This window comes from Pongo pygmaeus, chromosome 23 (assembly GCF_028885625.2).
Source record: "Pongo pygmaeus isolate AG05252 chromosome 23, NHGRI_mPonPyg2-v2.0_pri, whole genome shotgun sequence".
Classification (NCBI taxonomy): Eukaryota; Metazoa; Chordata; class Mammalia; order Primates; family Hominidae; genus Pongo; species Pongo pygmaeus.
The window spans coordinates 30,856,486-30,928,574 of record NC_085931.1 but is presented as its reverse complement, the minus strand read 5'-3'; the positions used below and the strand labels follow the sequence as shown (position 1 = coordinate 30,928,574).

At 44.4% G+C, this 72,089-nt stretch overlaps 1 protein-coding gene, 1 long non-coding RNA gene and 1 gene segment (V, D, J or C); 2 read left to right on the top strand and 1 right to left on the bottom strand.

Annotated features, from left to right (window-relative positions):
• The first annotated feature begins 31,274 nt into the window (after positions 1-31,274).
• On the top strand, positions 31,275-31,991 carry LOC129022828 (immunoglobulin iota chain). Its single transcript, XM_054469056.2, has 2 exons — positions 31,275-31,356; positions 31,443-31,991. The coding sequence occupies exons 1-2, from the start codon at positions 31,314-31,316 to the stop codon at positions 31,829-31,831; spliced, it is 432 nt and encodes a 143-aa protein (XP_054325031.2). The 5' UTR covers positions 31,275-31,313; the 3' UTR covers positions 31,832-31,991.
• A 7,907-nt stretch (positions 31,992-39,898) lies between these two features.
• LOC129022827 (uncharacterized) lies at positions 39,899-52,863 on the bottom strand. Its single transcript, XR_008496575.2, has 3 exons — positions 52,320-52,863; positions 41,952-42,075; positions 39,899-40,961 (listed from the first exon to the last, which is right to left on the bottom strand). It is a non-coding gene; the product is annotated as an uncharacterized LOC129022827 (long non-coding RNA).
• Positions 52,864-53,091: 228 nt separating this feature from the next.
• LOC129023713 (immunoglobulin lambda variable 8-61-like) lies at positions 53,092-53,566 on the top strand. The segment is given in 2 exon segments: positions 53,092-53,146; positions 53,250-53,566. Coding segments are annotated over 2 exon segments (363 nt in total).
• Positions 53,567-72,089: the final 18,523 nt, after the last annotated feature.

The window sequence follows — 72,089 nt, the reverse complement described above, 5'->3', positions numbered from 1 at the left end:
AGGACAGCTGGTCACTTTTGAATAGACATAAAGAATATAAAAGCAAAACTAGGAGCAATAGAGGAAAAGAAGTGCAAACATCCAGATAATTGTGATCCCAGAAGGACAGGAAAATGAAACAGAGAAGAAATACTTGAAGAAATCATGGAGACACCTTTTGTAGATTAAAAGGAGGATTCTGGTTTCTGGTCTGAAATGTAAGAAGCTTGGAAGTCATCACTCCATCCTAACAAGTAGTAAGCTGAACAAACTGAAAAATCAGTTCTTCTTAGATTCGCAAGAGAAGTGAGGCCACAGGGCAAACTGTTTCCCCCCAAATTGAATATACAGATGGGCAGATATAGAGAATTACAATTTACCAGAGCAGAAACCCATAAGCAGGAACCTCCACAGGAGTCAATGCTGGGTAGAGAAAACTGAATTGTAATTGATGAATTACTGGAGGCTCAGTGTAGATATATCTGAGTGATAACTCCAGGGGGACCCAGCTATTGGGTGGGCCTCACTTTTCTGAGTTTTACTTCCTGAAGCTCTACCAGTTCTCACAGTAAATATCAGAGAGAAACCTCAGGCTTTGGTAGAGGGAGGAAAAATGATTTTGAAACATTCCAGATAAATCTGTTTTTTTTTTTTCTTTTTTTTTTGAGACGGCGTCTTGCTTTGTCGCCCAGGCTGGAGTGCAGTGGCGCAATCTGGGCTCACTACAAGCTCCGCCTCCCGGGTTTACACCATTCTCCTGCCTCAGCCTCCTGAGTAGCTGGGACTACAGGCGGCCGCCACCATGCCTGGCTAATTTTTTTTTTTTTTTTTTTTTTTTTTTTTGTATTTTTAGTAGAGACGGGGTTTCACTGTGTTAGCCAGGATGGTCTCGATCTCCTGACCTCGTGATCCGCCTGCCTTGGCCTCCCAGAGTGTTGGGATTACAGGCATAAGCCACCACGCCCAGCCAATTCTGTTCTTTTTAAATTACTTTATTATTATTATTATTTTGTAGAGACAGGGTTTTGCCATGTTTTCCAGGCTGGTCTTGAATTCCTGATCTCAAGCAGTCCTCCTGTTTCAGCCTCCCAAAGTGTTAGGATTACAGGCATGAGCCATTGCACCTGGCCAGTTCTGTTCTTCACAAGATCTTCATTGAAGAGAGACTACAGTAAGTCCTCAATGTCATCACTAGGTTCCTGGAAACTGCAACTTTAAGCAAAATGACATACATATGGCCTTGAATAATGTCCATTTGTTCAATGTCATTTCCTTATAATGGTGATGAGGAAAAAAAGTTGGTTTTGCTTAAAGTCATAGTCAATAGTTTCCAAGAACCTATTGATGTTAAGTGAGGACTTACTGTATTTAACCAGAACCTAACCCTGTTAGGGTTTTATCAGAGCCTAATGACCTGGAAGAAGAGAAAACCTCAGCTCCAGCTGGCTATAGCCATCCTTTCCCACCTAACTGGGGAGAAGAACTGGGAAGCACCTGTGAAGTTCACAGTCCAGAGGCACAAGCTCACTAAAAGATCAAGACCTAGTCGTGGAAATACTGACTGCTTTCCTCCCCTCACACCTTACCATATTACTAAAAGCCTATTTATTGCAGTTCTTTTTATCCCATACATCATGTTGGGCTATCAAGAAAAAATTATAGGCTGGATGCAGTGGTTCACACCTGTAAATCCCAGCACTTGGGAGGCTGAGGTGGGTGGATCACTGAGGCCAGGGGTTCAAGATCAGCCTGGCTAACATGGCGAAACCCGTCTCTACTAAAAATACAAAAAGTTAGCCGGGCATGGTGGTGCACGCCTGTAATCCCAGCTACTCAGGAGGCTGAGGTAGTAGAATAGCTTGAACTCAGGAGACAGAGGTTGCAGTGAACTGAGATTGTGCCACTGCACTCCAGCCTGGGTAACGGAGTAAGACTGTGTCTCAAAAAAACAAAACAAAACAAAAACCCCCAAAATATATAAAAACTCATACAACTCAACAGCAAAATCAAAACAATTAAAAAATGGATAGGCCGGGCGTAGTGGCTCACGCCTGTAATCCCAGCACTTTGGGAGGCAGAGGCAGGCGGATCACAAAGTCAGGAGTTCGAGACCAGCCTGGCCAACATGGTGAAACCCTGTCCCTACTAAAAATACAAAAATTAGCTGGGCATGGTGGCGGGTGCCTGTAGTTCCAGCTACTTGGGAGGCTGAGGCAGGAGAATTGCTTGAACCTGGGAGGCGGATGTTGTAGTGAGCCAAGATCGTACCGTTGCACTCCAGCCTGGGCAACAAGAGCAAAACTCCATCTCAAAAAAAAAAAAAAAAAAAAAGTATAAAGGACCTGAATAGACATTTTTCAAAAGAAGACATATAAATAGTCCAGAGATACGTGAAAATATGCTCAACATCACTAATCATCAGAGAAATACAAATTAAAGCCACAATGAAATATCACCTCATACCTGTTAGGATGGCTATTATAAAAAAAGTCAAAAGATAATAAGTGTTGGTGAGAACATGGAGAAAAGGGAACCCTTGTACATTATTACTGGGAATATAAGTTAGTATAGCTTTTATGAAAAAACAGTATGAAGGTTCCTCAAAAAATTAAAAGTAGAACTACCATATGATCCAGCAATCCTATTTTTGGGTACATGTCCACAGGAATAAAATCACTGTCAAGAAGAGGTATCTTCACTCCCATGTTCACTGCAGTGTAATTTACCACAGTATTGTTTACAATAGCCAAGAAATGGAAACAATCTAAGTGTTCATTGACAGACGAATGGATAAAGAACATGTGGTATATATACACAATGGAATATTATTCAGCCCTAAAAAAGAGGAGAAAAATTTGGACCCAAAGACAGAGGGATGATAGGCATGTGAAGATGGAGGCAAAGGTTGGAGTTACATTGCCACAAGCCAAGGAATGTTTGCAGGGACCCAAAGGGTGTAATAGGCAAGGAAAGATCCTTTGCTAGAGATTTCAGAGGATGTATGGTTTTGTTAACACCTAATTTCACATTTCTAGCCTCTAGGACTTTGAGAACAAATTTTGGTTTTAAGCCACCCAGTTGGGTACTTCTCTATGGCATCACTAGGACATGAATACACTACCCAAAGTGACTTACAGATTCAATGCAATCCCTATCAAAATCTCCATAGTGTGGCTGGGCGTGGTGGCTCACACCTATAATCCCAGTATTTTGGGAGGCCGAAGCAGGCGATCACCTTAGGTCAGGAGTTTGAAACCAGTCTGGCTAACACGGCAAAACCTCGTCTCTACCCAAAATACAAAAATTAGCCAGGAGTGGTGGCGTGCACCTGTAATCCCAGCTACTTGGGAGGCTGAGGCAGGAGAATCACTTGAACCCAGGAGGCAGAGGCTACGGTGAGCCAAGATTGCACCATGGCACTCCAGCCTTGGCAACAGAGCGATACTTCATCTTTAAAAAAAAAAAAAACTCCATAGTGTTAGGCAAAAGATGGAAAAATTCATCCTAAAATTCACATGTAGTTTCAAGGGATCCTAAATGGCTGAAACAATCTTGAAAAATAACAAAAGTTGGGGAAATCCAATTTCCCAATTTCAAAACTTACTGCAGACTGGGTACAGTGACCCATGCCTGTAATCCCAACACTTTGGGAAGTCGAGGTGGGAGGACCGCTTGGATCCAGGCATTTGAGACAGCCTAGGCAATAAAACGAGACCATGTTTACCAACCTCCCCCCACCACCAAAACAAAAAACAATCAGGAGGCTGAGGCAGGAGGATCACTTGAGCTCAGGAGGAGGAGGCTGCAGTGAGTCATAGCCATGCCACTGCACTCCAGCCTGGGTGACAGAACAAGACTCTGTTCCCCCAAAATTAAAAAAGTTACTATGAAGCTGCAGTAATTATAAAAGTGCAGTACTGGTTAAGGTAGACACATAGACCAATGGAATAGAATGGAGAGCCCAGAAATAAACTCTCGCATCTATGATCATTTGATTTTCAACAAGGGTGCCAAGCCCACTCAATGGGGGAAAGAAAAGTCTCTTCAACAAAGAAACTGTTGGGAAAACAAGATATACACATATAAAAAAATGAAGTTAGACTCTTTCTATTGTATACAAAAATTAACTAAAAATGGATTGAAGACCTAAATATAAAGGTTAAAAGTACAAAACTTTTAGAAGAAAACATAGAGACAAATATTCATGACTTTGAACTTGGCAATGTTTTTTTTTTAACTTTTAAATTTTATTTAAAAAAAATAGAGACCATGTCTCGCTATGTTACCCAAGCTGGTCATGAACTCCTGGGATGAAGCAATCCTCTGGTCTTGGACTCCCAAAGTGCTAGGATTACAGGCGTGAACCGCTGTGTCTGGTCTGGCAATGTTTTTTTAAACTGATACTCAAGGCACTGCAACACAAGAAAAGATAAATAAGTTGAATTTCATCAAAATTTAAAACTTTATGCATCAGCAGATACTATCTAGAATGTGAAAATACAACCCACAGAATGGGAAAATGTCTGCAAATCATAAACCTGATAAGGGCTTTACAGAATATATAAAGAATTCCTATGACTCAACAACAAAAAGAGAAACACCCAGTTATAATACGGGCAAAGGATCTGAATAGACATTTCTCCAAAGAAAATAAACAAATGGTAAATTAACACATGAAAAGATGCTCAACATCATTAGTCATTAGGAAAATGTCAATTAAAGCCACAGAAGATAGCAATTCACACCTACCAGACTATAGTCAAAATAAAATGGAAATAAGAGGTATTGATGAGGATGTAGAGAAAGGATAACACTTGTACATTGCTGGTGGGATTGTTAAATGGTGGGGACCCTGTGGTAAACAGTTTGGTGGTTTCTCAAAAGGTTAAACAGAATTACCATATAACCCAGCAATTCTGCTCCTAGGTATATGACAAAGAATTTGAAATAGGGACTCAGACAGATACTTGTATGCTGATGTTCACCACAGTACCCACCAGAGCCAAATGGTAGAAACAATCCAAGTTCCCATCAACAGATGAATGGATGAACAAAATATGGTACATACATACCTAGAAAGGAATGAGGTTCGGATACATCTGCAACATGGATGAGTGTTGAAAACATTATGCTAAGTGAAGTCAGCCACAAAAGGCCATTGTATTAGTTTCCCAGGGCTGCCGTAAAAAAGTACCACTAAGTGGTTGGCTTGGAACAATACAAATGTATTGTTTCACAGTTTTGGTGTCCAGAAGTCTGAGATGAAGGTTTCAGCAGGGCCAGGCACTCTCTGCAGGCATTAGGAAAGAAAGGATCTGGTCCAAGTTTCTCTCCTAGCTCCTGGTAGCCTTAGATGTTCCTTGCTTTCTACCTGTGAGTTTTCACAGTCAAATATTTCCCTCGGTGAATGCATGTCTCTATGTCCAAATTTCCCCCAGTCATAATGGATTAGGGCCTACCCTAATGACCTCATCTTATTATTATTATTTTTTTTCGAGATGGAGTCTTGCACTGCCGCCCGGGCTGGAGTGCAGTGGTGCGATCTCGGCTCACTACAACCTCCACCTCTCAGGTTCAAGAGAGTCTCCTGCCTCGGCCTCCCGAGTAGCTGGGATTATAGGCACCCGCCACAATGCCCAGTGCCCGCCACCATGCCCAGCTAATTTTTTGTATTTTTAGTAGAGATGGGGTTTCACCATGTTGGCCAGGCTGGTCTCAAACTCCTGACCTTGTGATCCGCCCACCTCAGCCTCCCAAAGTGCTGGGATTACAGGCATGAGCCACTGTGCCTGGCCGACCTCATCTTAATTTTATTACTTCTGTAAGTCTCTATTTCCAAATAAGGTCACATCCTGAGGTATTGGGGATTAAAACTTCATTATGTCTGCTTTGGAGATTTTCAACCCATAACAACCATTTACTGAGTGATTTCCCTCATATGAAATATTTAGAATAAGCAAATTTATAGAGACAGAAAGTAGATTAGAGGTTATTGGAAGTGGGAAGGTGGGAGAATGAGAAGTTGTTGCTTATGGGTACAGAGTGTCTGTCTGGGGTGGTGAAAATGTTTTGGTAATTGATAATGGTGATGGTTGCAGAACATTTTGAAAAGTAATTAACGACACGAAATGGTACACTTAAAATGATTTAAATTTGACTACTTTTGTTTATATATATATTTTATCACAATGTAAAGGTTTATTAATTTCCATAAAAGAACAGAGAAAGTTATCAGAAACTACCATCCAGGAAGCACCAAGCCAAGACAGTTTTATAGGGGAATGCTACTAAACTTTATCCTGAACAAGGATGTCTCATTCTAAATGGGGTGTGTTGGAGGCATATCTCACAATGTCAGAGAAGGGACAAGGACACCCACGTTCATGTATTCTAATTAATACTGTAGTGGAGAGCCTAGTCAGGGTGCTAAGGAATGAAAATTATATTAAAGACACAGGATTAGAAATGAATAAATACAATTGCTGTTATTGCAGATGACACAGAAAACACAAAAGTATCCATAAATTATTTAAGAATTAGAAGGAAGAACAGCAATAGACGTTCTGAAGGAGTGCAGGATGGGTGAGGGGTGGCATGGGGATGAGACACGCGTTTAGTATCAGTAACGTATGCAACAAAAATTATTAAAACAATTCCACTTAATTAGCCTGTTTCCACCTTAATCACCTTTGTTCCATCCCAGTTGCTTCTTCTCCAGGTGACTTCACGTGAAGGGCCAAGGGTTCCATGACTCTCTATTTGCAGCATCAAAAGTTTTGGCACATCTTTCATCCTCCACTTCCCTGATTCCTTATTTATTTATTTTTTTTGAGATGGAGTCTCACTCTGTTGCCCAGGCTGGAGTGTAGTGGCATGATCTCCGCTCACTGCAAGCTCCACCTCCCGGGTTCATGCCATTCTCCTGCCTCAGCCTCCCGAATAGCTGGGACTACAGGTGCCCGCCACCACGCCCGGCTAATTTTTTTGTATGTTTTTAGTAGAGACGGGGTTTCACCGTGTTAGCCAGGATGGTCTCGATCTCCTGATCTCGTGATCCACCTGCCTCAGCCTCCCAAAGTGCTGGGATTACAGGGGTGAGCCACCGCACCTGGCCCGATTCCTTCTTGCTGTGCCTCTCATTTCTCTGCCTGAGAGGCCTCTCCTTATCTCTCTTGATGTCTGGCTGCTTCTCAACCCTCACCCATCAGTCACTGGTAACGTTCACAGACAAGCCTTTGTTCCCTGACCCTCACTGCTCCCGACCACTCAGGTAGAGTAGCCCCCAACCCACAACCCCAGTAACCCTCCGTATGGGTCTTCTGTTGTTCTCACAGCACTTCTCTGAAATCAGCTTTCTTAATGGTTTGCTGACTTGTTTAATGTTCTCAATCCCTTCAGCTTAAGTTTTTTGAAAGCAAAAACTGAAGATTTCCTTTATCTTTGTATTCCCCGGTGAAGAAATAAAGCAGCAAGTCAATAAGTCTCAGTGGAATCAATGAGTGAATGAAAACTCTGTGCCAAGCACTTCATACTTACCTATTCCCTCCATAAACATTTCAGTAATCCCATTTTATAAGTGAGTGTCTTGGGAAGAAACTCACCCAATTGCTTGTTGTTCCAAGTGGCAATGCTGAAGCAAAAGGAAAGAGAGATTGGGCAAACAGACCGGAAGGAAGACTGCGGGAAGAGCTTGTATTTTTATCCCCAGCATTAGAACACCTCTTGCACAGTGTAGATTCTCAACCAGTGCCTTTTGACTTCATGAGACGTTGAGCCCTAGCCCTATCCAGAAACAGCAGTCACCACTAGGGTGTTCCTCATAGCATTTCTTGTGTTGACAGTTTTCTTTAGGCTACACCATCCACTCAGGAAATCCATTGATACAGCTGTCAGACCCACTACTGTTCCCCTTCCACTTCAGGTCAGCTGTGCGTTTTCATGTTAGGCTCGAGGTAGAATTAATCAACTCCATGCAGCCTGCTGTAGCGTTTGTGGCATCTCCTGCAATTTGGTGTGCATGCAGGCAAATTTCACTCTGTTGAGATTCTCCCACCTATATTCATCCAGATACACAATGCATTCAGCAGACACGGTACTGCACACACTTCAGCTCCTTCAGCCCTGCTAAGTGCTGAAGCATGTTCATGATGCCTGATGTGGAGATGACATTGTGGTGGAAGATGAGGGAGTGGAGGTGGGAACAGCAGCACAGGGCAGGCAGGAAGGGCTCTGATTTGAACTTCCTTCAGCTTGCAGCTTCTCAAGTTCATGTGCTGCAGGGTGCCTGACACCTCACTCAGCAGAAACTCCAGGCGCCCAGGAACCATTTGAGACAGGTTATTGCTACATAGGACCAACTCCTTCAGCTGGGTGGCATGAATGCTCTGGGACAAGTAGGTGATCTCATTCTCAGTAAGCCTACATCCATCGACCACCAGAGTCTCCAAAGGTTTCTGCAGATCACTGTGAAGAGACAGGCACAGTTACTCCTTGGAAGTTGAAATAGAGCACTAGGTACACTTGGGAAAGGCCAGAAATCCTGCCTGGGAAATTTGTACCACCCCTACCTCAGTCTAAATGCAAAAGGGTGGAGCCAGCCTTCTATACTGGACAAGAACATAGAGCTTGGAATCAAATATTTCCCATTCCCAACAGGATCCCTCCCCTATTTCAGAGAATGGTGTCAGGCACACCGACCTCTCTTAGTCTCAGCTTCCTAAAGAGCCACATAAACATAATCAGCACTCATGCTCCGTAAGTTGTTGTAGGAATGAATGGAATTTAGATGCAGCCCCTACACATGGTGTGGGGCAGGTTTTTACTGAATGGAAAGTGCTGCCCCATGTTCCTTTTCACCCAATGACCAGACCCCAGGAGAACAGCTCCTTATTCCAGGGTATGCCACAGAGAAGTCTGTGAGACATAAATGAGGGGAAGGAGTTGGCCAAGTCAACTGGGCTTAGATGCTGTGGGGACAATTAACTCTCCCAAATACCACCTTCACAACTTTCCATACATAGTCACCCTTCTCTATGCGAGCTCTAGGAAGGCAAGACCCTGTCTGATTATTTTCGAAGTTTTATCTCCCATTCTTAGCTCTATGCTTGGTATGGACTAAGTACTTGAGTGAATGTATGAGTGGATGAGATGCTAATTTCAGACATGTATCTTTTCCTTCAATAGCAGCCAACAACCACCGGTTGGCCCAGGACCCCAGCCTTGGAGTCTGTGTTCATCAGTGACTGCAGGAATCCAGGGATCCTTCCGGCCAAACACCTTTCTCATGAGGTGCCATGGGTTGCTGACTGTGCCAATGGTGGAGATAAATACGCATATTTGTGAAGACTCTGCAATGCCCCACTGCTGACTGGCCATGGTCTCTAGTCCCTACCGAGAGCCATACCTGTGCATCTCATTCCTGAGGCTTTTGTGGGTTCTACGGTTGGTTTTTCACTGACTTCACCACCCCCTACTCTGCCTGTCTTGCCTGGACAGGGGTCAGCTGCCTCCCCCATCTGGACAGTCTCCTTCTGGCCAAACACCTTTTTCATGAGGGGCCTCCTGGCATTTCCTGATTGAATTCTCACACTCCCTGCTCAGCACCTGAAGGTTCTCATCGATTCCCGCCTCCAGTTGAGGTGGGTGTTGTAAGTAGCACATATTTCAGCTCTCTGATTCTCAGGGCCTTCTATATTCCAACACAGATCTTCTCCATTGGGATTTTCAGCCCAAGGCCATGGGTCTCTACTCAGCAGGACATAGTGAGCAGGGACCTCTGGTTCCTGCAAGTAGCTAACGATTTCAGCCACTCTTTTCCTTGTCCATGAAAACCAGGGCTGTTTGCTACTACCTACTCTTGGCCTAGGCCGGGCTGCCTGTCTAGTAAGACTTGACTCATGTAACAGTTCTTCTCAGAGGTTTTTGGTTGGCCTGTGTCTGCTGCAGGCTCAGTAGCAAAGAAAAGGGCAGAGGGAGGGGCTGTTTCATTTCTTAAGCCCATCACCAAGACCCCAAGAAAGTGAATGCAGAGGTCTGTTTCTGGGATACATCTGAGGTAGATGTGGGAGGATCAGCCACTCGAGAGTATAAATTTATCCATTTATTGAACCAATAAATGTTATGATAGTACCAATAGGATCAGGTACTATCCTAGGTGTTGAAGATCTCAAATTGAACAAGCAGAATGCTTGTCCTTGGGAGAGGTGAAGTGTGGCCCACGTTGACTTCTCCAGGAAGTGGGCTCCAAGATGGGAGTTCAGTGTGTAGGACAATTAGAGAGTTTCTTTGGAATCAGCATCTGTGGAAGAAAGGGGGAGGAAGCAGGATTGGACAGAGGAAGAAACTGTGCTGCAGGGTAGGCCTGAGATCCTCTGCCAACCCCACAAAGAACCCTGGAGCCAATATGCAACATCAGAGTTGTCCCACACTGGGCTTCTATACCTGGCCTTGCTCAACCTTTGGATGTGGGTTGGCCCAGGAAAGGTATGACTTTGGGCAAGGCATCTCTGCATTAGAAATGAACTCTGAAGGGACTGACTGCCTATGGGTGTTTACTAACAACAATCTCAGCAGCAGGGGAACAGTGCTTCCTTGAAGGGGGATCTGGGAGGCACGCATGTCTCCATCCCAGGCACATCCACCATGTGCGTGGTCAGAATGCACTGCTTTGTAAGTATCAGGGAGGGCTCCAGCAGGATTCCTCTATTCCTGGAGGAAACTCAGAAGAGGAAGGTTGGTGGCCTTGGTCACTGCATTTGATGCTCACCTTCTTCTTCCTCCATCATCCATTGTAGATTTCCCTCAGTATCAGCAATCACCTCTGCCATCCTTAGCAGCTTACCAGGTGGCCTGCTTTAGACCTTCATCTCTGAGAGGTCTGAGCCCCTAGTCACCATGCCTTCTGTGGCTAGAGTTGCAGCACTTTTTTTTACTGACACAACTGGGCAAGGGAATACTAAGAGACACAGACATAGATCACTAAGGAGTCAAACGTATTCTTCTCTAACGCCGGGTTTAAATGCAGCCCTATCACGGTCTTGTGATCTGAGCCATTTACTACTGCCAAGATGGGGACTTCTGTCCTTGCCATATGGGTGCTGGACACAAAGAGGACAAGTGGCAGTCATAGTCATAGCTTACAACTCAATGGGATGCTACTGTTCAACAATGGATTGCTGTTGGGCCTAACCAACTTTAAGACTTGGTGGGCTTGACACAACTTACCTTGTGACAGGCAGCTGTGAATGTGTGGTCAACAGGTATCTCATGGTCCTCCACCAGGGCCAACAGCACTGCAGAAGTTGTTTTACAAAACACATGTAATTCATTACTGCAGACTGCACTTAGCCCTGCTCTAGACCCTGAAGGGCCTGTGCTGTGATTCTCCCACTGGAGCTCACTGCAAACTCCACATGGCATCTTTTCTTACCATCGATCCCTCCAGTCCCCTAAATTCTGCCGAGTCTTATGGCCCAAGCAGCAGGGCTGTTTTCACTGCAGCCTCGTCAGGCAGCAGACGACTTTTCTATGCCAGGCTGCATTCAAAGGTGGCAGCCTTCTGTAGATCAACGACATAGGCCAGAAGTGGAACATGCTGTTCCCAAAACCTGAAGAGTTCTGCCAGGCATTATGTTTGGATGATCTGACCCATCCTGCCTTGACCACTTAGGCACTCAAAACTGTACTCACGTGACAGTTCCCTGAATCTTCATATAGATTATCTCCTACCCTTTATAGTGCATGTTTCTTATGAAGGCCTCCAACATGCTAGCCATTTCCTACTAAACTAACTCAACTAGCATGATGTCAACAACACAGTCAATCAATGGGATATTTTGTGGGGTGCCCAGATGGCAGAATGCTCCCACATCAATAAAACTCACCCTTATCTAATCTTCATGTTCTGGTCTCCCTCTATCACGCACCCTCATGATCCAGTCCCATGCCTAGTCCCTTGACTTCTGCTGGTAACTGCTGGTTAGGTCTTATGGCTCCTCTGGGGTGCAGTCCTTTTTCTCCCCCTTTTAAAAAATGTTTTGAGACAAGGTCTCTTCTGTCCCCCAGACTGGAGTGCAGTGTCATGATCATGGCTCACTGCAGCCTTGACCTCCTGGGGTCAAGTGATCCTCATGCCTCAGTCTCCTGGGTAGCTGGGACTACATGTGTGAGCCACCAATCCCGGCTAATTAAAAAATTTTCTTTTTTTTTTTTTTTTTGTAGAAGTAAATGTTCCGCTATGTTGCCCAGGTTGGTCTCAAACTTCTAGGTGCAATTGATCCTCCTGCCCCAGCCTCCTGAAGTGCTGGGGTTACAGATGTGAGGCACCTCACCCAGCCTTTTCTCTCTTCTCACAGTGAGCACATCTCCTGCTGTGTTGTGCTGGAACTTAACCCTAGTTCTAGGCCAAGAGGGAAATTGGGCAAGATGGTGAAGAAGGCATATTTTGTCTTAGTGAGAGAAGCCTCTGCAAACAAAGGAGTTTAGCTCTTAATAGGCTGAGGTAGTCCACTTCTGCAGGCTCAGGGGATTAAGGAAAATCAGTGACTTAAGATTTTAGAGGCCTCAATCCAGATAACTCTATCAATATATATGGGGGTGTTGGCCAGGCACGGTGGCTCACGCCTGTAATCTCAGCATTTTGGGAGGCCGAGGTGGGCAAATCACTTGAGGTCAGGAGTTTGAGACCAGCCTGGTCAACATAGAGAAACTCTGTCTCTACTAAAAATACAAACAAAACAAAACAAAACAAAAGAAACCCTAGCTAGGCATGGTGGCACATGCCTGTAGTCCCAGCTACTCAGGAGGCTGAGACACAAGAATCTCTTGAACCTGGGAGGCGGAGGCAGCAGTGAGGTGAGATCGTGCCACTGTGCTCCAGCCTGGGCAACAGAGCAAGACTCTGTATCAAAAAACCAAAAAAACAAACAAACAAACAAACAAACAAAAAACCCTGACTTTTCTCCAGTAGTCTGGATCAATCACCCCAACCAGTCCAGTGACCCCTGATGGTTGAGCAGCACTAGAACCCCAAATTTCTAGGGGCAGACCCAGCTTCCAGTTTATTAAGTTCCATGCACTTAATTCTTGTTCTGCTTGATTTTGGGTCAGCAGTTACATGAACTCATGTGTTTTTCAACCAGTGTTCTGGAGATCTGGCTCAGTGCAGGGCTGTGGTTTCAAAGTTATTCAAGCAATGCCACCAAAAGCCTGTAGCCCAGAATACCTGTCATAGGCCATCCTGTCTATCCCTGAAACAGTCCCTTCTTGTTAAAGATGAAGCACTTTGGCCTGTAGCTGGTTGCCAGAGCTTTCAGAAAAGCATCAGAGTAAAACAACCATCTCTGATGACAAAAGACTTAAAATGGCTGTGAAGAGCTCTATTGATTCCTCAACTATTCATTGCTCTATTTTTTTATCTCCTTTTATAACTCCTACTGCCAGGCTATTGGCCTTTCTACTTCTATCCTCTCCCCGACATTCCCATCTTAGTAAATGACTCCACAAGCACTTCAGCTCCCATTCAAAGACCTTGGATTACACTTGGGTCCTCTCTCTTACTCAACAGCCCATCCTATGCCAAGTCTCACCAATTCTTCTCTCTCTCTACACACACACATATACAAACTTATTTATAAACAATTATTTTTAAAAATCTCTCTTCTGAGGTTCCAGCTTTCTTGTTCTTCTTCTTCTTCTTTTTTTTTTTTGAGACTGAGTCTCGCTTTGTCACCCAGGCTGGCATGCAGTGACACGATCTCGGCTCACTGCAATCTCTGCCTCCTGGTTTCAAGTGATTCTCATGCCTCAGCCTCCTGAGGAGCTGGGACTACAGGCGCACACCACCACGCCCAGCTAATTTTTTTGTGTTTTCAGTAGAGACAGGATTTCACTATGTTGGCCTGGCTGGTCTCAAACTCCTGACCTCAGATAATCTGCCCACCTTGGCCTCCAAAGTGCTAGTATTACACGACGAGCCACTGTCCCTAGCCTCTCTCTCTCTTTTTTTTTTTTTTTGAGACAGGGTCTTACTCTGTTGCCCAGGCTAGAGTGCAGTGGTGTGATCTTGGCTTACTGCAGCCATGATCTCCCAGGCTCAGGCCATCCCACCTCAGCCTCCTGACTAGCTGGGACCACAGGCATGCCCCACCATGCCCAGCTAATTTGTGTATTTTTTTGTAGATACAGGGTTTCACTATGTTGCCCAGGCTGGTCTCAGGCTCCTAGGCTCCAGCGATCCTCCCACCTTAGCCTCCCAAAGTATTGGGATTACAGGGGTGAGCCACCACACCCAGTCACAGCTTTCTTTTTAGAGTTCACCACAGTTTGAGTGATTATTTGGAATTTTTAAGTGGCAAAAATTACAACAATATATTTGTAAATGAAAGAGAATTGTGAAATGTATTTGAAATTTTAACTTTAAGATTTTCTTTAAAATACCCATAGTGAATGAAGAGTATCAAAGTAACATTTAAAAAATGGGGCTTCATTTGGGTTAAAACACAAGAATGATGAACATGATCAAAATTCTTCAAAGTGCTTGCTTTGGAATGATACAGAGTTTTTTTTTTTTTTTTTTTTTTTTTAGAGATGGGGTCTCACTATGTTGCCCAGGCTGGTTTCAAACTCCTGAGCTAAAGCAATCCTCCTGTCTTGGCCTCCCCAAGTGCTAGGATTACAGGCGTTGAGTCACCACTCCTGGCCAAGATGCTGTTTTTTTTTTTTTTTTTTTTTTTTGTTGCCCAGGCTGGAATGCAATGGCCTGATCTCAGCTCACCACAACCTCCGCCTCCCAGGTTCAAGCAATTCTCTTGGCTCAGCCTCCTAAGTAGCTGGGATTACAGGCATGCGCCACCACGCCTGGCTACTTTTTGTATATTTAGTAGAGAGGGGTTTCTCCATGTTGGTCAGTCTGGTCTCGAACTCCTGACCTCAGGTGATCCACCTGCCTCAGCCTCCCAAAGTGCTGGGATTACAGGCATGAGCCACTGCGCCCAGCGATGCTAATCTTACGAAAGACAACCAACAACAAATTCTGAATACTAAAGTGTGCAAAATGTATTTAATTCTTTTCATAGCACAGATGAGTTAACCCACAATGTGTTGTCCCGGGCACTATGGAGTCATCTTGAATTTCATGTTCTAAACAAACACCCTTGGCCTGGAGGAATGCACCTGCATATCACGACAGGACCTAGTGTCTCAGATTTAGTCCGGCAGCTTTGAATTTTGAAATCCTCTTTGGAGCTTCTTCTGACACAGCATCTTTTCTCTCTGGGAAGGTAGGTGACACCTGAAGAACAGAGGCATGGTGTGGCATCAGAGATGGAGGTAAGAATTATTTTTCTACCACAATCCCAGGAAAAGCCTCTCCTGTTCCTGGTGAGGGTGAGAGCTCTGGCTGAGGATTTCCTCTTTCTTCTTTCTTCTCCAAAGAGGATTTTTCAGTCTCTCTGCAAATGGCTGCTTCGTAGCCAGGGTTCATCAAAACCCCTGGATCGTCATGGCCAGTGGTTTGCGTCTCTCCAGCGCCACTCCATACGAGGGTCTTTCCGCATCCCGCTGTCATGGTGGACTTCTGAGGGCCATGCTCCTCATTTGCAGGGTTCACAAATGTTCTGTAAATATCCACCAGTGTTCTGATAACTGGGTGACCCAGGACAAACTGACCATCTCCAGGGTTCAGGTCCCAGGCATGTCTAGCTCCCTCTTTCCTTTCACTGAAAATGAATGTCCTGTTTTTTTTTCCGTATCTATATGGACCTTTCTGGGTTCAGTGGTGTGGGAAAAATAGATTGTTGGTGAAGACTCATCTTCATCTCCTGAACTGCCATCATCGCAGTGTTCAGAGTGGGGATGGTGCTCGGAATCATTCCCTTGACCTTGCCTTCGACCTTGCATTAGTTTTGACTTTAAAATGTCCTTATGAAAATTCCCCCGAGTACGGAAGCCCATAGTCTCATCAGAGATCCCACCTTTTCCCTGTTCCCCTCCATTTTTTTTTCTTTTTTTTTTTTGAAATGGAGTCTCACTCTGTTGCCCAGGCTGGAGTGCAGTGTCGTGATCTCGGCTCACTGCAACCTCCGCCTCCCGGGTTCAAGCGATTCTCCTGCCTCAGCCTCCTGAGTAGCTGGGACTACAGGTGCCCGCCACCACGCCCAGCCAATTTTTTTTATTTTTAGTAGAGACGGGGTTTCAGCATATTGGCCAGGCTGGTCTCGAAATTCTGATGTTGTGATCTGTCTGCCTTGGCCTCCCTAAGTGTTGGGATTACAGGCATGAGGCACTGCACCCAGCCCCTTCCCCTCTGTTTGTGAACTCCATCCCAGGATCATGGTTGAGTTCACCCAGCAGGTTTTCTTGCCTCTCCAGTTCTTCCAGTCGAGCCCACAGTTCCTCATTTGTAAGTAAAGCATCCTTGGACTTGAGATCATTTTCAAAACCTGAGGTTTTGGATTTTGAATGAGGTTTATGTGCAATCCAGGGTTTTCTCTTTAATTCAGACTTGTTTTGAACATGTTTTCTTAGGTCAACAAGATCTCCATCCCCATCACTCCATCCCTGCAGATCTGCTGTGAATGCAACTTTAGATTCAAAGTTTCTCCTGGCTGTTGTAAAGTCATCTAGTGCTTTCCTCACACACTCCTTCCTATGCTCCACTAACCCCACTGCTTGCTTTGCAGAGCACTGGCAAAACTAGTTGTCCCCGAGGAGAACAGTGATTTTGTTGGTATCCACAAGCCTCCATGGTATGAAGGCAAGAGGCCCAGTTGGCACCATGACCTCATAAGACAGCCTATTGGGCAAGGTTTGGAGTCCCTCTCGGAAGGTATTACAGTCCCCCTTTACCTTTTGCCAGTGTGCAATTTCATCTTGGCACCTAGAGATCATCTTTTCCTGTTCTCCTTGGAGCCTCACAACCTGTTGAGGATGCAGCTGCTTGAAGGCGGCTGAGGAGGCTGCACGGTGGGGCACATGGTGGGGCTCCATGGCTCCTGGTTCTGCGTGTGTGCTGCGGTCGGCACTGCTCAGGCTGCTGCCCCCAGTCATGGAGACTACAGTGCCCAACTTCCTCCAGCTGAGTCCTCATGAGATCCTTCCTGCAATCAGTGCTCCCAGCTCCTCAGTCCCTTCAAAAGATAAATCATTCTGGAGATAGGTGGTGGTGATGTAGCGTGACAATGTGGCTACCTTCAATGCTACAGAACTGCATACCAAAAAATGGTTAAAATGCTGAATTTTATGTTATGTATATTTTACCACATTAAAAAAAATATTAGCTGGGCACAGTGGCTCACACTTGTAGTCCCAGCACTTTGGGAGGCTGAGGCAGGAGGATCGCTTTTAGTCCAGGCATTTGAGATCAGCCTGGGCAACACAGTGAGACCCCGTCTCTACAAAAGAACTCACAAAATTAGCTGGCCAAGTTGATTGTGTGCCTGTAATCTCAGCATCTCTGGAGGTGGAGGTGGGGGGATCGCTTGAGCCCAGGAGTTCAAGGCCTCAGTGTACTGTGATCACACCACTGCACTCCAGCCTGGGTGGCAGAGTGAGACCCAGTCTCCAAAATAATAATAGTAATAAATAATAGTAATAATAAGTAATAAATAAATACGTGATAATAAATAATAAATAAAAATATCCACTTGGGATAATTATCACAAGAACTTTGCTGTCATGGTTGTGATTTTTTGGAACAATTTCTCATGGTTCTAACTAAACCAAATCAAATACAACATTGATTTGAACACCCATGCTCACAGCAGCCTTATTCACAAAAACCACAAGGTGGAAGCAACCCAAATGTCCATCGACAGATGAATGGATCAACAAGATGTGGTCTCTCCACACAATTCAGCCTTAAAAAGGAAGGAAATTCCAACACATGCTACAACATGGAGGAATATTGAAGACTTTATATATGCTAAGGGTACCCACCCCCTACCTCACTGTATTCATATGTTGAAATCCCAACCTCCAAGGTGAGGGTATTAGGATATGGGATTATTAGATTCAAAGTTTGGGACATAATTAGGTCATGAGGGTAGAGCTCCCATGATGGGAATTGTGTCCTTATAAAAGGGATTCCAGAGGCCCCTCTTACTGCTTCTGCCATGTAACAATACAACAGGAAGTCAGAAGTCTGTAAATGAAAGAGGGCCCTCACCAGAACCCAACCATGCTGGCCCTTCATCTTGGACTTCCAGCCTCCAGAGCCATGAGGTATCAATGTCTGTTGTTTATAAACCACCCAGACCATGGTACTCTGTTATGGCAGCCCGACCTCACTAAGACACTAATCAAAACAAACCAGTCCACAAAAGGACAAACACTGTATGATTCCACTTACATGAGGTACCTAGAGTAGTCAAATTCATAGAGACAGAGTAAAATGGTGGTTGCCAGGGGCTGAGGGGAGAGGGAAATGGAGAGTTGTTTAATGGCATGGAGTTTTAGTTTTGCCAAATAAAAAAGTTCTGGATTAGTTGCACAACGATGTGAATGTACTTAATGCTTCTGAGCTGTACACTTAAAAATGGTTGCCTGGGCATGGTGGCTCATGCCTGTAATCCTAGCACTTTGGGAGGCCAGGGCAGAGGACTGCTTGAGCCGAGGAGTTCAAGACCAGACTGGGCAACATAGCAAGACTCTGTCTCTACAACACATTTAAAAAAAAATTCACCAGGTATGGTGGTGCACACCTGTGGTCCCAGCTACTTGGGAGTCTCAGGTGGGAGGACTGCTTGAGTCTGGATGTTTGAGCTGCAGTGAGCTGTGATCACACCACTGCACTCCAGCCTGGGCAACACATAGTGAAGCCCTATCTTTAAAAAAAACAATGGTGAGACTGGGTGTGTTGGCTCACACCTATAATCCCAGCACCGTGGGAGGCTGAGGTGGGTGGATTGTTTGAGCCCAGGAGTTTGAGACCAGCCTGGGCAATGCAGCAAGACCCTGTCTCCACAAAAAGTTAGCTGGGCATGGTGGTGCATGTCTGTGGTCCCAGCTACTTGGGAGGCTGAGGTGAAAGGATTACTTGAGCCTAAAAGACTGAGGCTGCAGTGAGCTGTGATTATGCCACTGTACTCCAGCCTGGGTGGCAGAGTGAGACCTTGTCTCAAAAAAAAAAAAAGAAATGGATAGGGTGGTAAGTTTTAGTTATGTGTATTTTATATATTTTTTATTTTTTAAAGAAACAGGGTCTTGCTATGTTGCCCAGGCTAGAGTGCAGTGGCTATTCACATGTGTGATCATAGTGTACTACAGCTTCCAACTCCTCAGCTGGAGTTGAGGTGATTCTGCCTCAGCCTCCCGAGTAGCTGAGACCATAGGTGTGCACAGCTTTGCCTGGCTCTATTTTACTACACTACAGTGTCTCTCTTTTTACATGGTTGTTGCAGTAAAAGAAAATTCAATGTATATAGAAACATCACAAGCAATTGTTTTAAGATTATATGTAAAGTGGAAATAAGTTGTAGACTCATATAGTTGTCAATAGGTTTTCTAACATAAGAACTGTGGGTGGGGCACTTGAGAACTGATTCAGATGGAAGATGGTTCTAGGCTGGTGGAACAGTGTTGAGAATTCCTGAATATGTAGTATTCCTAGACCTCTGTCCACCAAATTAAAGCAGGTCCCCCTATCACCATGATCCTACAGGGGGCAACCCCCTTAGTAACGCATGGAATCTGGCCTGGTCTCTTTCTCTAGCCTAAATTGAGACATTCTCCTCCTTGTTTCTCTAGGCCTCAGCCACACTGGCCTTCCTCTATTTCCAAACACACACCAAGCTCTCTCCTGAAACAGAGCCTTCCCACACACCACATCTCTGCCTAGTACATACACTGCTGGCAAATTGTGTACGGGGGCTGTGCCCTTCCCACTGTTCAGCTGTCACCCTATTTTTTTTCCTTTGTCAGGGGTCCTTTGAAAACCACTTATTCCAGACCAGGTTCCTGGACATTCTCTCTCACGATACTTATTAAAACATGTTGTTGGCCAGGTGCGGTGGCTCACGCCTATAATCCCAGCACTTTGAGAGGCCAAGGCAGGCCAATATTGCCCGAGCTCAGGAGTTTGAGACCAGCCTGGGCAATACGGTGAAACCCCGTCTCTTCTAAAATACAAAAAATTAGCTGGGCATGGCAGCATGTGTCTGTAGTCCCAGCTACTCGGGGAGGCTGAGGTAGGAGAATTGCTTGAATCCGGGAGGCGGATGTTGCAGTGAGCCGAGATTGCACCACTGCACTCCAACCTGGGTGAAACAGCGAGACTCTGCCTCCAAAACAAAACAAAACAACAACAACAAAAACATGTTGTTGTAATTATTTTAGCACTAGACTCCCACAAGATTCCCCACTGGACTCTAAGTTCCACGGGGGCAGGGACTATGCATATTCACAGTGTCTGCTCTTACCAAAGAGTCTCACAGAGCAGCCTAACAGGTTAGACCAAAGAAAAGGTCATATAAAAAACCAAGTCCCAGTTTCTCCTGAAATGTTTTTCTCCTAAAACCCAAGTTAAGAACTCTAGGCCTGTACTGGGAAGCTGCCTCCCCTTTCAGACAGGGTCTCCTCATTACCACAATCCCTCCTAGTCCTCTCTTCAACTTGCCTCCCTATGTGGTCATTGCAGGTATCTGAGTTTGTAAACCCGAGTTTACAAAAGGGGATTAGAGAAATGCCCACATCAAATGATCTCACTCACCTGTTTCTCAGATTCTAGGTTGTGATGGTTGGCACACGTTGCGATGAGTGGGATGGGGGGAGTCCAGCCAGGACCTCAGGGTGGCCACAGACTTCTTCAATTTCCACCCTCTAAGGTTTGGTCCTCAGATTGGAATTATGTTTCCTCAATTCTCTGCAGACAGGAAGTGTTGAGATCTGACTCTTAGTAGTAATTTAAATGAGAGAAAGAGAGGAGGAGGGAGGTATCTTTGTATCCTATTTGTATCTAAATACTAGAAAAGGTAGGGAGTGGGCGCTTACACCTGTAATCCCGACACTTTGGGAGGCCAAGACGGGAGAATCTCTTGAGCCCAGGAGTTTGAGAATAGCCTGGGCAATGTGGCATGACCCTATCTCTACAAAAAATACAAAAATTAGTTGGACATGGTGGCATGTGGCTGTAGTCCCAGCTATTTGGGAGGCTGACATGGGAGGATTGTTTGAGCCTAGGAGGTCAAGGCTGCAGTTAACTGTGATTGTACCACTGCACTACAGCCTGGGCGACAGAGCAAGACTGTCTCAAAACAAACAAACAAACAAACAAACAAGCAAACAAGCAAACAAACAGAAAAGCAAACAACCCGGGAAAATGGCACTTTGGGAACAAGGAACTTGGTCAACCCAATTCCTTATTGAAGGAAATAACGTATTCGGTGGTCCATTTGTTTTTTTTTTTTTTTTTTTTTGAGACGGAGTCGTCCCCTGTCGCCAGGCTGGAGTGCTGCGGCGTGATCTCTGCTCACTGCAATCTCCGACTCCCTGGTTCAAGCGATTCTCCTGCCTCAGCCTCCCAAGTAGCTGGGATTACAGGCACGCACCACCATGCCCAGATAATTTTTGTATTTTTAGTAGAGATGGGGTTTCACAATGTTGGCCAGGATGGTCTCAAACTCCTGACCTCATGATTCACCTGCCTCGGCCTCCCAAAGTGCGTGTTGGGATTACAGGCGTGAGCCACGGCACCCAGCCTACAGTGGTCCATTTCTAAGACAAAATGCTTTGAATTGGCTTAGGTCAGCAAACTACAGAAGAAACATGATACACTAGGTCCCTGCTTGGATAGCCAGCCAATGCCTGCTTGCCAGCCTCCCCCTTCCCCACCTTCCCCCCCCTTAGTTGCCTTCACCTGAACCAAAGTAGTTTAGTCTAAGATGAAAGTTTACTAGCCTGCAAAATAGCTTGTTTTGTCTGTTCTTAGCCTGCCCAGCTACTTAGGTCATAAGTCTAACACTTGAAGAGCCCCTAAGCTAACTAAGATTACAATGCATTGTGTGCTGCAACAAAATGTAGCAAAAAGACCCTAAAATAAACAAAAAACAAAAAACACCTGATGCTCCCACCCAACAATCAACAGGCGAGAAGATTATGACCCCGTAGTACTCAGCCTATGAGGAACTGGGAGAGGGACCTGTGCACTAGGGGATAAACTGCTTGTTGAAAGTGTGCTGGGTGTGCCTGTCTATCAGACACCTGATCTTGCAAGACTGTCATTAAAAGTCTCACTTTCACTTTTCTCTGGGTCTCCAAGTCCATCGTTTGAGTTGGGATGGGCGAGACTGTTTCTCACATTATGAAAAGCTGAAGGTTAAGTGAACTTGGGGAATACTGCCTCCTGCTGGCCGGATGTCATGGAAGCCTAGCCCATCAGCAGAGAAGGATAAGCTGGAGTTCTGGAGGGTCTGATTTCCAATGAATCACTTCCTTGGAAGCTCCTCTAATACACCCTAATGAGATTAACCTGATTAGGTCTATTGTTTGATAAAAAGAAGAGGAAGTTTAATCACTTCCACATTCTTTGCCCACGACTAACCCTGATTGGATTTGGGGCTATGGTTCAAATGTATGACCGATTGATTTTTTTCACTTCTTCTGTTGGACTTTTGAACAAAAGTTCTCTGAAAAGGAATTTAGAAGAAAGAGACTTATTCCAGTGAACAGTTACAGTTTGCAAACCCGAGACACAACCTTTGGTACAAAAGGAAGTTGCATTCCAGAGAACAAGGGGAGGTTTGTCTTTTCTAGAAAAAATTCCTGCTCAGATTCCCACTCAGGTCTGCTTATGCAAATGAAAGATTCAAACTTGTTAGTTCTGATTACTTGACTCTAGCTGGGTTCTGATTAGTCAAAGCAGGTCACAGTCTACTGGTGGTGTAAACAGGAACAGACAGCTATGTAAGTCCCAAAGTATGTGTGTGACCTCTGGTCAGCAAATAGCCACTTGTCTCTAATTTAAATTTAGGCCCAGGATTCATCTTAAGGAATCGGCTCTTTCAGGGTTCACAGACCAATCAAAATGTCTATCAGAATGGTTGTGTTAAAAAGCAAATAATGGGCAGGGCATGGTGGCTCAAGCCTGTAATCCCAGTACTTTGGGAGGCCGAGGCATGTAGATCACCTGAGGTCAGGAGTTCGAGACCAGCCTCGCCAACATGATGAAACCCCGTCTCTACTAAAAATACAAAAAAAATTAGCTGGACGTGGTGGCGTGTGCCTGTAATCCCAGCTACTTGGGAAGCTGAGGCAGAAGAATAGCTTGAACCCAGGAGGCGGAGGTTGCAGTGAGCTGAGATCATGCCACTGCACTCCAGCCTGGGTGACAAGAGCAAGACTCTTTAAAAAAAACAAAAAAACAAAAAAACAAAAAAACAAAAAACAGCAAATAATGATGTCCTGTGCCATGAGCCACACACTGAAATATTTACACAGGTCCAGGGGAAGTAAACAGTAAATATGGTCGCTAGGCGCGGTGGCTCACGCCTGTAATCCCAGCACTTCGGCGGCCGAGGCGGGCGGATCACGAGGTCAGGAAATCGAGACCATCCTGGCTAACACGGTGAAACCCCGTCTCTACTAAAAAATACAAAAATTTAGCCAGGCGTAGTGGCGGGCACCTATAGTCCCAGCTACTTGGGAGGCTGAGGCAGGAGAATGGCGTGAACCCACGAGGCGGAGCTTGCAGTGAGCCGAGATAGTGCCACTGCATTCCAGCCTGGGCGACAGAGTGAGACTCCGTCTCAAAAAAAAAAAAAAAAAGTAAATATGGCCTGATGTGAAAAAAAAATTTAACAACCACAATTTCCTAAAATGTATTTTATTGATCTATAGTGTTAATGCACAACATCCACAAATATCTATGATGATGATTGTTTAAAATTCAAGTTAAATACAAAATTTAAAAAAGTTTACCTACTTTTACTTTGTTAATTTATAACTCTTTGGGTTTGAAATGAGATTTGATATCATTGTATTTATAGATATTCCTTGACTTCTTGTGTTATGTACCAATAAGCACATTGTTAAGTTGAAAACATCATAAATCAAAAATGTGTAGCTGGGCCAGGAGCTGTGGCTCATGCCTATAATCCGAACACTTTGGGATGCTGAGGCAGGAGGATCACTTGAGCTCAAGAGTTCAAGACCAGCCTGGGTGACAAAGCAAGACCCCATCTCCACAAAAAATTAAAAAATTAGCCAGTTGTGGTGCTGCATGCCTGGGGTCCCAGCTACTTGGAAGGCTGAGGCAGGAGGATCATTTGAACCCAGGATGTCGAGGCTGAAGTGAGCTATGACTGTATCACTATGCTCCAGTCTGGGTAACAGAATGAGACCTTATTTTTAAAAGAACACACAGTGTGTAGCTGAGTGGGGCTGCAGCTCACTGCCACTGCCAGTGTTTGAAGAATGGTTCCCACTGAATGCATCTCAATTTTGCACTGCAATCAAGTAGAAAAACTGTAAGTCCAATCATTGTAAGTCTGGGACCATCTTGTCCGTAGTCTCATGACAGAATACTGTTTAAAAGTGTAGATCTATCCGAATGTTGATGAATTTATTGTGAAATGCTTCCTCTTGTGTTGCTTCTATGTGATCTATGTGCAGCAGTGGAAATTTTTTTTTTAAAGTGAAAAACAAATCATGCCCCTCCCTTGATTCTCTCCCCCCTGATGTTTTCCTTAGAGAACATTCTTCCCTTCCCTTCCCAGTTCCCACCTCAGAGATGGGGCAACTCCTCCCTTTTTATCACACCTCTTCCACTCTGAGGCTCTAGGCAATCAGTTCTGGGTCACTCCCACCCATATGAAGTTTTTTTTTTTGAGTTGGAGTCTCACTCTGTCACCCAGGCTGGAGTGCAGTGGCTCGATCTCGGCTCACTGCAAGCTCCGCCTCCCAGGTTCACGCCATTTTCCTGCCTCAGCCTCCCGGGTAGCTGGGGCTACAGGCGCCCGCCACCACACCCGGCTAATTTTTTTGTATTTTTAGTAGAGATGGGGTTTCACCGTGTTAGCCAGGATGGTCTCGATCTCCTGACCTCGTGATCCGCCCGCCTTGGCCTCCCAAAGTGCTGGGATTACAGGCGTGAGCCACCGCGCCCCGCCCCGTATGAAGGTTTTTGATGATGCTTGCTAGAATGGGCCCAGATAATTTTCGTGTGGACAGAAGGTAGATTTTCAGTAGCTCTTGTTAGAGGTCATGTAGGAGACTGTCTCAGCTTGAGCTGCTATTGCAAATACCGATACTGTAGACTGGGTGGCTTGAAAATGCCAGAAATGTATTCCTCAGAGTTCTAGAGGCTGGATGTCCAAGATAGGACAGGTCTGAGGTCAGGGTGCCAGCATGCTTCAGTTCTGGTGGGAATCCTCTTCCAGGCTACAGACTGCCAACTTCTCGTGTCTTCGTGTGGCAGAAAAAGAGCTAAAAAGATCTCTGGGGTCTTTTTTTTTTTTTTTTTTTTGAGACAGAGTCTCACGCTGTTGCCCAGGCTGGAGTGTAGTGGTGTGAGTGGCATGATCTTGGTTTACTGCAGTCTCCGCCTCCTGGGTTCAGGCAATTTTGGTGTCTCAGCCTCCCAAGTAGCTGGGACTACAGGCGTATGTGACTATGCCCGACTAATTTTTGTATTTTTAGTAGAGATGGGGTTTCACCATGTTTGCCAGGCTGGTCTTGAACTCTTGGCCTAAAGTCATGCTCCTGCCTCGGCCTCCCAAAGTGCTGCGGTTACAGGCATGAGCCACCGCGCCCAGCAGGGCCTCTTTTATAAAGGCACTAATCCCATTCATGAGGTTCTGCCCTCATGACCTAATTACCTCCTAAAGGTCCCATGTCTGAGCACCATCACACTGGCATTTAGGATTTCAGCTTATGAATTTTGGGAGGACACAGACATTCAGTTCATAACAGGATAGTGTTGTCACCCACTTTTTCTTTTTTTGTAGGAACAGTGTGTCGAACTCTGGTCTCAAGTGATCCTGCTGCGTCAGCCTCTCAAAGCTCTGGGGTTACTGGCAAGCACTGCCAAGGCCAGCCACATCCATATTCTTAATCTCCACCATGGCCTCATAAGCCTGGTACCGTCAGTGGGCTAGGGCCTCGACGTGGGTAATATGCATATTAGCTGAGGCTTAGGAACCTAACTGACTTGTGTAAGAATTGCCAGCTGGCCCCGCAGAGCAAGAGGCTAAAGAGTGGGGAGCAATGCTAGTGTTGCCACTGCTACAGCTCTCGGGCAGTATTCACTACCCTCATCCTGTATGTGTGCCCAGGTGCTGGGTGAGCATTTCACTCCACACGAGAGGCATCATGCATTCCTTCATTCGTTCGTTCATGCCGTTATACTATAGTGAATAGTAAACTCTTGAGCAATGTGGGGTTTAGGGGAGCCAGTCCCCTGTTCAGTTGAAAATCTGCCTGGCTGTGTATAACTTTTGAGTCCCCCAAAACTCAACTACTAATAGCCTGCTGTTGACTCGAAGCCTTACTGATGATATCAACAGTCAATTAACACATATTTTGAATTTTATACATATTATGTACTGTATGCATTTTTTTTCTTTGAGATGGAGTCTCACTTTGTGGCCCAGGCTGGAGTGCAGTGGCACCATCTCTGCTCACTGCAACCTCCCAGGTTTAAGTGATTCTCTTGCCTCAGCCTCCCAAGTAGCTGGGATTACAGGCATGTGCCACTAAGCCTGGATAATTTTTGTATTTTTAGTAGAGATGGGGTTTCACCATGTTGGCCAGGCTAGTCTCGAACTCCTGACCTCAAGTGATCCACCTGCCTCGGCCTCCCAAAGTGCTGGGATTACAGGCTTGAGCCACTGCACCCTTCCTGTACTGTATTCTTATAATAAAGTAAGCTAGAGAAAAGAAAACGTTATTAAGATAATCTTAAGGAAGATAAAATCTATTTACTATTCATTAGGTAGAAACAGATGGATTATCCTATAGGAGGAGGAAGAAGAGGAGGGGGTTGGTTTTACAGTCTCAGGGGTGAAAGAGGCATAAGAAAATCTGCAAATAAGTGGACCCATGAAGTTCAAATTCCTGTTGTTCACAGTTAGCGGTACACAGGAGACACTAGGTAAGCTAAAGGTTGGGCTGGGCATGGTGGCTCACACCTGTAATCTCAGCACTGTGGGAGGTCAAGGCGGGAGGATCGCTTGAGGCCAGGAGTTTGAGACCAGCCTGGCCAACATGGTGAAACCCTGTCTCTACTAAAAATACAAAAATTAGCTGGGCATGGTGGCATGTGCCTGTAATCCCAGCTACTTGGGAGGCTGAGGCACAAGAATCACTTGAACCTGGAAGGCAGAGGTTGCAGTGAGCCGAAATAGTGCCACTTCACTCCAGCCTGGGTGACAGAGTGAGATTGTCTCAAAAAAACAAACAAACCAAAAAGATTAGCTAAAGGTTGAACTTTCAGTGATGAACTAAACAGAAACAATCTCATAGAGATTGTGGACACAAGAAGAAACAAGCACAGGTGCAGTTAAAACCCGTGATAAATGCCCTGGCAAAAACAAGTGTTAGGCCGGGCGTGATGGCTTATGTCTGTAATCCCAACACTTTGGGAGGCCAAGGCAGGAGGACTGCTTGAGGCCAGGGGGTTCAAGCCTGCAGTGAGCTATGATTACACCACTGCACTCCTGCCTGGGCGGCAGAGACTCTGCTTAAAAAAAAAAAAAAAAAGGCCGGGCGCAGTGGCTCAGGCCTGTAATCCCAGCACTTTGGGAGGCTGAGGTGGGTGGATCACGAGGTAAGGAGATCAAGACCATCCTGGTTAACACAGTGAAACCCCGTCTTTACTAAAAATACAAAAAAAATTAGCCGGGCATGGTGGCAGGCGCCTGTAGTCCCAGCTACTCGGGAGGCTGAAGCAGGAGAATGGCGTGAACTTGGGAGGTGGAGCTTGCAGTGAGCCGAGATTGCACCACTGTACTCCAGCCTGGGTGACAGAGCAAGACTCCGTCTCAAAAAACAAACAAAAAACAAACAAACAAAAAAACGCAAGCCAAAACCAAAACGCAACATAGTCCATGAGAGAGGAAGAGCAGGGCAGGCCTATTCACCTGGGGCAGTCGGGGGAGGCTGCCCAGGAAGGGACTCTGAAGTGAGCACCTGGAGGAAGGAGGTTAGTTCTGAGGGATCGGAATTCATCCTGGCATTGGGATCATGGGCAAAGGTCCTGTGGTGACAAGGAGCCTGGTGCCAGCCTGGCTTAGCACCATGTGAGAGCAGAGGGGTGGTAAGGCACTAGGTAAGCATGCCTTCAGATGTGAAATGAGGGAGACGGGGACTGGGGGACCCTGACATGAGGGAGGAGGAAAGGAGATGGGGAGAATGGGTGACCAGAGGGACCACTAGACCACTGAGGGCGGGGGCTTGCTAAGATCAGAGCTATGCAGGAGAATGAGGTGCAATCTTGGACAGGCCTCCAGCGCAGCTGGTCCAGCCATCAATGACCATAACCACATGCATGACTGCAGGTGGAACCAGAAGAACCACCCAGGCAACCCACAGAACTGGGGAACTAATCACGTCTTGTTTTAAACGACTACATTATGGGTGGTTTGCCATGTAGCAGTGGATCACTGAAACAGTTTAAAATATCTATTCGGCCGGGCATGTGGTGGGTAGCTCACACCTGTAGTCCCAGCATTTTAGGAAGCTGAGGCAGGAGGAGCTCTTGAACGCAGGAATTTAAGACCAGCCTTGGCAACATGGCAAGACCCTGTCTCCACAAAAAGTAAAAAAAAAATTAGCTGGATGTGGTGGCACGTGCTTGTAGTCCCAGCTACTTGGGAGGCTGGGACAGGAGAATTGTTTGAGCCCAGGAGTTTGAGGCTGCAGTGAGCTGTGATTGCACCGCTATACTCCAGCCTGGGCAACAGAGTGAAACCTTGTCTCAAAAAAAAAAAAAAAAAAAAAAAAAAAAAAAAATCTACAAACCAGGCAGGAGCACTGAATGGCTCCTGTCTCCCCTGAGACGCTTGTAGACCTTGAGGTATGTCACAGAACTCACCAACCTTCTCTTGGTCTAGAATTATCTAAAAAGAGTTGAGTGCAGCCAGAAAGAACTGAATACATGGTGTTCTTCAACCCCATCAAACTGCTGTGCCCTGCAGATGATCCTTGAGTCCAGGTGTCGGTGGGTTGAGGACAAGGCTGAGGAGACAGAGGTGGGAACAGCGGCCCAGGGCCAGGAGAACGCAGAGTTCAGAGTGCGTGACCTGCATCTAACTCTAGATGCTCCAGGAGTCTGAGACCATCTCCAGCAGGGTCTGGAAGGCCCAATCACTCCCTAGCACGCACAGTCACCATTGGATACAATCTTGCTCTGTGAGTGGTGCAAAGGTCCTGGGGCAGTGAAGCCTGTGAAACAAAGTTGGGACCAGAGTGTCTCTGCGGTTGATGGCTGGGAGTATTTGCTCTCTAAATATAACTGTAAGAGCAAGTAGAAACACCTATCCTCTCTGAGCTTAAAAGGATCAAAAAGCTCTGACAGTGTCAGTGGTAGGGCTGGTTCAGGGGCTGCAGTAGTGCTGGTGCCCACAGGTGGGACCTTCTCCTGCCCTGATTCCCAAGGACTGGTGCTCTGGGAGGGGTCTGGGAGGTATATTTCTCTTTCACAAATACATGCACAACACATGAAGGAGCTACTGGATGAGGGAAGAAATGAATGAATGAGTGAACAAAGCTTCCTTTCTCCTCTCCAAGAATTAGCATTCACTGGTTAGTTCCCCACTGCCCACCAGCCTGTGCAGAGGAGGGAGGAGCAACAAGTCATAGATATGGTTGCAGCCATTACTGGACAGAGTGGTCAAGACACCCTGTGTCTGCAGAGGCCCTCCCCAGCCCTCACCTGGGCAGTGGAGCTGTTGGCCAGAGAGGCAGTGGGAAGAAGGGTGGGGCTCCCAGAGTCGGCCCAGCAGGCTGAAACTGCAGTCTGCACCTCACCAGGCAGAGAATGGATGTGGTGCAGCTTGACACCGAGCAGGGGCTCATCTGAGCCTCAGGGGTTGTTGCTCTATCAAAGTGTTTGCGAGTAAACAGTCCCAGTGCACACCCAGCTGCTCAGTGCCACCTCGCGCACCCAGGGCCACTTCAGCCTTGATCACAGGCCTGCACAGGTTCCGGGGGAGGAGACACTCCAGCTTTTTGAGGGAGGGTGAGCATGTGGGATCAGAGACTTTAAGTCCAAATTTCCCCTTAATTTTTTTTAAAAAAAATCTTGCAGGTAGTATGCAAACATACATTTAATTTATTATTTTTATTCTCATTTATTTTTTTGAGGCAGGGTCTCCCTCTGTTGGCCAGGCTGGAGGGCAGTGGTGAGATCTTGGCTTGCTGCAGCCTCAACCTCCCAGGCTCAAGTGAGTTTCCCACCTCAGCCTCCCAAGTAGTTGGGACTGCAGGTGCCTGGCCACCATGACCAGCTAATTTTTAAATTTTTTTTTTGTAGAGATGGGGTTTTGCCATGTTGCTCAGGCTAGACTCGAACTCCTGAGCTCAAGTGATCCTCCAACCTTGGCCTCCCAAAGTGCTGGGATTATAGGTGTGAGCCACCACAGCCGGCTCCCAAATTTCCCCTTTTTATAAGGACACCAGTTTTACTGACCGGGGCCCCACCTCTATGACCTCATCTAACCTTCATTAACTCCTTAAAGGCCCTGTCTCCAAATACGGGCACACTGGGGGTTAGTGCTTCAACCTATGGATTTGGGGGATGCAATTCAGTCTATCACAGCACCAAACTGCGCCTGCTCGGTGAGCCAGAACAGGTGTGGGGAAGGTGCCAGGCCCTGGTGCTTCTTTCCCAAGCCTGAGTCACTCTGCTTGGTTCTAGGAGGGAGAGGAGCATGGGCTGAAGGCAGCGCTGGAGCATGGAAGGGGCAGAACATCCCAACCTGCTCTGGGCCCCCAATGTCTTCTGCTGTACAAAGCAGGTGTTTTCAACCCCCGAGGATGTATCCTCCCTTCTTGGCTCACCAAGCATTTAAATGTGGACGGAAAATTTATTTATCTGGGGTGCGGCTTCCTCAGGGGGAAGTTGAGGTCATGACCCCTGAGGGACCCTAACCCAAAGGCCCCAGAGTCTCCAGCAGGTGCTTCCTCCCTGAATGCTTCCACATGGCAAGATCGGAGCCACAAATGCTGCCCCCACACTGTTCCGGTAACTGACGCTGCAAACCCAAGAAAGTCTGGGATGGTAGTGGCCAGGAACGGGGTGTGCCACGGCCCCACCTCTCAGAGCAGGGAGGAGGATGCTGGGCCAGCCCTTGGGGACCCCAGGCACCGTGGCCACAGGAGTCAGAGCTCTGCGCGTCTGCACCATGTCCTGGGCTCCTGTCCTGCTCATGCTTGTCTACTGCACAGGTGAGGGAACCACCAGAGCCCAAAGACCCCTGCCCCTTCCTTCATCCTGCCCTGCCTCCACGGCCCACATGCATCTGTGTCACCAGGTTGTGGTCCTCAGCCGGTGCTGCATCAGCCGCTGGCCATGTCCTCGGCCCTTGGAACCACAATCCGCCTCACCTGCACCCTGAGGAACGACGATGACATCGGTGTGTACAGCGTCTACTGGTACCAACAGAGGCCGGGCCACCCTCCGAGGTTCCTGCTGAGATACTTCTCACAGTCAGACAAGAGCCAGGGCCCCCAGGTCCCCCCTCGCTTCTCTGGATCCAAAGATGTGGCCAGGAACAGGGGGTATTTGAGCATCTCTGAGCTGCAGCCTGAGGACGAGGCTATGTATTACTGTGCTGTGGGGGCCCGCAGCTCGGAGGAGGAGAGGGAGAGGGAGTGGAAGGAAGAAATGGAACCCACCGCAGCCGGGACACGTGTCCCTTGAACTGAAGACAGCAGGGGCATGCATCCCCTTGGAGAGGCTGTCATGGAAGAGGGTGGAGCCGATGCCCGAAGTGCCGAGGAGGCTGAGCCACTCAGTGTCTCCTGGTCCTGCAGTGTTGCTGTAAATCCCCATTGGAGACTGCATTAGGGAATTAAAGCTGCTTGTCACTTTTTGCTGAGTTTTGTCTGACTGTTGTGCGATCTCGTAGTACCAGCCTTGGGCAAAGGCCCAGGGCCCCGGCAGACTGGCAGATCACTGTGGTGAGCACTCACCGGAGTCCTTACTTTTGTGGGCCATGGGAGGCAAGGGGTTGACTAAAGCACCCTGGAGGGGCATCCCTGCCCAGGACAGGACCCTCTGGTGTCATCTGATTCTGCCCAGCAGTTACAGGGCAAACAAGCTTAGAAAGCACTTGGTCTGGGCCTCCGGGGAGAACAGGAGCCAGGTGATAGGCCTACAGCGGGTTCTCCACCTTGGTTCTATTGACATTTTGGGCTGGACAGTTCTTGGTTGTGGGGCTGTCCTGCGGATTGTCGAATGGTGAGTGGTACCTGTGGCCTCTACCCACCAGATGCCCCTTCCCAGTTGTGACAAACAAAAATGTCTCCAGACATTGCCAAATGTCCCCATGTGGTAAACTCTGATTGTGAACCACTGGTCTAGGTGAACAAGTAAATGCATTTACTTATTTGTACAAGAGAGTGGCAGGTGTCGGCAAACATGTTCTTTTTTTCCTTTTTTTAGAGACAAAGTCTTGCTCTGTGGTCCAGGCTGGAGTGCAGTGGTGCAATCATAGCTCACTGCAGCTTCAAACTCCCAGGCTCAAGTGATTCTTCTGTCTCAGCTTCCTGAGCAGCTGAGACTACAGGTGTGCATCACCGTGCTTAGCTATTTATTTAGTTTTATTTTTGGAGAGATGACTGTCTCACTATGTTGCTCAAGCTGATCTCAAACTCCTGAGCTCAAGTGATCCCCCTGCTTGGGCCTCCCAAAGTGCTGGGATTAGAGGCGTGAGCCACTGCACCCAGCCCATTTTCTATAAAGAGCCAGATGGTAAATATTTTTGGCTTTGTGGGCTATGCGATCTCTGTCACAACTGTTCAGTTGTGTCCTTGTAGCAAGAAAGCAGCCACAGACAACATGTCAACAAAGAGGCATGGCTGTGTTCTTATAAAGCTGGATTTACAGAAACAGATGGGGCTACGCTGGGCTGGGTATGGTGCTCAGGCTATAGTTTGCTGAGCCCTGCTTGGGAGCACTCCAGCTCCTGCCTCCAGGTTTTAAGCAAGCCATGCTTGGTGGGATAATCAGAGTCCCCCCTCAACTTATCCTGCCTCTGACCCCAGGCAGGAGCCTCTGGACCCATGGAGATACCTAGAGGCATGAAGGACGTGGTCTCACTGAGACTGTGTTGGACTGTCTGGGTGAAGTAGCAATGGGGAGCTCCCTGCAGCCCCGGCCCACAGCAGGGCCCCCTGAGCCCGTGGGTGGTGGGTCTGAGTGTGCCTTGCAAAGAGGGACTCTCTATATTGGGTGTCCACACAACCTGTAGACATGCCTCACACTCAGAGAGGTGCCGGGCAAACCATCTTCCTTGTAACCCCAACTTGCCTGGGAACGTGCATTCACCCCAGCTAAAAAGATCCTGAGGCATCTCCCCAGAGAGGTGGACACATGTCAATATCAGCCTTCCATGTGTGGTCATGAGTCCCTCTCTTGTTAAACAGTGGTCTCCAGCGCTTTGGGAGGCCGAGGCAGGTGGATCACCTGAGGTCAGGAGTTTGAGACCAGCCTGCCCAACATGGCAAAATCTCATCTCTACTAAAAATACAAAAATTAGCTGGGTGTGATAGCACATGCCCGTAATCCCAGCTACTTGGGAGGCTGAGGCAGGAGAATCGCTTGAACCCGGGAGGCAGAGGTTGCAGTGAGCCGAGATCGTGCCACTGCACTCCAGCCTGGGTGACAGAGCGAGACTCCATCTCAAAAAAAAAAAAAAAAAGAAACTAAAAAGAAACAGTGATCTCAGCTTATGCCATGCTCTATGCACTGGGTTCTTCCTGCATCAGGCTTTTACCCCTGGGCCAGGCCCACATTTTAAAACATTATTATTTATTTGTTTATTATTTTATTTTAGAGATAGGATCTTGCTATGCTGCCCAGGCTGGACTGCTGTGGCTGTTCACAGGTTCAATCATGATGCTCTACAGCCTTGAACTCCTGGGCTCCAGCGATCCTCCCATCTCAGCCTGCTGAGTGGCTGAACTACACATGTGAGTCACTGCACCTGGCCATGGCCCACAGTTTTAAAGGCCAGCTAGATGGTTCCAGAGAAACTCTGTCTTCTGCTTGTAACCCATCCCTCTCTTGCTTTCATCCTTCATGATTCTGGGATTCCATGCTATGACAAGAAATCTAGAAAGCCGGGAGCTGAGTTGGATTCCTGTATCATCTTCGTGCCCCTGCCCCACCAGCTCAATGGAAAATGAGACCGGAACTCAGGCTTGAGGCCAGACTGAGCGTGAGTCTTAGCTCTGGAGGAGTCACTTAAAATCTAAGCCAACATTTCCAATGTTGTATGTAAAGGGGATAATCATATAACTGATTAACTTATATAAAAAGTTTTTATCTGGCCCGGTGTGGTGGCTCACGCCTGTAATCCCAGCACTTTGGGAGGCCAAGATTGGCAGATCACCTAAGGTCAGGAGTTTGAGACCATCCTGGACAACATGGTGAAACCCTGTCTCTACTAAAAATAAAAAAATTAGCTGGGCGTGGTGGTGGGTGCCTCTGATCCCAGCTACTTGGGAGGCTAAGGCAGAAGAATTACTTGAACCTGGGAGGCGGAGGTTGTAGTGAACTGAAATCGCACCACAGCACTCCAGCCTGGGTGACAGAGCAAGACTCTCTCTCAAAAACAAACAAACAAACAAACAAAAAGGTTTTATCCATCATGAGTGCTCAACAAAATAATAGTATCATGATTTTCCCATCAGTCACCTGCCTGGCCTTCCCTCTTGTCAAATCCTTTCCTTTAGCCTGAGTCATTTCTCACTTTGACCATTATCTGGTCTCCTTCTCATCCATCCTCCTGCTGCATGCAGTCTACACCCACCACTCCTCATCTTTGTTGCTCCTAGATCCAGCCCTGCCTGCATTCCTCCTCTCTAACCCTTTATTGTCTCTCACACTCTAAGGAACATATGCAAGCCACATCTATAATTTCCAATTTTCTAGTGGCTACATTATTTTTAAACAGTAAAAACAAATAGGTGAAATGATTTTTAATGATATATTCTATTTAATACAATAAATCCCCAATATTACCAATTCAACCTATAATCAATATAAAAATTAGTTACTAGATAGTTTAACTTGTTTTTCTTTTGTATTCACTCTTCAAAATCTGGTCTATATTTTATACTCATGTCTTGGATAATTTGGTCAAGTGGATAATTTGGTTAGCCAAGTGCTCAAGAGCTACATATGGCTTGTGAAGAGACCACTTGGGTTGAGGGGATGCAATTCAGCCTCCTTCCAATGACACAGCCTTTGAAGGCTGGCTCAGGCTTGCTCCCAAGTCTCATTCCTTGTACACCCCCCTCCCTGTTTCTGCCATGTTAAACCAACTGCAACTGACCAAACACCCGAGTCTCTTTGTTGCTTCCAAACCTTTGCCCAAGCTGTTTACTGCCAGGACTTCCTGTCTGTTTGTGGTGGCCTCCACCTGGCTGCACTGACTCGGGGCTCCACAACTGTCTCAAATCTCACTCCTTGGGCAAGACTTCCCTCAGCTCTTCATGCAGTTATTAACTTCCTTCACTGTGCAAACAGCATGTTTTCCTAACTATATTTAGCATCTACTGCACAGTTCTAAATTTATTTAGCAAAGCTCCCTCCCCTACTAATCTGCAGATGCTCAGTGGGCAGGATCTACTCAACCCATTGATGTGCCTGATAAACACTTGGCAATTAGACAGCTGAATGAACAAACGAATGAATGTGTAACTGAATGAATTTTCGGGTTTCAAGGACCCTGCCATTCTGGGATCCCATTAGGTGGCTGGGGTCACCACCTTAGAGAATTGTGATTCCCTAAGAAGGGAGAACCAGCCCAGACCTTCTCTATCATATTAGTGACTGGCCACATTTCCTCTCCCTTCCCTTTCTCTCTCTCCCCCACACCCTTACTGCATGACAGTGATGAGAAAATCCACTTGATCAACCGAACTACAACTTTCGGCCTCATCCCTATCCCTCCCTTGCCTTCTGACCAGGGCCACAGTCACCCTGTGGGTTCTTCCTCTTGAGCGTCTCTCACTCCCTCCCTCCTCCGTATCTCTGAGACCAGCCCCCAGCCCCCCGGCCTGCTCTGCTGCCTTCTGGCTCTTTGTTGAACCCAAGACCAGGGATGTCCTTCTAAAGAGTCAGTTCCTTTCATCCAGCCTCCTTTTCATAATCTCTATCAACACCAGATAAAGAACCAACCCAATCCCTCACCCTGACACATAAGGACATCTGCAGTGAGGATGCAAATGATCTTACCCAACTTTCCACTCCTACTTCATGTGCTCAAGTCCACTCTTAGTGGTGTATTCTTCCATCCCTCACTAAGCCATTTAAAGTGCTGATTATCACCCCAAATTCCCTGTCTCTCCTTGGACTATCATATGCTTTGTCTCCCAGCAGGACCCCACTCTCCACTCACACACCCAGGTTACAGCTGCCTCCTTCCCTGGCCCTGTGGAAGGAGCTGCCCAGGCCTTTGCTCCCAGAGCCCTCTATATTCCCCCTCCCTGCAGCCTCCTTACATTGGACGGTCATCATATTTCCCAAGTACCAAATGCAGAAGTCCTCTGTGGAAAGGCTGTTTATTAATATTAGTTACTTTGGGGCTGGGCACAGTGGCTCATGCCTGTCATCCCAGCACTTTGGGAGGCTGAGGCAGGTGGATCACTTGAGGCCAGAAGTTCGAGGCCAGCCTGGCCAACATGGTGAAACCTCGTTTCTACTAAAAATATAAAAACTAGCTGGGCAAGGTGACGTACACCTGTAATCCCAGCTACTTGGGAAGCTGAAGCACAAGAATCACTTGAACCTGGGAGGTGGAGGTTGCAGTGAGCCGAGATCATACCACGGCACTCCAGCTGGGGTGAAAGAGACTCTGTCTAAAAAAAAAAAATCAGTTACCCTGGGACAGAGCAGGGATGTGGTCATGGATGCTGTGGACCAACAGCGACCAGCCTCTCAGGTGACTCCACTCACACGATTCTCACTGAGAGACTGCAGGGTGGCCAGTGAGCAGACAGACCCACTGTGGGTCTGTCTCAGGGTCTGCGCAGGGGGCACCCACAGCTGTGCTATCCCCCAAAACTCCCCAGGGCTGGGGCAGTAGAGCCTGTATTTGCTGCTGGGGACTCATTGTCAGATCTACTTTTCTGGGGAATAACAGGTGCTCACAATACGAGTTCCCCCAGGGCTAGACTTGTCAGAACCTGTAGCAGGGGTGACTACAAAAGGTCCAGAGAGAAGAGGGAGGCTTCTGTCTCACTTCCCCTTGGGTCTGGAGCACCGTGTAAGCATCCCCAAGTTAGTGGAGGCATCTTTAGATCCAGAGAAGCAGCTGGGGATCCTGGAGTCCTGGTTGCTTCTTTGAGTCTGACTTAAAGTTCACGAGGTATCTCCTGGCTTGTGCTCGTATCAACATTATCACACAGTCACCAACACTGAGGCCACTGCTCAGGGTGTGGGAAGAGTCTGGCAGATGCTCCCAGGGATGCAGAGGAGGGCGGCTGAGTCAGCACAGGCTGGGAGAAGGAACCTGCAGACACAGACACTCGTGGGTGCTGGGGCAGAGACCGAGATTATGTGTCTTGATGGTCAGAACCACAGGAGCTGACACAAGCTAAGGAGGTAACCCTGGACACCTGAAGCCTGTATTCACCTGTGCAGTGAGAGTGGCGCACGAGGGGGAGAGGGGTCCAGGCCATGGTAAACACTGCCTTCTGAGGCCGCAGAGGGCTGGTTGGTCCTGGCGTCTTTTATCTTCTCCATTGTCCTGTAAAGGGAGGGGCTGTTCACACAAATTTGTTTTGCCTACTAGTGATCTCCGCCTTGCTCTGAGAATCGGTTGAGATCTGACCTTGGTCTCAGGTGTGAGACCCAGAGTTGGCCCCATGGGAGAGACCAGGTAAGAATCAGCTGCTGGTACCTTCCACAGACTGGTGAGCAGGAGCCTTTGCTTAGCCCGGGAGGACACAGCTGCAGCCTGAAGACGAGGCTATTATTGTAAGATAGGGCATGATGTCACTATGCTTACACAGTGCTCTAGACCCAGGGGGAAGTGAGACAGAAGCCTCCCCTCTTCTCTCTGGATCTTTTGTAGTCACCCCTGCTAGAGGCTCTGACAAGCCTAGCCCAGGGATGACTTCTATTGTGAGCACTTGATATTCCCCAAAAAAGTAGATCTGACAATGTTACTTTTTCTTCTTCAGTTCAACTTGTGGGATGATCCATGGCTTTTTCTTTCTCACCTTATTCATGTTTTTGCAGGTAGAAATCCCTTGCTCAGAGATGAAAACTTCTCAGTAGAGATGTTGGAGCAATCAACGGAGGTTGATCCCAGCCATGCCTCACTCAAAGTCCAGGAGTGACTCACAATGCCACTGGGAGCTTCAATTTGGTGGTTTTTTTTGAGACGGAGTCTCGCTCTTACCACCCAGGCTGGAGTGCAGCAGTGTGATCTTGGCTCACTGAAACCTCCACTTTCTGGGTTCAAGCTATTCTCCTGCCTCAGCCTCCTGAGTAGCTGGGGTTACAGGCACCCACCAGCACGCCCAGCTAATTTTTGTACTTTTAGTAGAGACAGGGTTCCGCCATGTTGGCCAGGCTGGTCTCGAGCTCCTGAGCTCAGCAATCCACCTGCCTTGGCCTCCCAAAGTGCTGGGATTACCGGCGTCAACCACCGTGCCCAGCCCAATTTGAGTTTTATGACACAATACCAATCTGTAGAAATGAATTGTGTTATACATACTAGCAATGAACCATCAAATATTACAAAATAAAAGCAACACCATTTATAATAGCACCAATAGGAAATGCTTAAGGACAAACTGAGAAAAACCGAAAGTCTAGTAACCTGAAAACTACAATAAAAGGTAAGAAAAAAACTGTTAAATAAATAAATAGATACCATATTCCCAGTTTGTGTTTCCAAACACTCAGTGTGGTGAAGATGATAAATCTTCCCAATTTGTTTGATAGATTCACTGCAAGGTTTTCCTGTAAAGTAAGTTTGCAGTGAATAGGTAGAAATTTTGGCAGAGAAATAAAAGATATAAGAAAAGACATCATGGAAACATAGCTCTGGTATGTTAGCCCCAAACTTTGAGCTCTGACTCAAGGGAGGTAGGCTGTGGTCAAAGTGAGCAGGGACCCAACCCTCACCTCTCACTTCAGTGTCTTTTAGGTTCTTATTTCCAGGCTGGGCTGAGTCATCCATCCATGATGTTGGGCTCAGAGCTCAGGAACATCATCTGCATCAGGAAGAGCAGCAGCATTGATACAGTGTGGTCTGGCAGAAAAGTCTCTAGGCAGAAGCCCTGGAAATGTGGGGTCTGGGAGTTTAATTCTCACTATCTTAATTACTGTAATTTTCATGATGAGTTCTAATATCTGGTAGGGAAGAATGTCTTAGGAGAGTGTTGGCTAACCTTGGCTTTTTGAATTTCCATGTAAATTTTAATTATTAATTTATAATTAATTATATAATTTTTAAAGTCAGTATCTTCCAATTAGTTTGGAGACCTGAGTGACATTATAAAAAATTAAAAATTGCAGGACAAATTTTAAGGCAAAGTTTTACTTAATTGGCATATGGGATTTAAAAGTGAGTACCATAACACAGTAAACAGGAAAATGAATTCTTTCTGCATGTTACAGTGACGTATCGTTTCCACCATTACAACCATTAAATAACAGTGAAATAAACTCGTTTTAGAGACACACATTCAAAGTCTTATAACAATAAAGTATTGAACCAAGTTTTCAAACTTAATAAGCCATATTTATTCACATTTTTCACATGCAAAAAATTATATACTTTCCTGATTTAATATATTAAAGGCAAATTCACTGACAACAAGACCTTTAAAAAGTAACAACATTCTGAGAGTGTTGACATAGTTTATGTTTCGGACATGAAGTGTAATTCAATAAATGCTGCCAACATTTTGCAAAGAATCTCAAGTGTACATTTTTAAAAATCTCAGTTCTAAAAGGAAATAACTTATGTGCGTGTTTCTAAATGCAAAGTAAGTTATTGCCAAGGAAATAATGACCAGGAAATAATAAGAAAAGGGATTTATTTATTTTCCCTTTAGGATTATTTTAAGAATTTCTCCCTAGCTTAGCTAATTATCTTCAGATCCCAAATACTATATTCTCAAAGATCACATTATCACCTACTAAATCACACAACAAGTTATATGGTGTGAAAAGAAATAAATCTCAGGACTCCTAAATGGACAGAACACAATGTCATCTCTCTGTTCACCTGAGACAAATGCACATCTCATTGCTGCTTCTGCTCTATCGCTTTACTAAGCCAGACTAAGGCATAAGTGAAGATTCCTCTCCCCTCCTCTCACATATAGATTGTGTATTCCGAAAAAGGCTAATCAGAGACTTGAAAGAATGCAACCATTTGTCTTATCTACTTATGACCTGGAAGCCCCCTCCCACGCTTCGAGTTGTCCTGCCTTTCTGGACAAAATCAATGGACAGCTTACACACATTCACTGATGGCTCACATCACCCTAAAATGTGTAAAAGCAAGCTGTACCCAACCACCTTAGGCACATGTCCTCAAAACTTCCTGAGGGTGTGTCACGTCCATAACCTTTGCAAAGTTCCAAATTTATTGAGACCTGTCTCAGATATTTTGGATTCACAATGGAAAAACTTACAGAGAAAGGCCCTCAACTTCCTGCTGGACAGAGCTGACTCGAGACTTCTTTGGTGATCCCAAGGAGTTCTTATCAGACCCCGCTCTGGTGGAAGAGCACGCAGGCATTCGGTATCTTTGGCGTACATAAGTGCGTGTTTGCTTTACTGCACAGCATTAAGAAGTCTAAATAAAAAAGATTTTCTTTTCTTGACAATCTAAAACAAAGGGCCCATGAATCCCACAAGTAACTACTCACTAAATGTGTTGAATGCAAAGTGTAGGTAACATGAGGATCTATTTAGGGTATTGCTTAGAGTGGAAGTCAGGGGACCTCAGTTCTGGCACCAAAATCGATCCCTCGTTTGGAGGGTGATATTGGGGAGGAAGGGCAGGAGACAAGAGAGCTGTTCGGCGATAGAGTAAGGGAAAGAGGGTAAATATCCTATGGAAGGCAAATTTAAGCAAATGGCAAGTAACATTTAAAAGTATGTTCTGTGGCACAGGGTGGGATCATCCCTGGCTTTGTTTGGCCATTTCTGCAGAATGGCCAAATCTAGGTAAATTCTGGCAATGATACTCTATTTAACCCTTAAAATTTACTACCTTCGAATGCATGACTATAGTGGCGTGATCTAGAACTCGAATAGAGTGAATCTAGTACAGGCAGAAATTTGGAAATGCCCCTAGAATATCTCAAAATTAGGTTTCAGAAATGCTAAGATCTCTGCCAAATGGTTTTCAAATAGCTAACTGTGATTGGGTTTTTTGATGTACTTTCCCTCATACATTTTTTGTCCTGGGAGTGGGGGGTTTGGAGGTAGAGACTGCTTTGCCGCGCTGACTAATGAATATGGTAAAAGTACAGGGGCTAAAAATATGTTCTCTAATTAATTATGCTCCTATGTAAGTGAAAAGGAAATTTGAAAATTTTAGTGGACAACTACTTCTTCTGAAACTTCTAAGGTTAGATTTCTTTATTAGTTTCTCTTTGATATTCATTTCACCCTGACAGCATGCCTCCCCTCCCCCACCTACTTGTGGTTCTATAGCTAGAGCAGCAGTACTAGAAAAAAGTCTATTCTATTTTTAATGTAAAGAATCCTACTTCCAATTTTATAGAAAACTATATTAAAAACCAAAACTAATGGAAACTATCCATTTGTAAATACTTACCTTGATCATAAAATTTTGCTCTGTATTCTTCACCAAAGCATTCGCACTCCAGAGCTCATCATTTAGGTCTAAGTCTTCTGTAACTGTGTCATTAAATTTATACCACTTTTCTTTTCCACAACCCCTAGAACCCAGAGATCAGACAAACATGATAAGGTTAAAAACAAACATCTTATCCCCAGCATTTATCTCTATGCATTGTCTACAAATAAAGCAGCTACCATTTTAAACATCTAAGAAAAATGTGGCAACAATTATTTCAATTTACAAAATAAACTTTTCAAATTGAAGGGGTAAAACCAGTTACATCAAGCTTTAAAAATTCAGAATGAAACGAGGTCGAAGAACAAAGCCAACGTGTCCGGCACCACAAAGGTGAGTGTGGATGATAAGGGAGCAGAGACAGCAGGGGAGAGGCTGCTGGCCGGTGGATGAGCGATCACCGCCTCCAGAGATCCTCCCCACCTGCCCTTCATGAACAAAAAGCAGGGGCCTGTGTGTGCTGCCCATTGTATATGATGACACACTAAGTGCACAGATTTCTGTGAGGGCACTTTTTTTTTTTTTTTTTCCGGGTCTCTCCACCTTCCTGGATCTACACTTTGCCCATCTTCACCAATTTCCAAAGAAGAATTCTGCCAAGCCATTCCCAAAACTGTAAGCCTCCACGTTTAGCATCCAGGGAAACTATGCTTTAGCAAGACCATATTAATGTGGATTAATAACAGCAGGACCCAATGAAGTCAGGTAAGAAGCTGCGATTTCCTAGTTTAATCCCAGAATAACTACCTCTTCAATTTAATTACAAAATCTCAGAAAGGCCAAGTCTGGGAAAGCCTAAGTAGCCCCTGGTTTGAGCATTAAACATTTTCCTTCACAGCAATGACAAGGCTGCCCTCTAGAAACGAGGGCTCCTGTAGAGAGATCTGCCTGTGCAGGAGCAGCAGCTGCTTCAGACAAGGGCTCCTCGGAACACTGGGGCCACAGCCCTTCACATGGTGAATGAAACGTGAGAACAGAAGAAGAAAGAATTGAGTGAGGAAATCGTTTTTAAAAATTTCAGGAAGAGAAAAAGTTACCCTTTTTGTTCATCATATTTACTGGAGGATCTAATCTCCCAGTCAAATCCAAATCTGATTAGGTCAATTACCAAGACACCAGGTCAAAGCTTAATGTAGGTCCTTTCCACTGAAACAGAATTCACAGACACAAGCAAATACATAGAAAAGGTAAATCTAACAACGAATAAAATCCAGCTTGCTACAAAGTTGTTGTCTAATTTTCTTTTCTGCTTTTTCCCTGTAATTTAAAACTGACTCATCTGATAGAAACTTGGTGTTGGTGACTGGAGTCTAGTGAATCCGCCGGGTTGAGCGACAGGGTGTGGGAGAGGAGTTAGGAAATCTGATTTCTAGACTTGGCTTGCTACTCATCACAGTGTTTCCCAGGAAAGTTACTGTACCTCAGGCTTCTTGTCTGTAAAATGAGAGAATATTGCCTGGATACCTCACAAGCTGATCATTTCAAGGGAAGGTTAAAAAATAAGGCAACATACAAACCTAAGGAATATGTTTTTTGAGGACAGATACTTTATAATGGGTTGGTAAACTACACCAGTGGGCCCACTCCAGCCTGCCATCAGCTCTTATAAAGTCTTAAAGCACAGCCATGCCCATTTGTTTACTATTGTCTATGGGTGCTTTTGCACAACAGCAGCAAAACTGAGTAATCAGGGACCATACGGCACTGAAAGCCTAAAATATTTACTCTCTAGCTCTTTACTAAAAAAACCAAAAAAACAACAACTCGCCCAGCCCAATCTAAAACGTAACTTTGAACTTGATAAATGAATATGTACAGGCAATTTTAATGAATTACTTTATACTATTTCTACTGCATGTATCTTCATCTTTTTTTTTTTTTTTTGAGACACAGTCTCGCTCTGTTGCACAGGCTGGAGTGCAGTGACCTGATCTTGGCTCACTGCAAGCTCCGCCTCCCAGGTTCATGCCATTCTCCTGCCTCAGCCTCCTAAGTAGCTGGGACTACAGGTGCCTGCCACCACGCCTGGCTAATTTTTTGTATTTTTTAGTAGAGACGGGGTTTCACTGTGTTAGCCAGGATGGTCTTGATCTTTTGACCTCGTGATCCGCCCTCCTTGGCCTCCCAAAGTGCTGGGATTACAGGCATGAGCCACTGTGCCTGGCTTTTTTTTTTTTTTTTTTTTGAGACGGGGTTTCTCTCTGTCACCCAGGCTGGCAGCCACCCCCTCCTCAAGTGATCCTCCGGCCTCGCCTCCCGTGTAGCTGGGAGCCACCGTACCCGGCCGTATCTTCATCTTCCTTCTAAATGGTCATGACCCCAAATCTCCCTCCTGGTTATAAAGTGACATGGTAGAAAGATTCCTTTTGGTTTTGTGGCTTTTTAATTTGACTACAGTTCCCTGAAGAGACAATACAATGCTCATTGCATTTTAGGGGTCTCCTCCCTGGAACTGACCTGTGGAGTGCATTTATTGAAATGGCAAAGCTTCCTTTAATTAGAGTGGATGTGAATACTGAAAACACCCACATACATAGACTTGAATGTGAGGAAGAATAATTGTCCAGTGTGCGTCAACATCTTTGAGGCTTCCAGGCCCCAGAGGAGCCGCGCAAGTTCCCCTGCTCCCTGCCTGGCTCGTTCCCCTGTTGGCTGAACCAGTGTCCCCCACCAATCCTCAACCTCACGTGTCTCTATCCACTGCCAGCCCATTAAACAAACAAGCTAACCACATCCTCCCACAGGTACCAGAGGACACCACACCCCCTTGTTCCTACAAAGCCTTCCTCCACGCCCCTCTGCTTCACTCTGTTCCTGAGTGCACCCCTCATGTGGCCCTGCCTGGTACGTGTGGTGTCCTCTTCCCCAGGCCGTGAGTATATGTAACTCATAAACTGCTGTTGATCACATCTGTCCAGCACAAGGTGTCAAGTGTTCAGCTACCTTGTGCTATTTAGGGTGGGGCATTCTTTCTTCACCAACATGGTGAACGATGACGACAGAATGGGGTGCAGCTGGGAGCCACCAACAGCCAGGTTATGGGTAAATCATTTCTAAGGAAGGATGCTGGCAAAGCACCACAGCATTCACTAAAGTAATCCCTTCCACTGCAACTGATCAACTTACTCTTTACATGAAGTTTGTTTCATTTGAGAAAAGCACTGGGATCATGAGCACCAAAGAGATTCTTCCCTATGCTATATCGTGTGGCAGCAGGCCAACCTCCCACAGATAATCAGAGTCAATTTTCCTTGCAGGTTGTGACTTTTTTTCTTTTCTGGATGGTTTCTTGCACTAAAAGTGATCCAGCAGCAGCCATAGCTGAAAGTTCAGCGAGATTCTTTTTTTTTTTTTTTGTCTGTTGAGACGGAGTCTCGCTCTGTCACCCAGGCTGTAATACAGTGGCGTCATCTCTGCTCACTGCAAGCTCTGCCTCCTGGGTTCACGCCATTCTCCTGCCTCAGCCTCCCGAGTAGCTGGGACTGTAGGCACCCGCCACAATGCCTGGCTAATTTTGTTTTGTGTTTTTAGTAGAGACAGGGTTTCATCATGTTAGCCAGGATGGTCTCGATCTCCTGACCTCGTGATCTGCCCGCCTCGGCCTCCCAAAGTGCTGGGATTATAGGCGTGAGCCACTGCGCCTGGCCGTCAAGTTCAGTGAGACTCTTATGCCCACTGATGGAAGTAATTTCCTTCTGGAAGCCAGGACTTCTTAACATGCAGAGCTTGAAACTGCAGGGACCAGAGCATAAATTTCAAGTGAGTCACAGAGGGTCATGAAGAAGGTGGAACCATCTCTGTTTTCCATCCCTTACACCAAGTGAAGACACAGCGGTGTTACATACCAATCGTTGATTTAAGGTGTATACTCTGCCCTGGAAAATAGTAATGGTAAATTAAAAATGGCTGAAGATTTTTTGCTACTGCTCCCACTGAGATGTCATTGAGAGGGAGAGTCTATTTCCCCTCCTCCTGAATCTGGGCCAGGTCTGTGACTTGTGTGGTTAATAGTGTGCTACAGAAGTGATATCCCATGAGGCTGGGGACAGTGGCTCATGCCTGTAATCCAAGCACTTTGGGAGGCCAAGGCAGGTGAATCCCTTGAGTCCAGGAATTCGAGACCAGCCTAAGCAACATGGTAAAACCCCATTTCTATAAAAAAATACAAAAATTAGCCAGATGCAGTGACAGGCACCTGTAGTCCTACCTAATCAGGAGGCCGAGGTGGGAGGATCACCTGAGCCTGGGAGGTCGAGGCTGCAGTGAGTTGTGATTGTGCCACTGTACTCTAGCCTGGATGACAGAGTGGGAGGCTGTCTCAAAAAATTAAAAAATAAATAAATAAAAAATAAAACAGTGGGCGAGATAAAGAAAATGTGTTACTTATATACCACGGAACACTATGCAGCCATAAAAGAAAGTTATGTTCTTGGCAGCAACGTGGATGGAGCTGGAGGCCATTATCATAAGTGAACTAAGCCCCGAACAGAAAACCATATGCTGCACGTTCTCACTTATAAGTGGGAACTAAACTATGAATATACCCGAACATAGAGAAAGGAACAACAGACACTGGGAATGACTACCAGACCAAAAAAAAAAAAAAAAAAAAAAGAAAAAAAAAGAGGATCCACCTTATGGATCCTCTGCCCACTGCCTGGGTCATGAGGTTGTTGGGACCCCAAGCCTCTGTGTCATGCAATCAACAGATGTAACTAACCTGCAAGTGTATCCTTTAAACTAGAATAGTAAGAGTAAAGAGCATTGAAAGAAAAAGTCAAGATTAGAAGCGAAGAAAATAATAAATGAAAAAGCACAATCTATAGTTATCCAAACAATCCATGACTGTCACAAACACAGAACGAGGACCCAATGGACAGAATGAGGCAGCCAAATACTCAACCCAACATGGTACGTAGGGAACACATTTTTCAAAACACCAAAAAGACACAATGGGAAAGGGAGAGCCTGGTTCAAGAAGTGATTTTGAGAAAACTGAATATGTACATGCAAAACACTGAAATAAGACCTTTACATTGCATGATACACAAAATCAACACAAAATAAATTAAAGACCTAAACTCAATCTTGAAACTGCAAAGGTCTTATAAGAAAACATAGGTTGGGTGTATATTTTAGGAAACCTATATCTATGCACACAGGCTGCAAAAGGTGAAAAATAATCATAACGCTAAAGGGAAAATTAGGGGAACTACACACACAGACAATGCAATGGCTTAGCTATATATGCATGTGTGTATGTGTGTGTGTGTGTTTTGTAGGGTGGAGGTTTGGATACAAAAATTACAGCTAACATATGCAGATATAAACAATGACACTAGTGACACTTTAGAACTTCTACAGGGGGAAGGAAACAATGAAACGAACGAACAAACAAAATGCATCCTAAAGACTAGGAGAGAATTATGGAAAGTCCTACCTCTGAAAGAGATTGTTATCTAACACCTACAATACACTGACTCTACTAAGTGAAAAACAACAAAAACAACAACAACAAATACCCAAGCTAAGAGGATCTGAATAGACATGTGTGTAAAGAAGACAGGAAATTGACTCACAGATTAACAGTTTCTCAATATCACTAATCCTCACAAAAAAGTGAATCAAAACCATACTCAGGTACCATATAATTCCAGTTAAAATGAATATTGCAAAAGATAAAAATCAAAATTGTTGAAGGTGATGGCTGGTGTAGAACTGCAGGAAGGAAAACTCTTGTACACTCTGTGGGAATGTAAATTAGTATACACGCTATGCAAAACTGTTGGAGGTTCCTTAAAAAAGTAAAAGGTCAAAGTACAACCACCACTCCAGGTAACAATCCCACCACTGGGTAAACATTTAGAGGAAACAAAATCCCTGCATTGAAGAGGTATCTGCCTTCCCATGTGTCCTGAAGCACTAGTCACAATAGCCAAGATATGGAATCAACCTAACTGTCCATCCACAGATGAAGAGATAAAGGAACTGAATATATACATGATGGAACGCATTTCAGCCATAACACTTCAGGAAATCATTGATCTGCAGCCATGTGGAGAAACCTGGAAGACAGTTAGGTGAAATGAAATGAGCCTGTTAGAGAGAGACCCACACTGCATGACATTAGGCAAATGGAATCCAAAAAACACTGTCTTCTAGAAGCAGAACTTTCAGTAGGGGTTACTAGAAGGTGGAGAGAGCAGGGGGCCTGGGCAGGGACTGGTAATGGGTACAGAGTGACACTCAGAGGAGAGGAATCCATTCTGATGTTCTATTCCACAGCAGGGTGACCAAGGTCAACAATGTATAGGGGAATTTTTCAAAATCAGCTGGAATGGATGTTCTGAATGTTCTCTCCACAGGGAAATAATAAGATGCCAGACACCATGATTTGATCATGACACTATGTATACATGTATCAAAATGCCCCTTGCACCCTCTGGTTATATACATACACTCTATAGTAATGAAACTGCCATCAAATGTTGGTAGTATTCATTCTAACTGGAGTGAGATAGAATCTGAGTGTGGTTTTCATTTATGTTTTGGTGTGAATCAGCCATGTTGATAATCTTATCTTTTACCTGTGCATCAACCTCATGTCTTCAGGTCCTCTGCCCACTTTTACACATCAAATTCAAAACAAATTAACAATAACTTGGCAAATATAGCTAATCACACACACACATAAAAATGAAAACCACCACTCAGATTCCATCTCACTCTAGATAGAATGGATACTACAAAAAAAAGTTGAAAAATATTAAAAGACAAAAAAATGATGGTGTGGATTTCCACAGAGGGGGAACTTGTCTCCACAATCTGTGGGAACATAAACTAGTATACACACTAAAGAAACCACTTGGAGTTTCCTCCAAACCTTAAAACTACAACTACCATTTCATCCAGCAATCTACTACTGGGTGTATATACAGAGTACATGAAATCAAGCCATGGAAGAGATTATCTGTGTTCCCAGGTGGAATCCAGCACAATGCAGAATGGCCAAGATAAGAAATCAGCCTACCTGTCCATCTGCAGATGAAGGGATAAGGAAACTGTCCCATGCATAGACACTAGAATACTCCTCAGCCAGAAAAATACAATGAATTCCCATCATGGGAGCCACACGGTTGCACCTGGAGAACATGATGTTAAGTGAAATGAGCCAGGCAGAGACAGACAAACTTCGCATCCTCTCACTCATGCAGAAGCTGAGAAACTTTATCTCAAAGACCTAGAAAGCATAATCATGGTTACCAGAGGTTGGGGGGAAGAAGGAGAATGGGCAAGGATTGGAAAGGGGTACAAAGTTCCACACAGATGAGAGGAAGGAAATTCTGTTTTTCTATTCCACAACAGGGTGACCAGGGTTAATAGCATCATTACATCTTCAAAACAGCTTGAAAGAAGGATACTGAAGCTTCTCACCACAAAAGAATCAACAATGGTACGAAATAACAGAGACAATAAAATACTCTGATTTCGCCATTGCACAATGTATGCAAAGACCAAAATGTCGCACTCTACCCTCTCATCGTATTCCTTTACTATTCAGCAAATTTGTTTAAGGAAATATAAATACATGAATTTCTTCCAAAGCAATCCTGAGACATCCAGACTACATCAGATGCATCTCACCCGCCGATTTCAAATTTCATGAAAAACTGGGTGCCTGTTTCAACATAGCACAGTGGAACACAAGAGAGGGCCCAGAAGTAAACTCACACACCAAAAACCATCTGATCCTCGACAGAATCCACAACAATAAGCAAGGGGGAAAGGATGCCCTATTCAATCAATGGTGCTGGGATAAGTGGTTAGCCATGGGCAGAAGAGTAACACTGGGCCCCTACCTCTAACCAGACACAAAAAGAAAGTCCAGATGAATGAAAGATTTAAATGGAAGACCTCAAACTATTAAAATCCTGCAAGAAAACATACAAAATATCTTTCTTCACATAGGTTTTGGCAAAGAATCTATGTGACTATGTCCCCAAAGGAAATGACAACAAAAACTGACAAGTCGGGCTTAATAAAGAGCCACCACACAGCAAAATAAATTAGCAACAGAGTAAAAGACAGCATACAGAGTGGGAGAACATGTTCCCAAACTGCATCTGATCAAGGTCTAATATCCAGAATCTTCAAGGATCTTATGCCAATCATTCAACAAAAAACAACAAAAAGTCCCATTAATGTATGGGCAAGGGAGGTGAACACACACTTCTCAAAGGACAATGTGCAAGTGACCAACAAAGAGGAAAACATGCTCAAACTCACTCATCAACAGAGAAATGCCAATCAAGAGCAGGTCGAGATACCATCCCACACCACTCAGAGCGGCGATGACTACGCAGACAAAGAAAGAAAGATACTGGCAAGGCAGCTGAGGAGAGGAAAGGCTGGTATGGTCTTGGTGGGGGAAGCAAGCTAGTACAGATACTGTGGAAAGAAGTTTGGAGATTTCTCAAAGAACTTAGAACTACCATCCAACCCCGCAATCTCACTCCTGAAGATCTACCCAAGGAAAATATATCCTTCTATACAAAAGACACAGGCACTTGTATGCTCACGGCAGTGTTATTCATAATGGTAAAGAAACAGAATCAACCTAGGCATCCATCAACAGTGGATAAGATAAAGAAAATATGGTATGTATACATCACAAAACACTACACTGTCCCCCAAAATCACATTTTTGGCAGCAACATGGGTGGAGCTGCAGGTCATTATCCTAAGTGAACTCAAGGACAGAACAGAAATCCAAATGCCACACATTCTCACTTATAAGTGGGAACTAAACTATGAATGCACCTGAACGTAAAGAAGGGAATGATTACATTAGGAATAACTACCAGACCAAAAAGAAAATGCAAATGGGAGGGAGGGGGCATTGCGTCCTGAAGACCCACCTTGTGCGTCCTCTGCTCACTGCCTGGGTCATGGAGTTGTTGGGAGCCCAAGCCTCAGTATTATGCAATCAACAGATATAATTAACCTGTGTGTGTACCCTTTAATCTATAATAAAAGTAGAAATGATTACACACACACACACACACACACGCGAAGGAGCTTAAGAGCTACATAAACAAAAAAATAAGTAAAACCTATAGTTATCCAAACAATCCCTCACTGGCAAACACACAGGAACACTAACCTATGGACAAAATGAGAAAGCCAAAAATGCAGCCCAAAATTACATATGGTGAATGCATTTTTCAAGAGAACACCAAATATCACAACAGTGAAGAGAGAAGTCTGCTAATTGTCTTTGAGTAATATGAATTTCTACCTGCAAAACACTGAAATGGATCCTCATGTTACATAAGACAAAAAAATCAATGCAAAGTACAGTAAAGATCTCCACCCAAAACTGAAAACACAAAACTCCTAGAAGAAAACATAGGGTGAGCGTTTACTTCAGTGAAACTTTAATCTATGCACACAGATTGCCAAAAGGAAAGAAAACAAAACGGAAAAGTAGGAGGAAGAAACCCACAGACAATGCGATCTTTTTTCCTTTTTTTTGTGACGGGACACCAAAATCACCACGTACACGTGCAAATAGAAACACATAAGACTATGGAAAACTTTAGAGATGTTCCACGGGAATGAAACCAATGAACCAGAAGAGAAGGTGTCCTACAGATTTGGAGACAGATCTGAAAAACCGTATCTCTGAAAGCGGTTGTTATCTAACATGTCCAAGAAACTAACACCACTGTGTTTGGAAACAACAACAACAACAAAAAAAGACAAAACAAAACAAAACAAAAACACAACAACACATATGCTGAAGCAAAACTGGGCAAAGGCCCTTAATAGACATTTCTGAAAAGATGACATGAATTGACTAATGAGTCAAAAAGAAGTTGCTCAACTTTCTCATTTCTCCCACAAAGGTAAGTCCAAACCACAGATCCTCTGGGATTCTGGAGAATGTCAATTCTGACTCAGTAGGTCTGGAGTGAGCCTGAGATTCTGCATTTCTAAAAGGTTCATTTCCCCGCAAATCCACATATGTGTATTAATATTACCAAGTAAATAAGAAAGGTCAAAAATAAAAAGGCAAGCCATTAGTAGATAACCTTAGTCTTCCTCCTCCTCCTCCTCCTCCACTGCATGGGTTAGGATGGTCCCCAGCATCTTGATCCACGAGGTCACTGACATCAGCTCCAAAACTCATGCCAGGAATGTCCTTCCCTCTTCTTTTTCCTTCAGGCCATAATGGGTGTCTATTTTTCCAGCATCTTTCTCCCAACCTGTGCTGATTCAGCCACCCTCTGTATCTGCCTCCCTGGGACAAAGGGTCAAACTCACCAGCACTCTGAGCAACAGCCACAGAAGCTGCCATGTAGACTATTCCCAGCAGAGCTCAGTGATGGATACCAGGTTCACGATGCCAGTGGGCAGTGGTGTTGTTACTGCATCCAGTGGGGATGGAGTGGTTGTCCAGGCACAGACAGATGGACAATCACACAGCAGGAAAAAATGTACATTCTGAAATTTAACAAAGACAGAATAAGGGACACTTGGGAAATAGAGGTCTCAATTGCAGAAATAGTGAGTGCCTCAAAAATTAGAGAATTGGGGCCATCTTTATCATGGCCAGGATTCCTCTCTCCTTCATCTTCCTCAGTCATCAAAGATTCCATTAGGGGGTAATCAAAGGATGCTGGGGCCTGCTACTCACTCCCAAAAAACACCAACAAGCATTTCAGCGGGAGAAAAGAAAATGCTCACAAGGATGGGGTTAGATTTAGTCATAAACCAGATTGTGTGGCAGGAGGGAGGACATATCCCCCATCCTTTGGCCACTCCGAAATTGGGGGAGCTAATCTGGGGAAAGGCACCAACACCTATTCATTAGTGTCTCAGTCCTGTGTGGTCATGGGTCTGTGTGAGGTCTCAGCAGCTGCCTCTCTCAAGGTCTTCCCGCAGGACAGCGGGGTGAAACCTGGGGCAGGAAGAGAGGGGAAGCTGATTTGCATAAAGAACTTTTTTTATCCTATTGGGTCTGGGGAGGCATGAAAAGGCCCTGAGGAAAACAACCCCCAGCTGGGAAGCCTGAGAACACTTAGCCTTCGTGAGTGTCCCCACCATGGCCTGGATGATGCTTCTCCTCGGACTCCTTGCTTATGGCTCAGGTCACAGGAAGGGACTCTATCCTTGGGGGGACCACAGAAAACAGGGTCCAGATTACTCTCATCCTCATGATCATAACTGTGTCTGTCCTGTTCATTTTGGGAGTGGATTCTCAGACTGTGGTGACGCAGGAGCCATCGTTCTCAGTGTCCCCTGGAGGGACAGTCACACTCACTTGTGGCTTGAGCTCTGGCTCAGTCTCTACCAGTTACTACCCCAGCTGGTACCAGCAGACCCCTGGCCAGGCTCTACGCATGCTCATCTACAGCACAAACACTCGCACTTCTGGGGTCCCTGATTGCTTCTCTGGCTCCATCCTTGGGAACAAAGCTGCCCTCACCATCACGGGTGCTCAGGCAGATGATGAATCTGATTATTACTGTGTGCTGTATATGGGTAGTGGCATTTCCACAGTGATTTAAATCTATGAGGAAGTGCAACTAACACCTCTTTATATACTCAGAACAGTTCAGCCCTTACAGACAGGAGGAAAAGTGAGAGGGTGGAAATGGTCAACACGGTGAGTGAGGAGTCTCCTTGCCCCAGTCTCTGATGCAGGGGTTCACTGCCAGGTGCCTCACCCAATCTCTCCCCGGGTGTGTCCACCTTCCCAGTGTGACTTTTCCATGGCTGTGCTTCCTCTCTACCGAGAATAATGTGGAGGGAGAATTATCTACAAAATATATAAGCTCAAGGTGAATCACAGACAACCCAGTGCTCCAGGAAGATGCTTCTTATTCAGAGAATTAACAGGCATATGCTCACTCATTAATTTGACCATGGAGGCTGACTTAATATTTTATTTATCACTGAAGTGGGACCATTTTCAAGGGGCTTGTTAAAAATGTAATTCTCTAACCTAAACCTACTAAGTCAGAAACTTGTGTTGGTGACAAATAGCCTGTATTTAACAAGCTGTACGTGAGATTTTTATTAGCGTTAACGTTTGGGAAGAACCTACTTTTATTATCATAACATTATTCATAGGGATCTCCATTTAAAATGATGTCAGGTTAATATTCCATAATCCTACTCTCCTAAGTTCCCTTTCAAACCCCCCAAATACTCAGAAAGAGATTTTAAATCTCAAGCCATAGCAAAAATTATAACTTGATTTATACAGACAGAGTAGGGAGGAATTTCTAAAAGCGTTAAGTTCTTAGGTGCCAGGTATGCTGACTCATGCTTATAATCACAATATTTTGGGAGGCTGAAGCAAGAGGACTGCTTGAAGCCAGGAATTTGAGACCAGTGTCTTCCACATAGCGAGGGTCTATCACCACGAAAGAGAAAAAATAAAAAGATATAAGTCCCTTCAGGAATTTCCAAAAACATGTTTCCTTAGGGTATATTTAGTGGTTCATATGAATATCTGTTACTGAAAACCATCCCATGGAGGACTGGCTTCCAGAATCCCTTCTCCCTCCCACTGAGCTCACCTACCTGTGGCTCTGGCTCTCAGGGTCTTTGTAGGACACAGGGCTCAGCCTCTTATCACAGATTGTTCCACAAGATCATGGTTCCACTGAGATCCTCTCAGCACAGATACGTACCTGTCCTGAACAGTGTCTCTTTACATAATGTTGGCAAGATGGGAAGGACTGAGGGGTGACGGAGCCTTGGAGCCACCAGAAGATGGCAGTAACGTCACTGCTGAGCTTTGCTGGGACAGACTCAGCTCCCACCCTCCTTCCTTCCTCTGACTCTTTCTCCTGGCCACCCGGGGTCCAGGAGCTTTTTCCACTCAATCTGGGCTCAGGGGTCACCTCAGAGAACCTCTCAACAAGACAAAGGAGGTGCTTCAGGGGATCTAACACAAGTGAGAGCAGATTTTAAGACTGTCCATGCACAGAAAACCCTGTGAAAAGAAACAAACCAGCCCTACTTGTGTCTGTGCACCTCAGTCCTTAGGACTGTTTTCCTGATCTCCTGGCTGAGTCAAGATTGCAAATATGCGGTTCATTATCCAGATCCAGAGAAATCCATGACAGTTTATGAAGACAAAGACGATAACTACCCTATCTACTTGTCACACAATTAAGACACTGGCCTTAGATCTGTCAGTGCCCTGGAACATTCTGGAAGAAGAGGGTGAAGGTTATTTGGCAAGTGTTGGGACTCAAACATGAGGATCTCATGATGACCCAGAGGGATAAAGGTGGGATCAGTTGTGAGGGTGGAAAATGTGGATTTCTTAAGGCCATTTTGTTGGTCCTTTTCTCATTGCAAAGGATTTAAACTGAAATGAACATGATTTTTCTAATAAATGCTTATGAGGCTTTCCATTATATTTAATCATATTTCCTGCCTTTATGAAAATAAAGAAAGAAATAAAATATACTTCCATAATGCATTACTGATTGTGTATCTTTAAACTAGAGGGAACCATTACTTCTAAAGAAAAATTACTAGGATTGTTTGCATTTTAATCTGGGATCCTACATGATTTTAATCTGGGATCCTACAGATACAGCTGTTGTTCAAGGTTTTAGCCTGGAATCTCTGCCAATTCAGTAACAGAGGCAATAAAAATAGACACTAGTATTATAAAGACAGAATTCATTTATTTTGAAAGTTTTGAAAGCTATGAATATCTACCAAGAATAAAATAAATTGTACTGAAAATTTATTAGAATGAATTAAAAAATGCCAAATTCACAACTAATAAAATTCATTATAAAGTTAAAAATTCTTATATTTTTGTCTCAGTATAAAAAATAAACATTTAATGTATCTATTAGAAAATAATTAGCAATTTTGTAAACGAGATAAAAGAAAATTTGAACAAATGGTGAAATATTTTCTTATCTGCGGACACCAAATTAAAAAAATTCAGGCCAGGTGCAGTGGCTCACACCTGTAATCCCAACTACTTTGGGAGGCCAGGGCAGAAGGATCTCTTGATCCAAGGAGTTTAAGAACAGCCTGGGCAGGGATGGGTGCAGTGACTCATGCCTGTAATCCCAGCATTTTGGGAGGCTGAGCGGCAGATCACAAGGTCAAGAGATCGAGACCATCCTGGCCAACATGGTGAAACCCTGTCTCTACTAAAAATACAAAAATTAGCTGTACATGGTGATGCATGCACTCCTGTAGTCCCAGCTACTCAGGAGGCTGAGGCAGGAGAATCACTTGAACCGGGGAGGTGGAGGTTGCAGTGAGCCAGATTGCACCACTGCACTCCAGCCTGGTGACAGAGCGAGACCCCATCTCAAAAAAAATTAGCCAGGCATGGCTGCATGTGCCTATAGTCCTAGCTACTAGGGAGGCTGAGGTTGGAGAATTGTTTGAGCCTGGGAGGTCGAGGCTGCTGTGAACCGAGATTGTGCCACTGGACTCCAGCCTGGGTGACAAAGTGAGACCCTGTCTCCAAACAAACAAACAAACAACAACAACAAAAAACCCCAAAATAAAACCAAAATTCAACAGCTTGTAGATTAGTAATGTTAGTGCTTTATTTTTAAAAATTATTGTTAACTTATATGGGTTTTCCTCTGAGAAGGTGAACTGGAGGATGTCAGCAGAGCAGATAGCACAGACCCCTCAGATTTCAGAAGCAGGGGTTTATGGTAAATGAAAAATGCCCGTCACTTGTCAGCATGCACAGGTGGCTATGCCTGCCCTGTGTCAGGCTCTGTGTCAGTAGTAGTGTGCTCTGTATGTCCTTTTCAGAGTCCTACATGCCATCTATGCTCACTCAGCAAGGCCTGTCACCTGGAAGTAACAGGCAACTCCTCCTGCACTGGAATTAGCAGCAGAGTCAGGTGAATAATGTGACCTGGCCACACCACCTCTCAGCAGAAGTCCCCAGTGGTGATGCCCGATAGTTCCCAAACCTCCTTAAGTAATTAACTCACTTCAATTGAATTAAAAAAATCAATCACTTCACTATGACACACAAGGACATTCACTCTCTGGCTTTAACTATCCTTGCCCACCTTGTTATTATCATTCCCTGTGCCCAATACTGTCAAAAGATGTATTTTTGCCATACCCTCCACATGCATTTCATATGTGTGATTTTTATTTTCAAATTCTATCTCTCTTCTAGGAATATGGTGTGTTTATTTGTCTTGCTGCAGGACTCCCCTCTCCACTCAGATTAAATTATTAAATTCCAGATAAAAAATTAACTTGGAATACTGTTGAATCAATAGTAGAAGTAACCAAAATAATAAAGATATTTCAAAATGAAGATTGATTTTTAAACGTAAAAATGTCACATACTCCACCTAGAAGATAAGAGACTGTACTACAAATTCATTAGAACATCCCCTTCATGTCGTGGGCCAGTCACGTCCCTGAACTTAACCTCTGCCTTCTCGGGTGATGTTACAGGCCAACGCAGCATCAGCCGCCCACACTCCTAGTGGTGGAAGCTGGGAGCACAAGCAGGAATCTGTGCCTGTGGCCTTGGCTGGGTGAAGGATGACATTTCCAAGACTTCTTGCTTGGCAGCCATCCTCACGTGCAGGTGGCCTGGCAGCAGCACTGCAAAACCCAGGCACGGGATGCCCCCCTGCAAGGCCCAGTGGTAACTGTGGCAGCCATTGGCATCTGGGGCAGATGCAGCCTTGTGAGTTGGTGGGCTGTGGCAGCCACTCCAATGACGGTTTCCACCCCTCCCAGCTGGTGGTGGCTAAAACCACCCAGTAGGATTTTCAACAGCAGTGGTGCCATTAAGCAGAGCTCCTAGAGGAGGACTGGAAGCAACTGCTTGCATTGAAGGAATGTAGCTATAGTGGAATTATTGAACCACATCATATTTGCAGCAAAGATGTAGAATGTATTACAGATTACGGGATATGGAAGTTGAGGTTAATCTAGTAGACAGCAGTGAATATGAGGAGGAAGCTGTCTATTGGGCAGGTGCTATCATAGCTGCAGAAGGGGATGGTGCAATGCGTCTGCCAGTGAGTAAAGTCTTGTACAATCTTAAACCAGTTATGGGGTAAACTCTGATCCAGGACTACCTGATGGTCACTTATGTTGGCCTGTTCAATACACACATTTCTTTCCAGAAGACTTACCAAAGGTCTATAGTAGTGAGTTCAGTATGGAGGCAGTAATCAGATCATATCTGGAAGGAACTGGCATAAACTCCAATCCTGTGGGACATCATGGACAGCAACTAAATTCAAATCAACAGAATAGAGCCCTTGACATTGGAAGAGTTTGTGGTGAAAGATCTGAGGCTTCAGGACTCTGACATTTGTGAATGAGAGCACTAAATGAAGTCTTTACTGGTGAACGTCTATCCAGAATACCTTATGCTTGGGCTGTGGCAGTGGATAATTTAAGTAGACCCACTCTATTTATTTATTTATTTTGAGACAGAGTCTCACTCTGTTGCCCAGGCTGGAGTGCAGTGGCGTGATCTAGGTTCACTGCAAGCTCCGCCTCCCGGGTTCACACCATTCTCCTGCCTCAGCCTCCCAAGTAGGTGGGACCACAGGCACCCATCACCACACCTGGCTAATTTTTTGTATTTTTAGTAGAGACAGGGTTTCACCGTGTTAGCCAGGATGGTCTGTATCTCCTGACCTGGTGATCCATCTGCCTCGGTCTCCCAAAGTGCTGGGATTACAGGTGTGAGCCACCACGCCCGGCTAAGTAGACCCACTCTAAAAGACTGGTTTCTTACTGTGAAATTTCAGTTGGTAATGGTCCATGGGCAAAATGGAAGAGTTCAGGGCTCAATTTGTGAACTGGAGTGGGATCAAAGGCCATTCAGTATTAACAGGGTTGCAAGTCAGGCTGTGGAGCATGATTAAAATATTGCAAATGACAAGGATGTTGGAGTCTTGCATTCAACTGTGAAATGATAGAATAACAAATAAATATAATGAATCATTGTTCTAGAGTCCAAAAAGGGCCAAAAATAATTTTCAGTATTCAAGAACTAAAAAGCAAGCAGTTTTCTCAAGCACCCATGAGCATTGTTTCTCCTGAGAGATCTGTCCTCGTTCTCATTGCTGGAACACCTGCATGGTTGTAGATGGAGGAATGTCTTTTGATGTTCCTATTTTTATATCAGACAAGCTTTAAAGCAACAACAGTTATAAAAGACAAAGAAGGACATTTTATAATGATAAAAGGATCAGTCCAACAGAACAATATCACAATCCTAAATATATACACACCTAATACTGGATCTCCCAAATTTATAAAACAATTACTACTAGACCTAAGAAATGGGATAGATGGCAACATAATAATAGTAGGGGACTTCAATACTCCACGGACAGTACTAGACAGGTCATCAAGACAGAAAGTCAATGAAGAAACAATGGACTTTAATTATATCCTAGAACAAATAGATTTAACAGATATTTACCTAATATTCTACCCAACAACTTCAGAATATACCATATTTTAATCAGCACATAGAACTTTCTCTAAGGTAAATCATATGATAGGCCACAAAACAAGTCTCAATAAATTTAAGCAAATTGAAATTATATCAAGTACCTTTTCAGACCACAATGGAATAAAACTGGAAATTAACTCCAAAAAGAACACTAAAACTATACAAACACATGAAAATTAAATAATCTGCTACTGAATGACCTTTGGGTCAACAATGAAATCAAGAAGGAAATTTAAAAATTGTTTAAACTGAACAATAATAGTGACACAACCTATTAAAACCTCTGAGATACAGCAAAACTAAGAGAAAAGTTCATAGCATTAAATAGTCTGAAACAGCATGAACAGACAATCTAAGGTCACACCTCAAGGAACTAAAGAAACAAGAACCAACCAAACCCAAACCCAGAAGAAAAGAAATAAGAAAGATCAGAGCAGAACTAAACAAAATTGAAACAAAAAATAGAAAAGATAAATGAAACAAAAACTGGTTATTTGAGAGATAAACCAAATCGACAGACCATTAGTGAGATTAACCAAGAAAAAATGGGAGAAGATCCAAATAAGCTCAATTAGAAATGAAATGGGAAATATTACAACCAATACCACAGAAATATGAAAGATATTCAAGGCTACTATGAACACCCTTATGTGCACAGACTAGAAAATCTACAGAAATGGATAAATTCCTGGAAAATAAGTTATTATTTGAAAAAGACACTTGCGTGATGGCTTACGCCTGTAACCCTAGCACTTTGGGAGGCTGAAGCGGGCAGATCACCTGAGGTCAGGAGTTCAAGACCAGCCGGGCCAACATGTTGAAACTCCGTCTCTACTAAAAATACAAAATTAGCTGGACATAGTGGTGCATGGCTGTAATCCCAGCTACTCTGGAAGCTGAGGCAGGAGAATCGCTTGAACCCAGGAGGCGGAGGTTGCAGTGAGCCAAGATCGCGCCATTGCACTCCAGCCTGGGCAACAAGAGCAAATTCTGTCTCAAAAAAAAAAAAAAAAAAAAAAAAAGAAGAAGAAAAGAAAAAGACACTTGCACATATGTTTATAGCAGTACAATTTGCAATTGCAAAAATATGGAAACAGCATAAATACACATCAACTGAGGAGTGAATAAAGAAAACATTATTTTTTTATTTTTAGACGGAATTTTGCTTTTGTTGTCCAGGCTGGAGTGCAATGGTATGATCTCGGTTTACCGCAACCTCTGCCTCCTGGGTTCAAGTGATTCTCCTGCCTCAGCCTCCCGAATAGCTGGGATTACAGGCATGCACCACCATGTCCAGCTAATTTTGCATTTTTAGTAGAGACAGGGTTTCTCCATGTTGGTCAGGCCGGTCTCGAACTCCTGACCTCAGTTGATCTGCCTACTTTGGCCTCCCAAAGTGCTGGGATTATAGGCGTCTGCCACTGCACCCAGCCAAAAATGTGATTTTATATATGTATATAATATATATACCATGAAATACTACTCAGACATAAAAAAGAATAAAATAATGGAATTTGCAGCAACCTGGATGGAGTTGGCCTCGTTTACTACTCTGGGTTTCTGTCTGAGGATGAGGATGATGATTACTGATCAGGATGTGGAAGAAGCCCAGTGCTAACCCACAGCATCTGCCCCACAGGGAAATAAGGCACAAGTCTCTTGTCTGATCCCACACTATGACCTCTAGACCCACTCTTCCCTCTTGTCACTAAAACCAGAATCAGGAAAAATTTCTGCAGGCATTTCCCCATCCTGGAACAAGGATCTGAGACTCTTCACTCAATCTGTGACCTTCTATCCAGCCAATATTTATACTGAGCTATTAAGATTAACGTCTTAGCCTGGTCATTGCCACACAGGCAGGCAAGGCAGCTCAGGTGGAAAATACTTTTGGTCATCCCATGTGTCTGGGCATATGGCCTTGATGTGAGTTTATGTTCATGCTCAGGACAAGTTATGGGTCAGGGGACTAGTCAGCATATGGGCCAGGAAAAGGTGCTAAGGTTTGTGGAGTCAAAGAGGAAATTCACACATATTAATGCTTCTTGTTTCTACCTAAGGCAGCTTGTGAAATCTGTGGGTTCTGTGACTGTCCACAAATGGAGCAGGAACATTCCTTAGAATGGATTGGGACCCCACAAAGGAAAAGACAAGAGGAAGATGCAGACTTGAGCACAGGCTACACAATGAAAATACACTTGGTCATGCCAAAGGCTAATGAAAGAGCTTTGAGTATAATTCAGTGCCTTTGGGGTTGAGTGGAAAATACAAAAACCATCTTTGCCCTGCTCTCACACCACAACAATCAACACATAATATTTCCATGATCACATGTGTGAGGATTTCTCCCCACCCCCTAGAAAGCAAGTCATCAGTTTTGCAGCGGACACCACACAGGTGCCCTCTCATTGAATGCAATTCTGACACTATCCACATGGAGACAGGGTCAGATCTTACAGTTTGAGGGCTCTTTCCCCAAGACTGTGCCCCACTACTTACGCCAATCCCAAGCCTCAGATTGCTTTACCTGTGCTTCTGTCCAAATAGCTGTAAGTTGAAGATTTCACAACATCTCCTTGGCTTCTATTAATTTGCTAGAATGGCTCACAGGGCTCAGTAGACACTTACAGGTTTATTACAAAGGATACAACCAAGAATACAGATGAAGACATGCATAGCACAAGGTATGGGAAGGGGTGCACTACCGTCCAGTAATCTTCACGTGTTCAGCCCTCCAGAAGTTCTCCCAGCCTGGCGCCTAGCTCCATTTGGGTTATTTTATGGAGGCTTCCTCACAGAGACTTTATGGAGTAAACCACTGCCCATTGGTGAATAATCGGCAGTCCCTCTCCCCTCCACAGAGGTTGGGAGATGAGGCTGAAAGTCCCATCCCTCTAACCCTGCCTTGGTCTTTCTTGTGACCTGCCCCCATCCTGAAGTTACCTAGGGACTGTCAGCCAACAGTCATCTCATTAGCATACAAAAAGACTATGGTGATTTTAAGTATTTTAGGAGTTGTATAACAAGAAATGTGGTCAAAGACCAAAACCATAGTTTATAATAACACAGGGATGGAAAAGAAAGTGGAGGTTGATAATTTCAAGCCCACACTAGTCCTCGTTATGACAGATGTGGATTTCCAACCCATAGGAGGCAGGAGGCTGAAGAGCTGAGACGAAACCTGTGAAAAGCAGGGACAGGGGACATTTCTCAATTTCTTGTTACTGAAGTGATAGAGCTCTGCCAGGCCTCACTTGGATTGACAAACTAAATTAAAAGATACACTCTTTAAATAAAAAGCACTTCTGAGCATACATCCAAAAGAATGAAAATCAGGATCTTGCAGAAATATTTGCACATTTTTATTCGTCCTGCATTAATCACAATTTCAAAGACATGGAGACGGCATAAGATCCACTAATCATTGAATGTTTACAGAAAATGTGGTGTATAGCTGCAATGGATGCTGTTCAAATTCAAGAAGAATTAGGCCGGGCATGGTGGCTCCCGCCTGTAATCCCAGCACTTTGGGAGGCCAAGGCGGGCGGATCACAAGGTCAGGAGTTCAAGACCAGCCTGACTAGTACGGTGAAACCCTGTCCCTACTAAAAATACCAAAATTAACTGGGTGTGGTGGCAGAAGCCTGTAATCCTAGATACTCAGGAGGCTGAGGCAGGAGAATCTCTTGAATCCGGGAGGCAGAGGTTGCAGTGAGCTGAGATTGCGCCACTGCACTCCAGCCTGGGCGACAGAGTGAGACTCTCTCTCTCAAAAAAAATAATAATTAAATTTTGCCATATGCAACAACAGGGAAAACCCTGGAGGATATTACGCTGAGTGAAATAAGCCAGTCTCAGAAGGGGAAATGCTGCATGGCCTCATTTATATGAGGTATCTATTTTTTTTTTCAAGACAGAGTTTTGCTCTTGTCATCCAGGCTGGAGTGCAATGGCGCGACCTCAGCTCATTGCAACCTCTGCCTCCCGGGTTCAAGCGATTCTCCTGCCTCAGCCTGCTAAGTAGCTGGGATTACAAGTGCCTGCCACCACACCTGGCTAATTTTTGTATTTTTAGTACAGACACGTTTCACCATGTTGGCCAAGCTAGTCTCGAACTCCTGACCTCAGGTGATCCGCCTGCCTCGACCTCCCAAAGTGCTGGGATTACAGGCATGAGCCACCGCGTCCGGCCTATAGGAGATGTCTAATATACTCAACCAAACAGAAATGGAATAGAATGCTGGTTGCCAGGGGTAGGGAGAGAAGGAAATGGGGAGTCACTGCTCAAGGGCTATGAAGCTTTAGGTTTGCAAAATGAACAAGTTCTAGAGATGTGCTGTACAACACTGTGCTTACAGCTGACAACACTGTATTATGTATTTAAAATTTTATTCAGAGGGTATATCACACAGTAAATGTTCTTATTAACATGAAAAAAGGACAGAAAATACCATGAAACCACTTACAGAAAGCTGCCGTGCCTACAATAGTGTTACCACAAAGTATGGCAATCCTCTGTCCTTTGTCTTGGGAGGAAGTTTTGGCCAAGAGACAATTTAGACAAAAAAGAGAATTTACTGAAGAAAAACAGAGAGCAAATAGTTTATTTAGAGAGACAGTATACTCTGGAAGACAAGGCAGAGCGGGCTGCTGATAGAGAATGAGCCAGCAGCCCGAGAAATGTGCACTGATTTTTTATGATATTGGACGTTTTCTTGGAGTTCCCACCTCTGTTTTAAGTCTCCACCTTTTTTTCTTTCTCTTGTTTTTCTGCTTCAGCCTTAAGTCCCTGCCTTTTCCCCACAGTTTCCAGCCCAGGCTGTGGGACCCTCCCTTAACACACGCATGGGCCCAGTGTTTGATAGGAATTCTACGTAATGGCTGCATTGCTCATTACCGCCACCCAGAAAGGTTGTATAGTGGTCAAATCTATACTTATTGTACCTGCATCTCTCTTAGAAATTTCTCCTTTGCTCTCACCCCCATTATCAGCATGCGGCTAGCTACATTCTGACAGGTTAACTTCAGAGTGAGTGAATACTGGGTGTCTTAAGGGGCTTTGTTCCGGCATAGGTATTTACCCTAATCTCTTCATATCTAGCATGTATGCTTTGGTTGGTCTCTGGGGTGTGAGATTTTCCAGAACTCACTTTTCTCAGGGGCTGCCTCTCCTGCTTCTGTCTAGCTATCTGCCTACTCTAAAGTTAGTATTAGAATGAAAGGTTTTATGAAAAACATTTTTTTTTCCAAGAAAAGGGAGACATTTTATACTGGTGAAATAAGGTGTTGAATGACAACATATAACAACTGTAAATTGTATGCACCTAATAAAATAGCTTTAAAGTATTTGAAGCAAAACTGTCTCTTTTAGCAGAATTAAAAAGAGAAATAATCAATCCATAATCACATATACAGATATTAATGCAACTCTCTTATTAACTGAGTGAATGACATGGAAAAAAAAGAGTATACATACAAATATGTGAAAACCATGATTAACAAAATCAATCCAGTGACACCAGGAACCCAAGCCTGAAGGGTAGTTGCTTGAGTATACATTCATGGATGAATGCATCCAATGAATCACACAGGCACAAACAATTGAGGCCTTCGTTTATTTATTTGTAACTGATGTTAAGTTTTTCCTTCCTATTCTGTGAGTAGAGGTGGATCCCTGTGGAAGGAGCTGCCCAGGTCTTTGCTCTAGAAGCCGTCTGCATTCTCCCCTCACTGTAGCCTCCTCACATTAGGCCATCATTGTATTTCCCATATGTCCTTCTCCTAGTAATCCAGGAGCCCTCAATGAAAAGGCTGTTTATTAATACCAGTAGCTCAGGACAGAGCAGGGTCATGGCTCATGGATGGTTTGGACCAGGCCCTTAGGTGACTGCACTCACATGATTCCTACTGAGACTGCAGTCTGGCCAGTGAGCAGCAGGGGCACTGTGGGTCTGTCTCAGGGTCTGCACAGTGGCTGTTCATAGCTGTGCCAACCCCTAAACTCCCCAGGGCTGGGCAGTGGAGCCTGCACTCACTGAAGCCGACTCAGCTGCTGCATCTTCTCTGAGTGTGGTCCCAGCACCCACCTCCTCCCAGGTCCTGCCAGACTCTCCCATCCACTAGCCCCCAGGTCTTGAATAAATGCATAGAGTGGGGTGCAGGCAGTGGGTGGGACACATTTGCATCCATAACCCTTCCTCTGTGAGGCCAGTGGAGGGGATAAGAGAGGCCTAGGGCAGCCACTCCAGCTCTGGACCTCGGGAGGGCTGTGTCCACCATGGCCAGGACCCCTGCTCCTCCCTGCTGCTCCCCTCTCACTTATCAGGTAGGGACAGGCCTCAGATTCCTGGGAAAGCCTCCCAGTCTGAGTTCTTGCCCCGTGTTCCACTCTCACATTTTGTCCCTGCTTACTCACCCATGAGCATTTGTGTTTGCAGGTTCCCCCTACCTCGGCCTGTTCTGACTCAGCCACCCTACCTCTCTGCATCTCTGGGAAATTCTGAGGCTCACATTTACCCTGAGCTGTGGCTTCACTGCTGGTGGCTAGCATATACCCTGCTACCAGTAGCATTTAGGGAGTGCTCTCTAGTATCTCCTGAGATGATATATCTCCAGTGGGATAGATATCTCAAGAGTGGGCTCCTGATAAAAGGATAAAGTTCAACCCTATTTACTCATTTTCACCCTCTTTGCCCTTTCCCCTGAGATAATGCGGCAGAAAGACCCTTGCCAGATTTCAGCATCTGCCTGTGGACTTCTCAGGCCACAGAAATCTCAACCAAATAAACTTTTAGTCTCAGTAAGTTACCCAATATATGGTATTCTATTATATCACAAGAAAATGGAGAAAATGGACTAGGACAGCATGTGTAGAACAGTCTGCTGACCTGACTCAAGTAAGCACCATGGTTCCAGGGTCCCCAGTCACTTTTCTAAATCTAAAGATGCCTCAGCCAATGCAGTAATTCTGCACATCTCTGGGCTGCAGCCGGAGGATGAGGCTATTACATATCTCAGCAGCCACGGCACTTCCACAGTGCTCCAGACCCCCAGCGAAGTGAGACTAGGACCTCCCCTGTGTTCTCTCTGCCTAGTGCAATCACCACTGTCCTGCCTGGGACCAACTCTGGCTCAGGGATTGACTCTTGTTACTTTTTCAGCCAGTGCCTAATTTTCCTAGGATATATAGATGTAAAATGTGTTCTTTTTTTCTTAAAATGTTGATTTGATATGTTTTTCATATCTTTTCCCCTTATGATGCCTACAGTGGAGTAGGTCAGTTCTTAGAGCTAAGTTTCCCTCGAGGGAGATTACAGAAGAGGAAGGAGATGAATAACTTACACATGCTGTCCTAGTCCATTTTCTCCATTTTCTTGTGATATAATAGAATACCATATATTGGGTAACTTACTGAGACTAAAAGTTTATTTGGTTGAGATTTCTGTGGCCTGAGAAGTCCACAAGCAGATGCTAAAATCTGGCAAGGGTCTTTCTGCTGCATTATCTCAGGGGAAAAGGGCAAAGAAGAGTGTGAAAATGAGTAAATAGGGTTGAACTTTATCCTTTTATCAGGAGTCCACTCTTGAGATATCTATCCCACTGCCAGGATAAGGGCACTAATCCATTCATGATGGTGGAACCCTCATGACCTAATCACCTCTTAAAGGTCCTGCCTCAAATTACTTTTACCATGACAATTAAATTCTACCATGAGTTTTGGAGGGGATATTCAAACCATATCACATGTCCAAACTAGGGCCTACCTAGACCTGACTTAGAGATGTGTGTGGTCTGAGAACTTCTGATCAGCTGGTTGGTCCAGCATGCCCCAACCCCAGCTCCACTGACCAGCTCCAGGAGTCAGTGAGGTCACATTCCTCACAACTGCTCATTCCAGCCTGTCTCTGAACTGTTCATTCCTCTTGAGGTTCAGAGGATGCAGGTCTTTGTGGTTCCAGGGATGTTGGGCAAACAGAGTCTTTTCCACAGTGGAATATGACTGTGTTTGTGACTTCACAGTGTGCAGAGGACACTCAGCACCTGCCTCTCTCCCCAACTTTGTCAGGCCCATGATTATCACCCTCTCCTTCATCCCAGGTTCATCTGATACTCATGCCAAGACTTCAGTGAGCCTGGGGACACATAACGATGATGATATTAAAATGAACAAGTTCCACTTCATAATAGTGGCAGAAGATCAGAGATCTGTAGGGGAGTTGTGTCCCCACTCTGAGTATTTAGGAAGCAACTCTAGGGACATCTTGCTCTGCTTCTCCCTTCTCTGCACAGGTGAGAGAAGGAGCCTGTGCAGACAATGGTTCATTAGAAGCTCCTGCCTTCTTCCTCTTTTCCACCCCCCAGGACTGGATGGGGCCTTTGTAATGGCTTCAAATTATAGTGAGAGTCAAACAAGACAATTGGTCAATGACTCCAACATCCCTCTCAGGGCTGCCTGACATGAGATAGGATGGATTGCATCTGATACACCCCTACCCTTCTTTCTTATCGGTATATTAGGTTTTTCTTATTGATGTGAACACACTCTATATTATACAAAATAAGTTACATTTATATTTCAAACCTGTGATGGTGATTTTTTAATTATAGTAAAAATATACATATAAAATTTACCATCTTAATCATTTTAGGTGTACAGATCATATGTATTAACTATATTCACATTGCTGTGCAACAGATCTGCAGAAATTATCCATCTTGCAAAACTGTAGCATTGAATAACAGCTCCCCATTTTCCTGCCTCTTGTGGTGGTTTTAAATACAATGCAATACATACTAGCTGAAAATGGAAAAAAGAAGTATATGAAAATATTAAATGCATAGCACAAAAAATGAATAATAGGGTAACTTTGGTTATAACTTTAAATGAGAAAAAAAGTAAAACAACAATCTATGATATATCATATAAAATATATCATTTAAAAATTTTAAATATTAAAATTTTTAAAATTTAATATTAACAAAAATAAATGTAATACCCCACATAAGTAGGTATTCAATAAAACTAAATACAATTATGTTTAATTTTTTTAAACTGTGAAAAAGATCCTATTAACTTTTGAATATTTAGGCAAGGAAACCAAGTACATCTCTTCTTGAAAAAGTTTGATTCCAATCTTTTTTTTTTTGAGACGGAGTCTCGCTCTGTCACCCAGGCTGGAGTGCAGTGGCGCGATATCAGCTGACTGCAAGCTCCGCCTCCCAGGTTCACGCCATTCTCCTGCCTCAGCCTCCCGAGTAGCTGGGACTACAGGCGCCTGCCACCACGCCCAGCTAATTTTTTTTTGTATTTTTAGTAGAGACGGGGTTTCACCGTGGTCTCGATCTCTTGATCTCGTGATCCGCCCGCCTCGGCCTCCCAAAGTGCTGGGATTACAGGCGCGAGCCACCGCGCCCGGCTAGTTTGATTCCAATTTTAACAGACAGGTGTTTTCGACAATCAGTTTATTTTCTTACTGAAATTTTCAAGCCACAGAAAGAACAAAAGAAGTAATATCCATTATATTGTCCAAAACAACAGTACCTGGAAGATCTGGAGGCAAAAATGAAGCCTGAGAATAGCAGGACATAGACATATTTCATAACATAGACTCACAGCAGAATAATGATTATGTTGGTTCATTAGGGAAGAAAACACTAAACAGCTCTTGCAAATACACTCAATATATGGTAAGATAGCTTGTGATTTTAACGAGTTAGCAATGCAGAACAATGAGGCAAAAGCAAACAAAAACACTAAAAGAAATCCATTCTCTAGAAACATTTTTAAAGACTTTGCTAGATTTACCAAAGAATTCAGTGTTGTCTTATTCTGTCTCCATTTTATTTCACAATGGAACCTATCTAATTTTATGCTAAATGTATGCTGTAAGGACACCTTGCTACTCTGAAAAAATAAGAGATCAGTGGATAAAAGACCATATTCTATTAAAAAAAGTGTGTTTTGATGCATGATTTTGTGACTCTACATTTTTAAGTAAGGATGAAGAACTTGGTGATTAATTAAATGATTCCTCAATTGCTCATCAATGCCATCAGATGCCTTGAGTATACTGTGAGGACAGCATCTGGAAGAAATGGAGGAGATCTGAGTAATAATTCAGATGGAGCCAATTTCCACAATCTTATTTTCCCATTACCTGCAGCTCTGAATTTAACTAAGTATCTCTGTTAACAACTTGTATTGTTTATCTGGGTGAATGACCTCAGAAGACACCAGGCAGCTGGATGCCTGCACTTCTTTCGTGTTAATGGTTCATATAGTCTCCCCACCCCCAACACTTTGATACTTCCTTGAAATTGGATTACATATGAGATAGAAACAAAGAATGCAGGTGCCATAATGACTCTCAGGAGTCACTGAATCTGTGTTCATGATGCATTACTGTGCCAGCTGCCTCCCTCTTCTTGTGAAGGCCCTTCTTTATTCCTTGAGATGTGCTCATCATGAAATAGCTACAAGCATATCATCGGCTTGCCTTGCCCGTTATAGCAACCATGAAAATAAATTTGCAGCATCATATATAGCCTGAATATTCTCGAAAGATGATCCTAATAGCTCTAATAACAAAATAAGTTTTCTACAGAGTAGCTATATGTACATGCTCTCAGCTTATGTAAACTTGTGTTTTTATTGGTCTTAAAGCAAAATTTTTCCTAAAATTGAGAGAAGAACTAAAGTCCTTTGTCATTATATGAAGAAAGATACAGCATCTAATATTGTGAAGTTCTCTATTTTAAGATGTTTTCAGACATCAAGACTGGATAATAGGCCGGGCGCGGTGGCTCACGCCTGTAATCCCAGCACTTTGGGAAGCCGAGGCAGGCAGATCACGATGTCAGGAGATTGAGACCATTCTGGTTAACATGGTGAAACCCCGTCTCTACTAAAAATACAAAAAAATTAGCTGGGTGTAGTGGCGGGTGCCTGTAGTCCCAGCTACTTGGGAGGCTGAGGCAGGAGAATGGCGTCAACTTGGGAGGTGGAGGTTGCAGTGAGCCAAGATCATGCCACTGCTCTCCAGCCTGGGCAACACAGCGAGACTCTGTCTCAAAAAAAAAAAAAAAAAAGACTGGATAACAAAATTATTTAACAATTCAGAACATAAATTTAGAATTGAAAAAAGCTTTATACTATACTATACTACTAACACATTTTGCTTGAGCATGGTTGCCTTGTAAGTTTTTGGTAGTTCAATGAAAATAATGGCTACTTGTGAGAAAACTGAAATAGACTAGGACATAGTAGATAAAGATAGAAAGAACAGGTAAATTAACTGCGTATGCCGCATGGCAAAGAAAGTTTACGGTATGTAGTCATTAAATGTACATGCTTATAATTATATAATATAACCAATGATGAATAATTTTAAATGCAATTGAGTAGAATTCAGAATGTTTTATATTAAATATATATTTCTGAACGAAATATAAAATCTATTGAATGAGGGAGATACTTTATATGTGTAATTAATCTTATAAATAGAAAAGACTTTTACAATAGTTTGTACACTTTAGCTATAAACTATAATTCCAGAGATTCAGTAAGAGTAGCTTTTTGTAACTTAAATATTCTATATTTTCCTTGCATACATTTTTGCCTTTGATCATGTATTTTATTTAACCTGCTAAGATGGCAGAGAATGTACATACAGTAAGCTTTTCAACCTGACACATAAATTCAGGTTATTTGAAAATGGAATGGTAAAGTGTTACTGAAGAACTTTTACTATGGTTCGCATTTGGTAATATTTCCTAATTATTCTAAAAACAAAATCCAAAAAAACCTTGATTTCATAACGTAAACATCTGAGGTCTAAATTAATCAATAAAATAATTTTTGTTTTAATTAATTGTTTTATTTTGATGCTGTCTAATTTCATAATAGATTAAATACTAGCTGAGGCTCATTAGAGGTAAACTAGAGAATTATCATCCCATTAAGATAAATTTTGATTCAGGGAAGTAACATCTTAAGTTTACTAAATTTAAATTTAAGAGGAATTTACTAAATCAAGTACCAAGATTTTATTTCTGCTACTAAATGGAAGACATATGTAAAATTTAAATACATTCCATTACTCAATTTATTCTTTACTATCATGAGAATTAGTATAGACAGCATATTTTACGCAGAGCATACAGAGCCTTATCTTTATTGAACTACAAGTAAAATATATGTATGTATATATAATTATATATGTAATTTAGATATTAAATGACATAATTTACTTATTTACCTGTGTGTGATGGAATTTGATTCTAGCAATTATTCCAGGTACAGTAACTGGTTGAAAATGGGACATGAAGTAAACTGACATGCTTAAAAGTAACTACAACAAGTGAATTCATTGTAATGTCTCCAAGCAAAGCAAGACTACCCACATGAGATAAGAAATGAGAGGCTACTTATTTTGACCAAGTTAGCTCAATGACTCGGGGACCAAGGACTACACGCACATGGATGCTTCTTTTGTACCCCCACCACTGCCAAAAAATATGTTTCCATGGCAATATTTGGGAACCCATTATTTCCCAATTGATGCTTTTTTCATATA

Bases quoted from the DNA above. Each gene is read 5' to 3' on its own strand.
- LOC129022828 (XM_054469056.2), top strand. From the start codon at position 31,314: ATGTCCTGGGCTCCTGTCCTGCTCATGCTTGTCTACTGCACAG. The intron at 31,357-31,442 runs GTGAGGGAACCA...CTGTGTCACCAG, and splicing joins CATGCTTGTCTACTGCACAG to GTTGTGGTCCTCAGCCGGTG.